The sequence below is a fragment of the Herpailurus yagouaroundi genome, unplaced genomic scaffold, assembly GCF_014898765.1.
Source record: "Herpailurus yagouaroundi ecotype Mexico unplaced genomic scaffold, PumYag 140, whole genome shotgun sequence".
Classification (NCBI taxonomy): Eukaryota; Metazoa; Chordata; class Mammalia; order Carnivora; family Felidae; genus Herpailurus; species Herpailurus yagouaroundi.
The window spans coordinates 63,452,541-63,524,629 of record NW_024412395.1 but is presented as its reverse complement, the minus strand read 5'-3'; the positions used below and the strand labels follow the sequence as shown (position 1 = coordinate 63,524,629).

Sequence of the window (72,089 nt, the reverse complement as noted above, 5' to 3'; positions counted from 1 at the left end):
TACCCTTTTGTTTGTTTTTTTGGCTTTTTTAAGGTACAATTAACATATAAGTTTCAGGTGTACAATATGATTCATTATTTGTATTATGAAATCGTCACCACAGTAAGTTAACATTTATCATCATACATGGTTACAAAATATTTTTTTCTTCTGACGAGGACTTTTAAGATTTACTCTCAGTAACTTCCAAATACATATTATAGCGTTATTAACTATAAGGACAATATTGTACATTACATGCCATGACTTATTTTATAACTGGAAGTTTGTACCTTTTTACTCCCTCCGCTCATTTTGCCCTCCCCACCCACACATCTCCCCTCTGGCAACCATCAACCTCTTCTCTGTTATCTATGAGAACTTTTTTTGTTCTTCTGTTGGTCCTTGTTTGCTTAGAATCCAAATATAAATGAGATCATATGGTATTTATCTTTCTCTGACTTACTTCACTGAGCATGCCTTCAAGGTACATCCATGTTGTTGAAATGAGAATATTTCATTCTTTAACAGCTGAGTGATATTCTGTTGTGTATGTATACTACATTTTCTCGATCCATTCATCCATTGGTGGACACTCAGGTTGTTTCCCTATTTTGGCTATTGTAAATTATGCTGCAATTAACATGGGAGTGCATACATCTTTTTGAATTAGTATATTTTTCTTCTTTGGACAAATATCCAAAAATGGAATTACTGGATCATGTAGTAGTTCTATTTTTAATTTTTTGAGGAACTTCCATACTGTTTTCCATAGTGGCTGTGCTTATTTATATTTCCACCAACAGTGCACAAGGATTCCCTTTACTCCACATCCTCACCAACATTTATTATCTCGTGTGTGTGTGTGTGCCTTAATGTTTATTTTGAGACACAACACACACATGCATGAGCAGGGGAAGGGCAGAGAGAGAGGGAGAATCCCAATCAGGCCCCAACCTGTCAGCAAAGAGGCCCATGAGAGGCTTGATCCCATGAACTGTGAGATCATAACCTGAGCCAAAACCAAGAGAAATAAGGTGCCCCTTATTTCTTGTTTTTATAATAGTTACTCTAACAGGCGTGAGGTGTTATCTCACTGTGGTTTTGATTTGCATCTCTCATGATTAGTGATGGTGAGCATCTTTACACGTACCTGTCTTCAATGGCCACACCCTTAATCCTATCTGCATAGTTCCCCTTGCCATGTAATGTACATATTCACATGTTCTGGGGATAGGGACACTGACATCTTTCGGGGCCATTATTCTGCCTACCACAAAGAATAAAAGTCAGAATCTTTACTAAGGTCTAGAAGATCCTATGTGATCTGAGCCCTCATTACCTCTGATCTATTTTCCTACTATTCCTCCCCTTGCTCACTCAACTCAACCTTCCCCTGTGCTGTTCCTTGAGCACACCAGGCAAACTCCTGTCTTTGTTCTTGCTGTTCCCTCTGCCTGGAATGTTCTTCCCCAAATTCCACCCTAACAACCTCATCCCCTTCAAGTCTGCTCAAATCTCACCTTATGAATGAGGTCTACCATGAGTGCTGCTTAACATTCCAGCATTTCTGATCATTTTCTCCCACAGCACCTATTACCTTTTAACTTACTCTATGACTTATTTACTAGGATTATTTCCTGTTACCTCTTTCTGCTGGTATGTTTGTTCCACAAAAGTGGGTGCCTGTCTTTATTCATCCCATATATCCCAAGGCTCCTGCACATATTAAGAGCTCAATTATTACTTGAATTGGTTGTTGAAAAAATTTCCAAACACTAATGGGTGGGATTACAGGTATATGTTCTACGTACTTTTTGTAGGTCATATAAACTATAGTACAACTGCTTGAAATACCAGATTACATCTCCTTGATACCAATTTCTCCTTTTTAAATCAATGACATAACTCAAGGTTTCCATGTTTCAACTTATCAATATTCCTTTTATTCTGGCTCAAAAGAAAACTTTGAAAAAGAAAAATGACCTGTTCATTCCCTCCAAAAAATACTTTTTATCTTTCATTATTAAAGTAAATATGTGCAGTAAGACTAACACGAGGGCTCAAAAAAAAAAAAAAAAAGGCAGAAAGTAACAAAAATGTAAAAAAAGAAGTGGTCAGTACTTCCAAAATGTAAATAGCTAATGCTTTTAATCTCAGATATTCCAGCTTGTTTTTACTCTAAAACCTTTTCATTTTGGACACTTCTGATGGTCACCACAAGATGGGTACATCTATAGTTGTTTCTGAAGTTTATTCAACAATAGAAAACCTATTTTTTTTTAACGTTTATTTATTTTTGAGACAGAGAGAGAGAGTATGAACAGGGGAGGGTCAGAGAAAGAGGGAAACACAGAATCTGAAACAGGCTCCAGGCTCTGAGCTGTCAGCACAGAGCCTGACACGGGGCTCAAACCCACAGACCACGAGATCATGACCCGAGCCAAAGTCGGATGCTTAACTGACTGAGCCACCCAGGCGCCCCTTATTCAACAATAGAAAACCTATTTAAATTCCACTTCAAAAACTGTTTCTGCAAGAATTAGCAGCTGCTTATAAGAAACAACCAGGAGTGACAGATTAATTAAATTTATAAAATATCTTCCACTAATTAACCAAGAAATAACCTGGCAATATGACCCAAAGTCTCCAAAAACCCCATTTGCTGACCCACCTCTTAAAAAAAAACCAAAAAACAGTCTTGAGCCCCTTTCCAGAGTCCATGCCCCTATTCCAGAACAAGTTGCCCTGAGGTTTCTCCCAGTTAGCAGAACCTGGAACCTTTTTGTCCCAAGACGTTCCCTATGCTAATGCCTAAATGCTAGCACAAACAAAATATATGAAGAATTCAGCAACCGTTAATGTTTAAACATTCAATTAACAATTGTGTGCAGTCATTTGTTAATACTTTGCATATTATAAGGATTTTAACTTTATATGTCCAAAAATAATTTCTATGCCAAAAATAATTTGGTTTTTATATTGTTTTTAATACTTTCTTTTCAAATATTCTTTTACACAGAAGTTGATTCTAGAGCTACAACTGGAATGTGGGAAATTCATTTAAAACACTTCTCCAGTGCATCTTAAATTTAAGTGATTTAAAAATCAACCTAAATATTAAAGAAAACACACTATAATTCCACAACACCACACTCTGGAGTAAAGAATCTAGATTTCTGTCCTATTTCTATCAGTATATATCTATGTGATCTTAGGGGAGACATTATGTGTTCTCACCTTCTGTTCCAGTTGTTGTGTATTTATAAATGGACCCTCAGTGATAGCGACCTGGCAGCTGGACTGTGGTGAAGGGTCCGTGACAGCCTCACTCACATACTTGGTGCCTTGGGCAACTGGAAGGCTGGGCTTAGCTGAGTTTCTGTCCACTCCATGTGGTCTTAGGCCCTTCCCAGCTCTGCCCCACAGGAGTCTTCTTGCGTGGCAGATCAGGACTTCAAGAGACCAAGGTAGAAGCTGATGGTCCTCTTATACATGTTTTGAAACTGGCATAACATCATTTTCCCTGTACTACATTGGTTTCATAAAAAGTAAAATGCAAATAAAAACACCTACACAGGAGAAATAGATTCTGCCTCTCAGGGGGCAGGAAAGTCAAAAATTTGAAGTCATCTTTAATCTACCACATATTCATTTTTTTTTTAATGAGGCTAATAAGCTAGCATGTGAACTAATCTTGCTAACTACTTAATGATGGTTAATGTTTAATGGGTGCTTAGTACAGCCAGGCACTGTTCTAAATGATTTACTGTATTCATTCATTTAATCCTAACAACTCTATGAAGAAGACACTATCATTATTACCATTTTATTGATGATGAAGCTGAGGCACAAAAAGGTTCAGTAACTTGTCCAAGGTTAAATAGCTAAGCTGGTAGGCAGAGAGAGGATTTTAAGTTTCACTCCAAAATCCATGCTCTTAATCACTGTATAAAACAAATTCTTTTTTTTTTTTCAACGTTTATTTATTTTTGGGACAGAGAGAGACAGAGCATGAACGGGGGAGGGGCAGAGAGAGAGGGAGACACAGAATCAGAAACAGGCTCCAGGCTCTGAGCCATCAGCCCAGAGCCTGACGCGGGGCTTGAACTCCCAGACCGCGAGATCGTGACCTGGCTGAAGTCGGACGCTTAACCGACTGCGCCACCCAGGCGCCCCTATAAAACAAATTCTAAAATTCCAGTAACTTTGGGGCACCTGGGTGGCTCAGTTAGCTTCTGACTTCAGCTCAGATCATGATCTCATGGTTTGTGGGTTTGAACCCATCAGGCTTTGCACTGACAGCCCCTCTCTGCTTGTACTCTCTCTCTCTCTCAAAAATAAAGAATAAACAATAAAAAAATAAAATTCCAGTAACTTTAACCACTACTTTTTAATTTACCAGCAAATACTACAATTTCTCTGAACTGCATTAATTTTTAGTTAACGTTCTGATAATTATGTAAGGGCATTGAGTCAAAAAGTTAAGTTTTAGAGTTAGTCAGATAATCATTTTAGAAAGCTATTTAAAATTATGTCAGATAGATTACTTTCCCTTTAAATCATAACCTAGTTTGAAAAAATTGTAGGAGAGGAGCCAAGATGATGGAACAGCATGGAAGCTTTTTGTGTGTCCTGCATCCATGAAATAAGCCAGACCAACACTAAACCATCCACACACCTAGAAAACTGATTGGAGGATTAACACAACAATCTGCACAACCTGAAGCACAGAATTCAGCAGGCACGCGGCACGGAGAGGTGAACTTGGGGAGCGAGACGGAGCAGAAAGGGAGGTGCTTTTGCGAGCGGAGAGAGGGCGGAGACTGCTGGGGGGGGCGCAGGGGGAGAATACAGGAAAAGCACCCCTCCCCAAAAGCAGCTGGAGAGAAAGTAGAAGATTGGAAATCGCTGCAGGGGCTAAACTAAAAAGGGAGAAAGGAGAAAGGAGAGGGTTTAAAATCCTATAGGCTGTAAACAAGGGAAGCGCAAAGGCTGCAACTCTGGAGCTCGTGATACCTGGTGGTGCTCTGGTGGGAAGGGCAAATCCCCAGGAACAGAGTGGGGTCCGGGAGGTTCTTGGGCCACACGGGGAGAAGCAGTTCCACTGCTGGAAGGACGTTTGGTAGAGACTGTTGAAGCCACCTGGTCCCAGCAGACCCCAGAAAACGGCTGCATTTGCTGGTGCTGGAACAAGGTGGTTAAGGGTGAAGCCTGGTGCCAGATGTGGGTTGTGATTTTCCATAATCCCTGAAACGCTGCTGCTACACTGTCTTGCGACCTTTTTCTGGGGAGGGCTGGTACCTGGCCGCAGTCTTGGGGCACCGGCAGCAGCAGGGTCCACCAAGCGTTCCTGGGTGCAGCCGACATTCGGCCATTGCTCATTTGGCCATTGCTCGGTGAGACCCTCCTGCAGAGGGGCGGAACAGGTCAAAGCTGCAGTCCTTCAGAAGTAAGGAGCCGGGGAAAATAGCCACATCTGAGACAAAACTCGGGAGAGAGGTACTGCCTGGGGGCTGGTCACGGAGAGTGAAAAAGCAGGGAGTGGAGGAAAGCTGAAGACAGAGGACGGGTGAGTGATTGCTGATCCAGGAGAACAGCCTGGGTAGCTGTGTGGCGCCATTTTCACTGCTCCTGTGCATGCGCACAGGCCCCTATGAGCACGACAAAAAACCCCAGTAGGCTATCAGCGCCATCTAGTGGAGAGTGGAGCTGTTACACTGAGTCCAGCCCAAGTAGGCCAACATCACTCTTCAAGAACACGAGTCTCACCGCCCACTTAGTTTATGGACTATTAAGCACTACATAGACTGACTTCTAGGGGAAAACAAAGTAATTTCAGTCCTACTTCAATCTGTTAGTAGGTTTATCTATTCAATTTTTTTTCCTCTCTTTTAAACTTCTTTTTCTTGAATACAGAAAGAGAAAAATTCATTTTTATGTTCAATTTTTATTAAATATATTTTTCTTTAATTTTTTTACTATATTTTTGACTTTTGTGTAATTTTTTTCAAATTCTATTTTACTTCCATCATGTTATTTTAGTGTACTTCAGTGTATTCACCTTTGCAAATTTTCAAAAGATTTTTTTTTCGTTTCTTTTCTTCTTCTTGAATGCAGAAAGAGAAAAACTCCATTTTTACTTTCAATTTCTATTAAAATATTTAATTTTTTAACTATATTTTTTATTTTTATGTAACTTTTTCAAATTCTATTTTACTTCCATCATTTTAATCTACTACAGTGTATTCACTTTCAAATTTTCAAATGATTTCATTTTTTTTTCTTTTTCTTTTCTTTTTTATAAATACAGAAAAAAATTAACTTGTATTTTAGTTTTTATTAAAATATTTTCTTTAATTTTTTCCACTATATTCTTTACTTTTGTGTAAATTTTTTAAAATTCTATTTTACTCCCATCATCTCATTTTAGTCTACTTCAGCGTATTCATTTTTTCAAATTCTCAAACGATTTCCTTCCCCCCCTTTTTTTGTCTAATCTGTCAAACCACTATCAACACTCAGACCAAAACACACTTAGGATCTACCAATCATTTATTCAATTTGTGTGTGTGTGTGTTTAATTTTTTAATTTTAATATTTTTTAAATTTTAATTCTTTTTAATTTCAATTTTTCTACATCATTAATTCCTTTTCTCCCTTCAAAATGACAAAATGAAGGAATTCACCCCAAAAGAAAGAGCAAGAAGAAACAACAGCCAGGGATTTAACCAACACAGATACAAGCAAGATGTCTGAACCAGAATTTAGAATCATGATAATAAGAATACTAGCTGGAATCGAAAATAGATTAGAGTCCCTTTCTGTAGAGATAAAATAAGTAAAAAATGGAATGAAATTAAAAATGCTATAACTGAGCTGCAATCACAGATGGATGCAGTGGTGGCAAGGATGGATGAGGCAGAACAGACAATCAGTGATATAGAGGACAAACTTATATAGAATAATGAAGAAGGAAAAAAGAGGGAGATTAAGGCAAAAAAGCACGATTTAAGAATTAGAGAAGTCAGTGACTCATTAAAAAGGAACAATATCAGAATAACAGGGGTCCCAGAAGATGAAGAGAGAGAAATAGGGGTAGAAGGGTTACGTGAGTAAATCATAGCAGAAAACTTTCCTAACCTGAGGAAAGACACAGACATCAAAATCCAGGAAGCACGGAGGACTCCCATGAGATTCAAAAAAAAAAAAACGACCATAAACAAGGCATATCATAGCCAAATTCACAAAATACTTAAGCAAGGAGAGAATCATGAAAGCAGCAAGGGGAAAATAAGTCCCTAACCTACAGGGGAAGACAGATCAGATTTGCAGCAGACCTATCCACAGAAAGTTGGCAGGCCAGAAAGGAGTGGCAGGATATATTCAGTGTGCTGAATCAGATAAATATGCAGCCAAGAATTCTTTATCCAGAAAGGCTATCGTTCAAAATAGAAGGAGAGATAAAAAGTTTCCGAGACAAACAAAAATTAAGGGAGTTTGTGACCACTAAGCCAGCCCTGCAAGAAATCTGAGAGGGGAGAAAAGATGAAAATATAAATAAAATAAAATAAAATAAAATAAAATAAAATAAAATAATAAAATAAAATAATAAAATAAAATAAAATAAAATAAAATAAAATAAATAAAATAAAATAAAAAAAATAAAATAAAATAAAATAAAATAAAATAAAATAAAAAAATAAATAAAGTAAATACCAACAGCAACAAAGATTAGAAAGGACCAGAGAACACCACCAGAAACTCCAACTCTACAAGCATCATAATGGCAATAAATTCATATCTTTCAGTACTCACTCTAAACGTCAATGGACTCAATGCTCCAATCAAATGACACAGGGTAACAGAATGGATAAGAAAACAAGATCCACCTATATGCTGTTTACAAGAGACCCACTTTAGACCTAAAGACACCTTCAGATTGAAAATAAGGGGGTGGAGAACCATCTATTATGTTAGTGGCCAACAAAACAAAGCCAGAGTAGCCATACTTATATCAATCTAGACTTTAAAATAAAGACTGTATCAAGAGATGCAGAAGGGCATTATATCATAATCAAGGGGTCTATCCACCAAGGAGACCTAACAATTGTAACATTTATGCGCCAAATGTGAAGGCACCCAAATATATAAATCAATTAATCACAAACATAAAGAAACTCATCGCTAGTAATACCATAAGAGTAGAAGACTTCAACACCCCACTCACAGCAACGGACAGATCATCAAATCAAAAACTCAACAAGGAAACAATGGCTTTGAATGACACACTGGACCAGATGGACTTCACAGATATATTCAGAACATTTCATCTTAAAGCAGTAGAATATACATTCTTCTCCAGTTCACATGGAACGTTCTCCAGAATAGACCATATACTGGGACACAAATCAGCCCTAATTAAGTACAAAAAGATCAAGATCATACCATGCATATATTCAGACCACAATGCTATGAAACTCAAAATCAACCACAAGAAAATATTTGGAAAGGTAACAAATACTTGGAGACTGAAGAACATCCTACTAAAGAATGAATGGGCTAACCAAGAAGTTAAAGAGGAGATTGAAGAGTATATGGAAGCCAATGAAAATGATAACACCACAACCAAACCTCTCGGATGCAGCAAAGGTGCTCATAAGAGGAAAGTATATAGCAATCCAGGCCTTCCTAAAGAAGGAAGAAAGATTTCAGATATATAACCTAACCTTACACCTGAAAGAGCTGGAAAAAGAACAGCAAATAAAACCCAAAACCAGCAGAAGACAGGAAATAATAAAGATTAGAGCAGAAATTAATGCTATCGAAACCAAAAAAAACCAGAACAGATTAATGAAACCAGAAGCTGATTCTTTGCAAGAACTAACAAAATTGATAAACCACTAGCCAGTTTGATCAAAAAGAAAAAGGACCCAAGTAAATAAAATCAAGAATGAAAGGGGAGAGATCACACCATCACAGCAGATATAAAAACAATAATAAGAGATTATAAGTAATTACATGCCAATAAAATGGGCAATCTGGAAGAAATGGACAAATTCCTAGAAACATATACACTACCCAAACTGAAACAGGAAGAAATAGAAAATTTGAACAGACCCATAACCAGTAAGGAAATTGAAATAGTAATCAAAAATCTGCCAAAAACAAGAGTCCAGGACCAGATGGCTTTCCAGCGGAATTCTACCAAACATTTAAGGAAGAGTTAACACCTACTCTCTTGAAGGTGTTCCAAAAAATAGAAATGGAAGGAAAACTTCCAAACTCTTTTTATGAAGCCAGCATTACCTTGATTCCAAAACCAGACAGAGACCCCACTAAAAAGGAGAACTATAGACCAATTTCCCTGATGAACATGGATGCAAAAATACTCAACAATGGGGCGCCTGGGTGGCTCAGTCGGTTGAGCGTCCGACTTCGGCTCAGGTCACAATCTCGCAGCTCGTGAGTTCGAGCCCCGCGTCAGGCTCTGGGCTGATGGCTCAGAGCCTGGAGCCTGCTTCCGATTCTGTGTCTCCCTCTCTCTCTGCTCCTCCCCCATTCATGCTCTGTCTCTCTCTGTCTCAAAAATAAATAAACATTAAAAAAAAAATACTCAATAAGATATTAGCCAACCAGCTCCAAGAATACATTAAAAAAATCATTCACCACAACCAAGTGGAATTTATACCTAGGATGCAGGGCTGGTTCAATATCCACAAAACAATTAACGTGATTCATCACATCAATAAAAGAAAGGGCAAGAACCATATGATCCTCTCAATAGGTGCCAAGAAAGCATTTGACAAAATACAGCATCTTTTCTTAATAAAAATCCTTAAGAAAGTAGGGATAGAAGGAGCATACCTCAAGAACATAAAAGCCATATATGAACAACACAACGCTGATATCATCCTCAATGGGGAAAAACTGAGAGGTTTCCCCCTAAGGGCAGGAACAAGACAGGGATGTCCACTCTTGCCAGTGTTATTCAACAAAGTATTGGAAGTCTTAGCCTCTGCAATCAGACAACACAAAGAAATAAAAGGCATCCAAATCGGCCAAGAGGAGGTCAAACTTTCACTCTTCGCAGGTGACATGATACTGTATATGGAAAACCCAAAAGATTCCACCAAAAAACTGTTAGAATTGATTCATGAATCCAGGAAAGTTGCAGGACATAAAATCAACGCACAGAAATCAGTTGCATTCCTATACACCAACAATGAAGCAGCAGAAAGAGAAATCAAGAAATCAATCCCATTTACAGTTGCACAAAAAACCATAAAATACCTAGGAATAAATCTAACCAAAAAGGTGAAAAATCTATACACTGAAAATTATAGAAAGCTTATGAAAGAAATTGAAGAAGACACAAAAAAATGGAAAAAGATTCCATGTTCCTGGATAGGAAGAACAAATATTGTTAAAATGTCAATACTACCCAAAGCAATCTACATATTCAATGCAATCCCTATCAAAATAACACCAGTATTCTTCACAGAGCTAGAACAAACAATCCTAAAATTTGTATGGAACCAGAAAAGACCCTGGATAGCCAAAGCAATCTTGAAAAAGAAAACCAAAGCAGGAGGCATCACAATCCCAGACTTCAAGCTGTATTACAAAGCTGTAATCATCAAGACAGTATCAACAGACACTCAGATCAATGGAACAGAATAGAGAACCCAGAAATGGACCCACAAACGTATGGCCAACTAATCTTTGACAAAGCAGTAAAGAATATCCAATGGAATAAAGACAGTCTCTTCAGCAAGTGGTGCTGGGAAAACTGGACAGCGACATGCAGAAGAATGAACCTGGACCACTTTCTTACACCATACACAAAAATAAACTCAAAATGGATGAAAGACCTAAATGTAAGACAGGAAGCCATCAAAATCCTCCAGGAGAAAGCAGGCAAAAACCTCTTGGATCTTGGCTGCAGTAACTTTTTACTCAACACGTCTCTGGAGGCAAGGGAAACAAAAGCAAAAATGAAAGACTGGGACCTCATCAAAATGAAAAGCTTCTGCACAGCGAAGGAAACAATCAGCAAAACTAAAAGGCAACTGACAGAATGGGAGAAGATATTTGCAAATGACATGTCAGATAAAGGGTTAGTATCCAAAATCTGTGAAGAACTTATCAAACTCAACACCCAAAAACAAATCATCCAGTGAAGAAATGGGCAAAAGACATGAATAGACACTTCTCCAAAGACAACATCCAGATGGTCAACCAACACATGAAAAAATGCTCAACATCACTCATCATCAGGGAAATACAAATCAAACCTACAATGAGATACCACCTCACACCCGTCAGAATGGCTAACGTTAACAACTCAGGCAACAACAGATGTTGGCGAGGATGCAGAGAAAGAGGATCTCTTTTGCATTGTTGGTGGGAATGCAAGCTGGTGCAGCCACTGGAAAACAGTATGGAGGTTCCTCAAAAAACTAAAAATGGAACTACCCTACGACCCAGCAATTGCACTACTAGGCATTTATCCATGGGATATAGGTGTGCTGTTTCAAAGGGACACATGCAACCCCATGTTTATAGCAGCACTATCAACAACAGCCAAAGTATGGAAAGAGCCCAAATGTCCATCGATGGATGGATAAAGAAAATGTGATACACACACACACACACACACACACACACACACACACACACACTGGAGTATTACTCGGCAATCAAAAAGAATGAAATCTTGCCATTTGCAAGTACGAGGATGGAACTGGAGGGTATTATGCTAAATGAAATTAGTCAGTTAGAGAAAGACAAAAATCATATGACTTCACTCATATGACAACTTTAAGAGACAAAACAGACTAACATAAGGGAAGGGAAACAAAAATAATATAAAAACAGGGAGGGGAACAAAACAGAAGAGACTCATAAATATGGAGAACTGAGGGTTACTAGAGGAGTTGTGGGAGGGGGGATGGGCTAAATGGGCAAGGGGCACTAAAAAATCTACTGCTGAAATTATTGTTGCATTACATGCTAATTTTGATGTAAATTTTAAAAAAATAAAAATAAAATGTAAAAAAATTGTAAGTTAAAATAATATTGATCCAACTTATTTACTAACCAGTTAATTTCCAAAACTGGATTTTGGACTTACAACAGCTATACTTTTGCTTCATTAACATTCAACAATCTTACCACCTCATTAAGAATTTTAACTTTCACCAGCTTTCTACATCAGGTAGAAATCCCAACTCTTTTAAAGCCTACTACCTGGACCTACAAAAAATACAACTATAGTAGTGTTTAATTTTGTGGGGGAAGAAGAGGATAGAAGTTGGAATGGGGCATATGGACATTGCTGGTTAAGATTCTATTTCTTGATGAGTGGTAGTTACAAGATTATTCACCTTATAATTCATTAAAGTGTATTTTAATGTTCTGTACTTATGTTTTATTGGGCAACTAAATGTTTCTTAAAAAGGAGAAAGGGAAAGGAAGCCAAAAGAGGTTTTGTTTTACATACAATCTAAAAAGATCAAGACCAGATATGAAGAAGACTGAGGTCAGCCACCCCACAGCCCAGTGTACAGATAGGATTCAACTGTTAGACCCAAATGAAATGGGAGGCAAGTTCCAACTGAGAAAGGAATTTTCAATGCCATAGCAAGTATATACAGTAGCAATTCTCCAGAGTCTTCATTTTTCAAAGTGCACCAAAGAGAAATATCCAGAGACTTTAGGGGCTGATACAAGGTCATAGGGTGACACTGATGAACCCAGATGTTCTCATGGTTCCTGTTAGCATGAGGCCATAAGGTCTGGTGATAAATGGAGCCCTGGCCCACCCGTCTAACAGTGGGCAAATCTGTCTTCCAGTCAGAGAACTCTTGATTATTCAAATAGTGTGCATTGATGGCATCATGTTCACTAAACCTGCAAGAAGGTAAGTGGCAAATACTCAGGACATCCTCTAAAGACAAACGTATGCCAGTTGGTAGGAGGTAAAGCACAAAAACTCAGTTCTACTACATTGGTGAAGTTATTAAGTTCTACCACTGGGGCATGCTAAGACATCTCTCTCCAAAGAATAAATTATTGTATCTTGCTCCTACTACCACTAAAAAAGCTACAGCACTCGGCAGCCTTCTGGATTTTTGAGACAACACAAAATACATGGGGACAATGCTTTAACCTAAGTTTTAGTGGGGCCACAGTGAGAGAGGGTACCACACCAAGTGACTTAGTAACTAATCAGTTACATTGTGTATCAACCATGTCACCAAAGCTGCCCATCACAAAAGCTCAGTACTGTCAGATTCACCAAGCCACCAGCCTGGCCAGCATGGTAATAATCCATGGTACATTCAGGATGGCTCCCAAGCAGATCCACAGGCTCCCAAGTTTCAAGAAAAAATGGCCCAGAACTCTAAATCGCTTACCTCCAAGGTACTAACACCTCTCCCTTTCACAATCTATGACTTAATTGGAGTTCACTACCATCAGCCAATAGGGGAAAGGAAATCCAGGCTTTATTCACAGAAGGATCAGCTTGCTGTAGGCCAACCACACTGACTGATGCCATATTAGACACGAGTGGACTTGAAAGTAATGAGGGAAAATCCACCCAGCGGATTAAGCTTCAAGCAATAAACCTGGTCAGCACTTTGGTCATGATGTGATGTCAAATTTAATGCTCACCAAAGACTTTGTGTCAACAGCTTTCCAGTTATTTAGCTCACATGAGCACATTCTATGGTCCATTTCCCAGGAAGCACTCAAGGAAAACATGTTTCCTGAATTCCTGCAAACTGATATGTAAGAAGTAATTTTTACACTTCAAAATCAGTTTTGTTAGAAATAAAATATTTTGTTCATATTTTTCCTCCCAAGTATCTTAAATGTAGTATTTGCTCCTGGCATAGTGCCATATAAGTTTTGCTCTTCTAAGTCACTTGCTGTTTGTCTAAAGCCAAATGAGAAGTTTTTACATAGGAGAACATTCTCAGGTAGGCAGGGTTTTCTTTCAATATGTAGCTCCAAGTATTTTTTTTAGCAAAGTATTCTTCATGTAATTTGTTATATATATATATATATATATATGCACACATATATACATACATATATGTATATATTTATTATATATTATATATATTTCATTATAGAATTATGTTATAAAATAAATATTTTTTGTCATTTTCCCACAAATCCTTTTTATATCTTTTCTGATTTCTAAGGCCAACCTACTTTTTGACATTCTAGTTCCCATAAGGCATTACCTGCTTTTGTATTTAGTCTAGTTTAGTCTTCATTTCCAAATTATTCTTCCTTTTATTTCTAGTACTTTCCCAAATTTTAAAAATTCTGATTATTGGTATTCTTTCATACTTCGGATCACTTTCAAATGATAGAAGTCATTTAAAAAATTTTTTTGACATTTATTCATTTTTGAGAGAGAGAGAGTAAGAGAGAGAGACAGCGTGAGCAGGGGAGGGCAGAGAGGGAGACACAGAATCTAAAGCAGGCTCCAGGCTCTGAGCTGTCAGCACAGAGCCCAACGCGGGGCTTGAATTCTCAGACCACGAGATCATGAACTGAGCTGACGTCGGACACTTAACCAACTGAGCCACTCAGGTACCCCAAAACATCTTAGAAGTCATTTTTAAATAACCAGGTCATAGTTTTGATCTATTATGGGCTTGCCTTTCTGGTGTGCTTCCAATGTCTATATGATACTTTGTTCCTTATCCTCTTATTTTGTATAACAACTTTGCATGACTATAGTTTTTTGTTACTTATTTTTGTGTGAAATCAGCTTTTCTGAACTTTTAGGAAAAGGCTTGGTTCAGGGCAACTTTTTTAGCTTTCTCAGTTCCCAATTCTGTTGTGTTTTGTAGCATTGAAAAATATGGGAGTTTGCTTTCTTAGATTTTCCTAGCTGTTTTCTGTTGTTTGTTTTTTGTTTTATTATTTTATATACTTTTTAAAATGAGACATGATTGGCATGTAACATTGTGTAAGTTTATGTCATAGATGTGTTGGTCTGATAGATTTATAGGTTTCCTGGCTCTTTTTAAGTAAATGATGTGATGGAGATAAAGACAAGTAAGATAAAACACTGGATAAAAACACAAACCCAAACATAGCAAACAAGTACTTTTAGTCAGAAAGCAAACTTCATGCTCCACAAAGGTCTACAGAAATAACATGACCTCTCAAAAGAAACAAAAAGTATAATCCTTTTACAAAAATGTATAAAACTCAAATACAAATGCTAGGGTTTAATGGGATCTAGTAGCCACAGTTCTACTTTGAATAAGTGAGTTCTGTATGTTAGAAGATATAAAATAAAATCCTATTTTAAGTTGGAATAGAAAGACTTCAATATGTAAGTATCAGAATAAAAATTCTCTATAACGATAAATGGATTTTCACCAGGCCAGTACAGTCCTTAGTATCACACTTCACCTCAGAGAACTAAACAAATCTTTAATGGTAGTTTGCTGTGATTTAAAAGGCATATCAATACTTTCCATACAACGTGTTATTTTAGTTATTCTTTATCAAGAAGTATTGAAGATAAAGAGATGCTGATTACCTAGATACCTATACTACGGTGAAATATTATTTCAATTAAAGGCCTTTTCACTCAAGAGCCAGCTTAATGAGGTTCTCACTGGCCAAGGGTGATAATTTGAACAAAAGACTAATGACACCAAGTGACTAACACAATGAATTTAAAACAAAAAAACAAAAAAACGCTCTAAGTGCATAGTGATACTGCAGAGAAAAACATTTTTTTTTTTTAACTCACTGGACACCAATTAGAGTTTCCAGTGCACCAACAGTTATTCTGAAAAATAACAAAGGAAAAGGATCAAATATTTATCCTGCCATTTTGGTATGAATATATTCCATGTAACAAAATAGCCCTAGTGGGTGGAGCAAAGTTTTTATATATAAAAGAATTCCAGGTAATACATGCAACAGAAATAATAGACTTGGAAAATCATTTTGCAAACCTTAATGAAATAACTTATTCAGGCAAATATCACTAATGTATGCTTTCAAAAACATAATGCAAGAACATTATGAGGAATTTTCCAACAAGGTGCTGGGCTTCTACCCATGTGCCCAATGACCAATTTGAGCCTCAGTAAAAGTGGGACAACCAAATTAAATGTCTCTTACATTAAATATAAAGTGCACCATACTATCAAGTATTGTTGCTCAAAAAAGAAAAAAAAGAAATCAGAATCTAATTAATCTTCCCTAGATCCAACTTTTAGGATATGGGATAAATGACAGAACAAGTTAAACAAAAAAAGCAACTGACCACATTCAGTCTATGAGACACTGTAGGCAACTCTCACAATTCCTTCAAGAAGTCACGGTGTAAAGAGAGCAGGAGCTAATTTAGATTTCAAGATACTTAAAAGACAAAATAATCAAATATATCATGCACACCTACTCTAGATAGTGATTTGTACTAACCAACCATAAATATATTTTGGAGATAACTGGGAAATTTTTTAATGGGCTATATATTAGATATTAAGAAACTTACTAATTCTGTTAGGTATGATACTGATACTGTAATTACAAGTGGGAATGTTCTTTTTTTGATATATCCTCAAGTACTTAGATTAAAATGACATCACATCTGAGATATGCTTTAAACACAAGGGAGAGAGAAGAAACCACTATGGCAAAATATTTATGGTTATATGGTTATTAAAGCTAGATTAAAGTATGTGGAGATTCATGATGTATTTTCTCTATTTCAGCAGACACTTCAAATTTTTTTAAATAGTTACTAAAATAACAAATCACTTTCAAAAAATGTTTAATATATAGAATTGACAAAGTTTATTATCACGAAACTTTAGTAGGTTTTTAAAAAGACTTTTGACTTTAGAATACTGAAAGATGACAATCCATGACAGGACATATATAAACAAGGATAATTAAAATATTAAATACTATCTAAATTAAAAATCCATAATTCAAATTGGTTGATTATAATCTTTGTGTATTGTTAGGAGTTGTATAGTTTACCCTTCATGAAATTCACCCCACCAACTCATGAAGACTACAAAACCTCACCACAAATTCAATTATACAATTTACAGTAATCAATGCTGAGTTTTTTGTGCTTAAAGCATGCACTAACACAGAAAGCACAAAATCCTATTTACAGGGATTTTTTGTTTTCTTTAAAACGTATCTCAATCATCTTTTAAAGTGCAAGCTACAAATATGCTGTATCCTTAAAGAAAAAAGGCTTCTAAGAAAGTGAGAGAGAGCGATTCAGCACTGCCAAGAGTGGTTATATAACTAACCAAAGGCAAGCTGGCAGTACTGGGCTAACTCTGTTTTAGTGTAGCAGCCTCCTCCGTGGTAGGTGATTCTTAGCTCTTACTATACTACCAGCCGAACATGTACTCCATTGCTTTGGATACAAGACTTTCATCTTTTTTTGGCGTCTGTCTGTCAGAAATAACCTATTAAAAAAGCACACACAATTGTTAGGCTATAGTTTCTTAAGTATCATGTCAATTCTAGAGTTAATGGCTAATTTAAAAGAGCCAAACAGTTAAATGCATTTGTGGTACCGAATTGTATATTTAAAGAAGAAGACAGGGATTTAGTTAGAACAACTTTATGCTTTAAAGCACAAAATCCTATTCCTTTGGCAAGACAAATTCTATCTTCTCCTTATATCAGAAAACTGAACAAACAATACAAAAGCTACAAGAGATGAGGGTTTTAAAATCCTTAGGGGTGCCTGGCTAGCTCAGTCGGCAGAGCATCTGACTCTTGATCTCAGGGACATGAGTTGAAGCCCCACACCAGGCATGGAGCCTACTATAAAAGAGACAGGACTGGTTTAAAAGAAAACCTTAATGAAAAATCCAGTCCTAGTCTCCAAATTTCAGGGGAAATCAAAAGACTAAATGGTCACTCTCTATCTTACTAAATTAAAAATGTTTTATTTGCGGTTTCAGGTCTGTGACTAGGCAAATTCAGAACCTGATTAATTAAGTAGGAGACAGTAACATACTGAATGAGAGTCATAATACTTCTATCATTCTTCAATGAACATAATGAACTTTCCCTTTAAACTTTTTTGAAACGAGAAACAGTGAAATGGGAGCTGGTCAATGGTCTCTTTGATAACCACAGCTACTCCAACATGAGTGAGGTTCTTCATTTGTGAGACCATCAGATTTAGTCATCAGTTCAACAAGTTTTTTAATATTCCCTCACACCAGAGATGTTCATAAGAGAAACTTTAATGTATGCAAGTATAACTTAGAAAAAACTAAAACTCTCAAAATGTTTTAAATAATGGCAAAATTTTTTTTAAATTCAAGGTAAGTTTTCAATTGGCCAAAACTATAATTTTTAAAATAAGGAATTTAAGAATGCAAATTTATAGGGATTTCATCAAGGCAATCACATAAGAAATATTTAATGGCACACAATCCAATGGTTAAACGTGCTATGCATTTCACTTTTTCAAGTTTATCTTTATCTAATTCTTAAAATACCTGATAGTCACTAGTAGAAGCTTTGTATGCTGTAGCAAGAGGTCTCATGGTAGAAATCCTAGGAGCACTTCCAGGCTGGGTTGGTGTGCCTACAGTTTTGATTGGTGGTGTAAAGGCTAGAGGTGGAGATGACAAAGCACACCTGTCATGGTTTTCCATAACACTCTGGAGAAAGAAAGGTAAAGAACTTCTCTGTTTATAAACATAATATGCTATTATCCACTATTACACCCTACTTAAAAAAAAAAATTATTGAAAGAGGCACACTTTATTTGATCTAATTAAACTTTCAAACAATTTTAGGCTTGATAAAGCAATACATGCTTTTTAGCTAGTATTTGAGATCTAATGCTCAACCAGAAAGCTCACTTCAGTGATCTCAAACATCCTCAAGATGACTAGAGACTCACAAGAGTAAAAATCTCCTAAAAAATACTATGAAAAACCCTCAAGGGAGAAAAAAGAAGATTCTTGGGGAAATCCTGGGGGAAGTAGGGCATGAAATTCCAGTGCTACTTAGTAGCCAGGAACCCCAGATTCTCCTCTGGCCTCTACAAACATCTGTTACAGCATAATATAATAATTACAGAACTCTAAAGTAACCACAGATTGTAAGAACAGGAGCCAGACCTGCTTTGCGCATTAATGTGTATATATGAGCACAGTGCCTGGTAGACAGAAGTTCATGTATAATTACTAAAGAACAATTATGATGAGTTTACAAGCCATGAAGTATAAATTGTTCTCAGTATTATTTACAGGCATATAATAGTTTTTAAACATTTTAAAATAAAATGACTAAAAAGTTTCAGCCATTAAATAGTTAACCCTGTTACCATTCATGTGAAGTATTTCACTTTGAAAGAGCAGCATTCCTTTGAAGTTTTTAAAGATTTTTATGTTGCTTTTGCACAGGAGAATGAGCTAGAAGTTAGGAGACCTAAAATCTAGATTTTACCTTTAACAACTCTAGATAAGTTACCCAAGTCCCATTGGCCTCTTTATCTATAAAATGAAGGAGTCAGGATGGATTACCTCTAAATTCTAAAGTCCCATGACTAAAAATCTGGCTTCCCATGAAAACGATACTGTAACATCATCATATTTTACGAAGTAAGAAAAAGGGGCACAGTGAAGCAAAGTGACATAACTGCCAATGTCTATACTTAGACTTGTACCCTTCATACAGATGAAGCCATTTTCCTTACATCAGCAATAACTTACTTTATCTATACATGGTTTTACACCAATCATGATGGACTCTCCAAAAATCCTCCCATCTTTGCTTAAGGCTTTCCGAGCCTGCAGTTTAGATTGATAACGAATATGCATCCAATTTCCTGTGTTAGACATCTGCAAAGAATGAAGTTGTCCCTTAAAACATAAAATATATAAAACCTAACCATGAATTTTATTAGAAAATACAAAGATAAGAAGATATATATGCTTCTACTTTTTATTTGATGCCCCATAACAAACTGAATGCTAGGATTCAACAAAAATCCTATTAAACAGTTTCAATAATTTCTACCTCTCAATTCTCCAATATAAAGAATACGTGGCAAAAATTCTCTGAAAGTAATTCTCAAAAGATAATGGTTTCTTATAAAAAGATCTTACTAACCCTTGCTATGAAATTGTTAAAACCTGTATTCATCAATATTATTTCTGTAGGAATTAAGTCAATCCCTGATAACAGAAAAAAGATTTGTTATTTATAACTTGCTATAGGTAAGACAAGGTAAGATACTTGTTTTTAAAAAGCTCTCTACAAGCTAAAAAAAGCCCTATGAACTCTGTAAATAAGGAACTTCTCTTTTCTTTCATCTCCAATAAAACAAGCAGATACTGGAAGACAGTTATATAATATTTGGTGTAATTTTTGTTAAGAGACTATGAAGCATTTAAGGAAAGGGGGGGGAGCATGAAATTCTCGCTCTCTTATCTTCTCTCTTTACCCCTTTTATTAACTACTATGCAACCTCTAGCCTTCTAGACTCTAACAGACATATTCAATGAAAACTTAAAAAAAGAAAGAAAAACTTTTAAGTTTGGAAAAAAGCAGACAATATTCAGGAGCAAAGTCTCCCTCAATTCACAGCTTCTCTTTCTTCACACTAAATCTTGAACTGAAAAGAAGTAAGCCTTACCACATGTTTTAAGATATTCCCGTACTGTGCAAATTGTAATAATATATAGGAAGCAGATGCTTGAGGAAACCTGAAAAAAGAGTTGTCCAAACAGTCAACTTCCATAATAAATACAAATGCAAATTACCCTACGTATAAGTATTTCAAGATAAGTTTCCCCCAATGGACTAGAATATTAATAGGAGATCCCTGATCATTCTATTTTCCTCTGTATCAGCTAAATATATCATTGCCCATTACTCGAAAGCAAATATGTTAAAATTAGTTTTGACTCAGTCATTCTTCCCCATCCCCAGATTCCACATATGAAATCTCTAAAATTCCACTCTCACTGCCATTCTCTAAAATTCCACTCTCACTCTTAGAAAATAATTATCATGTCACAGCTATGTATATAATTTATTCTACGAGGGCATATATGCGTGTGTCTATGTGTGTGTGTGAAATACTTAGGTATACTACAGCTATTAAAAGGAAAAGAATTTTAAATTATATGGTCATATACCAACTGAAAATTCAGAAGTTTAGTTCTAAATCAAAAATGAAAATCAATACCAGCAACATTAGTATAGAAACATTTAAAAGGGTGGTTACCAAGATTTTAATAGCCATATATCTCTGAAAATTTTTAAGTGATTTTTCTTTTCTTCTTTATAAAGTTCCTTATGGTTTAAAAATATTTTATGAGGTATTATTACTTTTATAGTCCAAACAATGAAGCTATTTTAAGTTGAAAATCTGGAGTTTCCTTAACCAGTAGCTTTAGTTATCGAGAGCTTGCATTCAGGACTGAAATTTTATTTTATGTTATGTATGTTTGGATATAAAATTTCTAACCTCAAAGAAAAGCAACAAATGAGGCAAAGTGCCTACAAAGAAGAGCTGAAGAAAATAAAAATGAAAGAGAAATAATGGTTCCAAGAGAGGGGAGGTACTTGAAAAATAAAATGTAATTCTAAGACTCTACGACCACTTTGAGTGGAAACATTTCAATGCCCTATAAAAGAACCACCCCAAAACAACGAATGATATATAATGATGACCTTGAGTCAGTAGGAAAAAATTAAATTATCAAAGAACATATATATTTTAGATGTACTATCCTATAAACAGTCAAAATAAAATATTTTATCTCTTAGAAGAAAACATTTCAGTTCTCGCAATCAAACTCATACAGAGGGTTACTAAAACATAAAACCAACAGAAAGTTAATAGGTGGAAAAGTGTGTATCTTAAAAATGAAGAAAAAGACTAGCAGAAGATATTCAAGTAATTTATCCAATTACTACAGAATCTTGAAAGTGACACATTACTGAGCCTGACAGACTTGGGATGGGACACCCAAATTCAAAAACATAGCCATGTTGTGAGAGAGTATGAAAATTTAAACACACACAAAAAAAGAAAAAGGTCAAGAAGCCATCCAATTGCTATGAGCTATGCATGGGCTTTCTGGGAATAAAGGAAAGCAATGATCTTGCTTTTTTACCTAAACAGAATCAAATACACATAGACTCTCTCTGGAAGGTTACACAAAAAACAGGTGGCAATTACTGCCTTAAAGGGGAGAAAAACTGTAGTTGGGGACACAAATGGGAAGGAAAACTTTTCACTGTATATTCTTATACATTTACTTTTGAATTTTTAAATTTTAAATAAACTGAATATACATAGTCTATTCAAATGCACTAACATTTACTGTGCATTGTTCTTTCTTCAAGAAGCTCAAGTGTTATTGTTATATTTTTTACCCCAAAACTAAATATAGTAAGGTCCAATATCAGTAGGACCTATCACACTTTCAGAAGCAAACCTTATGTAGCATGGCATGAACAGTAACAACTTAAAAATCAAAAGACCTAAGGTTTTTTGCTGACACTTTACTAATAACTATATGTAAACCCCTGAATAAATCACTTAGTCTAACACCTCAGTTTTCTCATATGGAAATGATGCAATATGATCTCCAAAATGCTTTAAAGTACTTTTTTGGATCTAAAAATCTATTCAAAATGTATCCAGGAATATCATGTATAATGTCTACTAATATCCAATATCCTGTGACTATAAAGTACCAACCTTGTGACATATATGCATACACACACACACACACACACACACACACACACACACATCTATACACAAATGAAATTCAATTTGTTAGTTCCAAACTGGTTAAGTCCAATTGAGGGAGAATAACCACTAGAAAGAAGGGAGCTTCGTAAGTCTAAAGAAGGATTTCTGTTCCGTTATCCAGCAAATACACTAAAGAAAATACATCTGAGAAGCAGATAATTTTTTTTAAAGTATCAACAAATACTGAACACTAATTAATAATAGCATGCTGAAGTGTCAGCATGATTTGTACTAATGTGTGCAACTTATTCTGAAATGTACCAACAAAGAAAGATGAATTAATGGAACATAAAACAAATGAAGTAAAATATTAACAACTGTAGAAGGTAGGTGGTGGGTACATGCATGTTTGCTGTGCAATATTTTTTGGGGGGGGGACATTTGATAATATTTATTATGAAATGTTAAGGAGTGTTTGGTGTTTAGTTTTTTTGGAAAGGTAAATGATTCAGAAACCTTACCCGAACACAGTTACCCAAGTGTCATCGAGGTGATCTTCAGAAGTCAGAGAATCTCCTTGAGTATAAAAAGGATCCAACTGTGCAGGAGATAATGTTGTCTTTCGTGGCTGACCAATGTTTGCTGGACTAAACATACTTTGCCCTATATTAGTATATTTAGTAAGTTAGTTACCAATATAAACATCTTGGTTTATTTTAAATCAAAGCTCTTGGTTGTAAATGAAAAGATATATTAAAAGTTAGCAATTGCATAAATAGTTCAAGATACCCAACTTGTAATCAAATGATCATTTTATACTACTGTACAATTTCAGGTCATTAATAATTGAGCATAATTTATGATTTTTTAAAAGTTTTATTTTTTATAAATTTGCTAATGTTTTAATTTCCAGTTAAGCTTATACCAAAAGGGTCTCCAATCAACCTCAAGGACTACTATTGGATTCATCTTCCAAATCTACCACTTTCATCACAGCACGTCTGCCTTAGAATTATGCAATAACTCATTACCTACAGAATAATCCAAGAAGCTCCACAATATAGTTCCAACCTATATTTTTCAATATGTCCCTAAACAATATCTACCCTAGATCCTGAGATGCAAATGCAGTTTTCTTTTACTCAGGTAATTTCTAACTTAAATGTCTAATTCTGTTCTTTGCTTATCCTTCAATAACAGCTACCAACTAATGAGTACTTCTACATGTCCAAAATGCCAAACTAACTGCTTTACATGTTCATTTTATTTCAGAGGCACTGTCCTATTGAAACCACACGTTTCTGAGAAGTGGAAACCATTCTTTCCTCTTTGCAGTAATGATAATGATTCACTCAAAAAAAAATATTTTTTCAGTGCCTAAATACACACCTAGCGTCATTATAGGTATGTATTGAAGACACAGTAATGAAAAGTAAGACCAAAATAAAAAACAAAAAATAAAAAAATAAACAAAACCCCATCTATCTCTAATGGAGCTTAAATTCTAGTAGAAAAGAGACAAATAAGTAATACCTAGTACATTAGAAAACAGAAACTCCTTGAGGCAGCTAGGCAGTTCAGTTGGTTGAGCGTCTAACTCTTGATTTTAGCTCAGGGTAGGATCCCAGAGTTGTGGGATCGAGCCCTAGGTCAGGCTCTGCTTGGGATTCATTCTCTCCCTTTTCTGCACTCACACTCTCTCTCAAATAAGGAAGGAAGGAAGGAAGGAAGGAAGGAAGGAAGGAAGGAAGGAAGGAAGGAAGGAAGGAAGGAAGGAAAATCCTACAGAAAAATAAAGCAGTGTGTACCTATATACATACACGGAAGCATTAAATGAAACAAAGATTTTGCTGAGGTGACATTAAAATAAAAACCCAAAGAAGGGGGAGGGCAAAACATGCCAGTATCTGAAGAAATAAACGTTAAATGGAGAAAAAACCCCATACAAAGGACCTAAGAAAGGATATGATTGGTGTTTGATGAACAAGACAGTGAAGAGGGGATGTGAGGTCAAAACAAGTATATGAGCACAGTGAGAGGTAACAACAAAATCAGATCCCCCCCCAAAAAAACAACTTTGTAAGCCACAGTAAAGGCTTTGGCTTTTACCTCAAACGAGTTGGCAAGACAATGGAAAATTGTGAACAAAAGTGTCATAACAGGACTAAAATTTTGAAATAATAATGAACAGCAACATTTCATTTATTTATTTCATGGTACTTATTATACCATTTTACAGGTCTAAGTTTATTTAATTCTAACCATCTTACAAGGTAGGTTCTATTAGTAACTCCACTTAACGAATTAGGAAACGGGATGTTAATGTCAAGAAGTGCAGCCAAAATTCCAATCTATGCAATCCAAATTCAAAGGACAAGCTCTTAGGAAGTAATCTAGTTAACATTTGTATTTACTACACCAGCAATTCTACAAGTATGGACTGGAGACTCTGAATAACTTACAACCTCTCTTGATGGGATCAGCCAAGTCAAAGTTATTTTCATAGTGATTTAAGGTTTCATTTGCCTTTATACTCTTAATTCTCTCATGAGTACAATGGACCTTTCCAAAGGATGCTTGATGTAATTCAATCAAACATTCAATCAAGCACCGAGATTGAATACAGAAGCAGATATAAGGGGATGTCTAGGAGGTTAAGCATCCAAGTCTTGGTTTCGGTTCATGTCATGATCTTATGGTTTGTGGGTTCGAGCCCTGCATCTGGCTCCTATGCTGACAGCGCAAGCATACTGGGATTCTTTTTCTGCCCCTCCCATCCTTGCGCGTGCTCTCTCTCTCAAAATAAATAAATGTTTAAAGAAAAAAAATGCAGATATGAGAATTCAACTCTATTTTAAACCAGACATTAAAATTTGAAAAACACAAAGCAATGTCATTCTCATCATAATCTTTTCTTGTAGAAAAGTTATTTTTTAAAGTTCCTTATGTTTACATGAAACAAATTACATTAAAATGAATTAATACATACTGTAAAATATTTTTTTAATTTCTAATGCAGTAACTACCAATAGGTATAACCCCAAATCTCTCTGGCCTTTAATTTCTAAGAATGTATTAAGGATCCTACAACCAAGAAGCCTGAGAACAACTGCTTTACAGGGCCTTGTACATCATTCACAACCCACGTTTACTGATTTTCTGGAGGTTCTCTGCTCAATACATTCTAACTGTGTATCTGCTGCTTAGTCATGTCATTTGTCCTGAATTCCCAGTTGAGTTGAAAATCAACCTATCATTCCAAAGTGTCTGTAGTCAAATGGAGTTCTCAAAGTATATTCTTAAAAAAATAAAGTGGGGGGGCGGGGAGAGCTAGTGTGTTAAGTTTTATAAAAGGCCATATAATATATTATCCTGATGGGAGATTTATAATGCACATAAAAAAAACTTGTGAAGATTAGTCAATAAAGAAATATTTAAAACTTTATTCAACCCAAAATTTCCTATACTATAATGACTACATTTTACCTTCATAAAACACATACTTTGGTAAATGCTGATCTTGGGTTGAGTACATTGTATATACCTTAAAAATGCTTGATTAATGTACATAGGAACTGCTATTAGGAAATGAGCAATAAAGCTAGTATTCAAATCCAAAGCTGAGATGCAAAATGGGTAACTGAGTTTTCCTACTCATGAATACAGAATGATTTTCTTAGAACCACACAAAAAGAAGTTCTCTTAACAAAGAAACACATTCAACGACCAGTCACAGTGACACGCTGTTAATCCGTAACAAAGAAGGATTGGAGAATCAAGTTACTTTCCAGATACAACACTTAAAAGATCAGAGTAAATTTTAAAAAGGAAAAACCTAAACAGCCCCCCTGCAATCTATTTTGGAACATTCTTATTTTATTTTAGATCCTCATGTTCCAACTGCTAGTGAATTACAAAAAATAATGAAAATATCTTTAATGTATAGGGGGAGAAGGAATACAACACCTTGCTTTGAGGAAGGTAACACGTAATTGTGTCAGAAGCCCAGAAAGGATTGGACTGGATGGCAGAAGGCTAGTGTTGCTACCCCTGAACCAATCATTCACCTTGCTAGAGAGCATCATGGGAAGATGAGTGGGAATAGAGTAAAAGGGTTTGTAGTTAGTTCACACTATAGTTCTATAACTTAATGTCACAATTAAAGAGAGTTACTGAGCCTTACTTCCCAAATATTACAACAAAAAATAAAAAAACAGTAACAATATTAATGATAATTGCTAACAAGGATTGAGCATTTATACTATGTTCAAGGTGGGATTACAGGTTATTTGCATGTATTCATATTTAATCCTAAAGGCAATTCTATGAGATAGAACCTAGCTTCTGCTTTTTACATATGAAGAACACAAAACACAAATGCATATCTAACATCTATCCAACATAGAGAAGATTAACTGAAAGAGTATGTTTAATAGGTTCAATAAATGTTAGTTTCCATTTTTACCAGGGCAGCATTATTCTGACACAAATGCCAGATTAAAATCAGATGATCATCAACAGATGCAGAAAAAGCTTTTGACAAAAACAAAACATTCTCTCATGATAAAAATGCTCAACAAACTGGATATAGGAGGATCATACTTCAACATAATAAAGGCTATATACGATAAGCCCACATCTGACATCATATTCAGTGATGAAAAGGCTGAAAGTTTTTCCTTTACAATCAGGAACAAGGGTGCCCACTTACCACTCCTTTTGACATAGTACTGGAAGTCCTTATCAAAGCAATCAAGTAAGAAAAATATAAAAAATAACAGGCATCCAAATCAGAAAGAAAGATGCAAAATTGTTTTTGCACATAAAATAATCTTATACATAGAAAATCTTAAAGACTCCACTAAAAAACCTTTAGAACTAATTAAAGAATTCAGTGAAGTTGCAGAATACAAAACCAACACACAGATCAGTTGCATTTCTACACGATGACAACAATTTAATAACTAAAAAACAAATAAAATAATCCCCTTTAAAATACCATCAAGAAGGGGCGCCTGGGTGGCTCAGTCAGTTGAGCCTCCGACTTCAGCTCAGGTCATACCCTCGCAGTTCGTGAGTTCGAGCCCCGTGTCTGGCTCTGTGCTAACAAACAGCTCAGAGCCTGGAGCCTGCTTGGGATCCTGTGTCTCTCTCTCTCTCTCCCCCTCCCCTGCTCATGCTCTGTCCCTCAAAAATAAATAAATGTTAAAATACCATCAAGAAAAATAAAATACATAGGAATAAATTTAACCAAGGAGATGAAAGATTTATATACTGAAAACCACAAGACTCTGATCAAAGAAACTGAAAAAACAAATGGAAAGATATACCACGTTCACAGATAGGAAGGATTAATATTGTTGAAGTCCATACTTACCCAAAGCATCTACAAAATCATTAGCAAGATGAAAAGGCAGCATATGGAATGGAAGAAAGTATATGCAAACCACGTATATGATAGGGGTTACTCTTTAAAATATGTAAGAAACTCATACAACTCTACAGCAAAAAAAGTCAGCAGAGGAACTGAGTAGACATTTTTCCAAAGACAACATACATATAGCCAACAGGTACCAAAATGATGCTCAAAACCACTAATCATCAGGAAAATGCAAATCAAAGCCCCAATGAGATATCCCCTCACACCTTTTAGAAAGGCTATCATCAGAAAGACATGAGCTAAGTGTTGGCAAGGATTCGAAGGAAAGGAAATCCTTGTACACTGCTGGTGGGAATATAAATTGGTACAGCCACTATGGAAAACTCTATGGAGATTCTTCAAAAATTACAAATAGCACTACCACATGATCCAACAATCCCATTCCTGGATATAGATCCAAAGAAAATGGAAACAGGATCTCAAAATGGTATCTGCATTTCCATGTTCCTTGTAGCATTATTCACATTAGCCAAGATATGAAAATAATTGAAGTGTCCCTCAGTGGATGAATGGATAAAGAAGAGATGGTACATATACACAATGGATGTTTTTCAGCCATGAGAAGGAAGGAAATCCTGCCATTTGGATGGCATCCTGCCATTAACATGACGTGCATGATAAGTGAAAGAAGTCAGCAAAGAAAAGACAAATACTAAATACTGTATGATCTCAGTTATATGTGAAATGTAAAAAAGCCCAACTCAGAGAAACAGAGAGTAGAGTAGTGGTTACTATGGCCTAGGAGCTGAAGGATATGGAGAGATATTGGTCAAAGGGTACAAACTTCCAGTCATAAGGTGAATAAGTACTGGGGATCTAAACACCACCATGGTGGTTATTGTTAATAGTATCGTTTCATATACTTGAAAGTTAACACAATGGTCATTCTACAACATACGCTTGTTGAATAAACATACTGTATACCTTAAACATATACTTGTTTTATGTCAACTGTATCTTAAACCTATAATAAATGTTAGTTTCCCTTAGTTATTATACCCACAAGACTTACCTGTTACTCCAGTAATAAAATGGAATAGTGTTAGACAAAAACTCACAAAAGTTAACTATTTTAACAATACTAAACTTCAATATAAATGATGTACTTGGTACATACATTGGTACTTCTTTTACATTGAAGGCACAAATATATAAAGTCTGAAAGATTTCCAGGAATGGTGTCCATCTCTCGCCTCCAAAAAGTAGTAAACCAAAACTATACCCTCAACAGTATCAAAAGTTAAAGCTAATCAATCAAGTAAAAACTATAATGCAACAATGTGATTCTAATTAAAGAGAAAAAATACGATCACCTAAAGATTTGAAAATTCTTAACTCTTTTAACTATGTCATACAACTTGCATCCATGTCCTTTAATTGGACTCAAATGTAGAAACCCACAATTAATCTAATTTAACCTAGTAATGCAGCCTTTCTTTCAGAAAAAAGTTTCAGATCACCTCAGCTCTATAAACGATTATTGAAGAATCTACTTAATTCAGAACAGAACATTCTTAGACATTACTAGGAAACAAGGAAAGATGCTCAAGATTGCTTACGTTCAGCCATCAAGTAACCAGGTTAACAAAAAATAGCTCAGTAGCCAGAAAGCTTGAAAAATGAATATTCAAATATTTTTATAAAAGCAATCACAAAAATGATGACATGCAATCATTATTAACTCTAGAGAACACAAAAGGTATACAAGAAGGAAATGGAATCTCAGTGTATTACATGGCTGAGTCTTATAGATTTAAAATTTTAAAACCAAGTTCATGCTTAATAAAAGAGATAATACAATTTATTGAAAAAAATCAAACTGCGGGGTGCCTGGGTGGCTCAGTTGTTTAAGCATCCATCCGACTTTGGCTCAGGTCATGATCTCACAGTTCATGAGTTCTAGCCCTGCGTCGGGCTCTGTGCTGACAGCTCAGACCTTGGAGCCTGCTTCAGATTCTGTGTCTCCCTCTGTCTCTGCCCCTTCCCTGTTCGTACTCGGTCTATCAACAATAAATAAACATTTAAAAAAAAGAATCAAACTACATACATGCTATAATACATTTATCTACCAATTATTCTTTTTCCTCATCATCACAGATGCATTTAATAAGTACAACACATTTTTTACATGAGGATTTGGGGTGCCTGGGTGGCTCAACTGGTTAAGCATCCAACTCTTGATTTCAGTCCGGGTCATGACCTCCCAGTTTGTGGGGGTTCGAGCCCTGCATCTAACTGTCAGTGTGGAGCCTGCCTGAGATTAATTATCTCCCTCTCTGCCCCTCCCTGATGGCGCAAACGTGCAAACACATGCTCTCTCACAATAAGTAAACTTTAAAAAAAAATGAGGATGATTTAAAATGTAACTCACTACTTTGACAAGTGTCTGCTTATCAACTAACTTATCAACTATTCCTTTAGGAAATAAGCAAAAGCACACAAAAGATATTTTTAAATGAATTTAGTTCTTACCACAAAGACATGCCTTTAACATACAAAAGATGGTAAAGAGCATTTTAATATAAAATCTAAAGCCAATTCCAATTTTTTATGTTGTGTATTACCATTAAAAAGGTTCAATTTAGTTATGCTACATCATGTAATAACCTTCAAGCAAGAAATTAAATGAAGGCTCAAAATGAGACAACCATTATGACCTTTAAAAATAAAACAAATCAAAATTAAGTCTCAAACGAATAAGCAATCTAATTTTTGCCCTGTCAACTACTCTGAAAAACATAATTACTTATACATAATCTAAAACTATTTACATAACTTTAGCATAATTGCCCCCCACCTTGTTAATGTTTAATTGCTCCACTGATTTTACTTCCTTTCAATCAGACTTCTTGTACCCACATGCTAAGCTTTATAAGATGAAAATAAAGTACACCTATCAAACCACATCAAATTGGACTGTAATGTGTCTCCCTTGGTAAATTACTATTCAAACACTCTTCATAAGATCAAATTAAAGTAGAGGGCAAAAGACCTTATTACCCTTTATGAAATGTCTTCAATTAAAGAATAGATTTAATTATTTCAAAATAGGCCACTAACATAAATGGAGATAAAAAGAGTGATAAATTTTAAACAGATATACGGCACAAGAAACTTGGGAAAAAAGTGGTTCCTGACAGTGCTGTTCCTTCTTACCATGAAACCAAGTAGCTCTATGTGCAATAAAGAATCTGGCCGACTGGGTGACTCAGTCGGTTAGGCGTCCGACTTCGGCTCAGGTCACGATCTCACTGTCCGTGAGTTCGAACCCCGCGTCGGGCTCTGTGCTGACTGCTCAGAGCCTGGAGCCTGTTTCAGATTCTGTGTCTCCCTCTCTCTCTGCCCCTACCCCGTTCATGCTCTGTCTCTCTCTGTCTCAAAAATAAATAAACGTTAAAAAAAAAGAATTTGGCCTCAGCCCAAAGAGAGGTCTGACCTTTGTCAGGTTCCTGGGAGGGAACCTCTAAACCCTAGGAACTTCCCCAGAGACAGGAGACTTTCCCCTGTTATTCATGGCAGGCCCCTCAAGTGCACCTGATAAGTTTATGCTAACAAGGTGATTCAGGATGGGGGGCAGGTCACACCATAAAAACCAACCATGTGATTCTGGTTGGAGCTTTGAGCCACATGCTATCATCCCACCTTGGGGCAGAGGGGCCTGAAATTTGATTTGAGCCACTTGATCAATGACTCAATCAGTCATGTTTACTTAATGAAACTCTAATAAAAACTCTGGACATGAAGGCTTCAGTGAACTTCCCTAGCTGCCAGTATAAGCATCATATACCAATTCTGGAGGGTGTTGGAAGTGAAATGATTCACTTTCAGAAATACCAAATAAAGGCTGTGCTGTCTGGTTAACAATAGGTTTACAACCTATTGGAAACATGTACAACCCCCCCCCCCCCACTGCCGCCATGGAGTACCAAACCCTTAGACACTTACTTCCGGGTTCTTCTTCCCCGCCCCCATCTCCATTTTGCGGGCTTTGCAATGAGCATGCGCCAAAGAACTGAAGTCTCTGCATCACCTCAAGGAATGTACTTTTTGCCTTACATGGGCATAAGTGATTTCTGGGCAAGGCTGTAACCTCTGTAACTCAGCTAATGAGGAATCAGGGGAGGGACTTGCACACGAGAAGATACATTGTCTGCTGTAACTGTAGGGAGCATGCCTATCAGACACCCACTCTTGCAAGAATCTTGATTAAAGCCTCACTTCACTGTGCTCCGAGTCTCCACGTCCCTCCTTTGGGTTAGCGGGCTTATTTCTCATAGAGGGTAACATGCCATGGGAGCTTCATATTTGGAACTCTCCCAAACTTTGCCCTATACATCTTTCTTTCGCTCTAATTTATACTGTTTTGCTCTAATAAAACTGTAACTTTAAACATAGCACTTTCAGTGGGTTCTGAGTCTTTCCTGTAAATTATCAAATCTTAGAGTAGGGCTGGAAATCCCTGCATTTGTAGCCAGTTGGTCTGAAGTGAGGGTAGGCTTGGGGACCTCCAAATTTGTAACTGGCATCAGAAGTGAGGGCAATCTTGTAGGGAATGTGTCCTCAGACTTTTCAATTTAACAAACTCATTGTACCCAAGAACATAATGAACAATGTGTATAACAACACCCAATCAAACATGGTGAACTGAACACTTGTATTCACCTCTAATCCCTGTCAGACACCCAATGACAATCATTCTAGAAAGCCTCAGGTTTTGAGAACACAGGAACTATGGAAGGTATGAAAGAGGCTGCTGGCTGAAATCAAAGAAAACTAGTTGAAAGTGTATACAATAAGAAATGAGAGGATAGGTCCTACCTCATCTTAAGCAGCCAGATGACTATCATTCAGCCACTCGACCCAATGACACCAAGGACTTAATATCTGAGGAAAAGGAATCTAAATGGCTCAGGACCCAGTGAGTCTAATCACAGCAGAGAACAACTGTATGGAAACCGATTAAGTGAAAGTCTGCATATTGAAAAGGAGACTTCTCCCCTTTCTAAATTCAGACCACCTACACAGACATTAAGGCTCAATATAAAGAATTCTTCTTTGAGAAAACTTAAAAGAAAAAAAGACCTACATATGCTGAAATCAGAGATTTCCCCAACAAAATTTAACTGACGGTCCATTCCTCTTACAGGAGAGTCCAGTAAGAGACAAAAAAGCCACCAATTTCCACTTTCCAGACAATGTTGATCCATACACATGCACAGATTCCAAGGAGCTTTTTAGTGTCTCATTCAATTAAATATGCCTCTACCAAGAAAGCTTAAAAAACAAGACAATATGAGCAAGAATAAAAAAGACCAACATTATTCTCACTGGAATGACATTTTACCCATGAAACAAGAAAAGGAAACTATGTTTTTAAAGACATTCAGAGATCTACAACAACAAAAATGTTTTTGGTAATTAAAAATGACAAAATAGGGGCGCCTGGGTGGCGCAGTCGGTTAAGCGTCCGACTTCAGCCAGGTCACGATCTCGCGGTCCGGGAGTTCGAGCCCCGCGTCAGGCTCTGGGCTGATGGCTCAGAGCCTGGAGCCTGTTTCCGATTCTGTGTCTCCCTCTCTCTCTGCCCCTCCCCCGTTCATGCTCTGTCTCTCTCTGTCCCAAAAATAAATAAACGTTGAAAAAAAAAAATTAAAAAAAAAAATTTTTTTAAATGACAAAATAAATTATTACAAGAGTTGGAAGCTGAGACTGAAGACATGCCTCAGAAAGTAGAATACATATATAAAAGATAATGTAAGGGAGAAAAAGTATCTCTGCAGTGCTTACAAACCAAAGGAATTCCAGAAGTAGGAAACAGAAAGAAGAAGAGCAATTATTGAACAAATACAGGAAAATTTCCCCAAACTGTAGGTAAGTATCTTGACTTAAAGGATCAATTAATTCCCCAGAGAAACAAATGAAAAAGCCCCACGCGACAGCACAGTTGTGCAATTGAGAATACTAACCACAGATCTTAAATTTTTTGAAACCAGGCCATATACAAAGACTAAGAAATCATTACCACACATGACTTCCACAAAACACTAGAGGCTTAAAGAGAATGGAATGATGACTCCAAAGTTCTGACCTAAAATACAATACCCAGCCAAACTAGCAATCTGGTGTGAAGACAGGGGAGGGAGGGGAAAAAAAAGCATTTCAGTCAACATGAGGTCTAAAATTTCATTTCCCTCACAAGCTTAGAAAGCTACTCAAATATGTTCCCTACAAAAATGAGCAAATAGCTCAGAAACTTGCCAAGGCAAGTCCTAGGAAGATAGCTGTGTACCATGCTCAAACAGGAAACAGCCCAAACAGAGGCTAAAAGAGAGTTCTCAGTTTTGTTTTTTTAATTTTTTTTTTCAACGTTTATTTATTTTTGGGACAGAGAGAGACAGAGCATGAACGGGGGAGGGGCAGAGAGAGAGGGAGACACAGAATCGGAAACAGGCTCCAGGCTCTGAGCCATCAGCCCAGAGCCCGACGCGGGGCTCGAACTCACGTACCGCAAGATCGTGACCTGGCTGAAGTCGGACGCTTAACCGACTGCGCCACCCAGGCGCCCCGAGAGTTCTCAGTTTAAAGTGAAACAAAAAACTATTTGAAACTATCTTTGAGCATTTTTAAAATGCTCAGATATGTATCTTAGCAACGACATTTGCCTAAAATCAAAGGAGTAGATGGCACAGAGAAAATTAGACAAATGGGAAAAAATGCAATTATTAACTTAGAAAAATTTTAGAGAAAAGATAAATTATACTACTTGGTTAAGCATAAAAAAGTGTTTATATAGTCATAACAAACATTGGCAAAGGAATAAAGTCTGATATAATTATATTCAGATAATGTGGAGGTAAGATAAACTCCAATTACCTTAAGATAATATACCAACATTGAAAACTGACAATCGATTAGCCACATAATCATATATGGTGGACTCCAACAATATATGGACCTCCAACATGACTATATCCTAATATCTGGAACCGGTGAATATTTTACTTATATGACAAAAGGGACTCTGCAGATGTGCTTAACAATCTTGAAATGGGAAGATTATCCAAGATTATTCAGGTGGGCTCCCAATATATCCACTAGTGCCCTTAAAAAAGGGAGAGGGAGGAAGATTTTTTTAACTCCATAGAGGTGATGTGATGATGAAAACAGAGATTGGAGAGATACACTTTGAAGATGAAAGGGGCCACAAACCAAAGAATACAGGTAACTGCTAGAAGCTGGGAGAAAAAAAGAAAATGAATTCTCCTTAGAACCTCCAGAAGAAACTAGTCCTACCAACGCTTTGACTTTAGCCCAAGGAAACTGATTCTGGACTTCTGACTTCTACAAAACTGCAACAGAATAAATCTGAATTATTTTAGGCCACTAAATTTGTGGTAATTTGAAACTAACATAGCATCTCATTTAGATAAATGAAAATAAATTCCAAAAGGAATAGCTCTAAGGTCTGGACTGGTTCTGGAGGAATAAAGGTAAAGAATGCTGCATTTCATTGTACATAGTTAAGTACTGTTTGATTTTTTTTTCCTTAGTACTATTTGATTTTTAAAAACTATCTGCTTTTATTATTTTGACTAAAATAGAAAATATTATGCCCACCAAAGCTAGACTCTATTCAATGGTACTATGGTTAGTCTGGCATGAGATTAAATAAATTTTGGTGACTAATTTTAAAAAATCAGTATGTTAGGCAGAAAATGGTCTCCCAAAGATGTCCAAATCCTAATATCCAGAAGCTGTGAGCATGTTACATTACATGGTAAAAAGAAATACAGGATGTACATGGAATTAAGACTGCTAATCACCTGATCTTAAATGAGAATATTATCCTGGATTAACCTAGTAGGTCCAACATAATCACAAGATTCCTTAAATGGAGAAAGAAAGAGTGGTAGAAGAAAGGCCCAACTGATTAGTGCAGACTTCGAAGATGGTAGGGAACCATGAGCCAAGAAATATGGACAGCTTCTAAAAGCTAGAAAGGAGACGGAAAAAAAAAAAAAAAAGATTAACCCCTAGAACCTCCAGAAAAGTACACAGATCTACTGATGCCTTGATTTCAGCCCATTGACAATATTAGACTTCTGACCCCCAGAATTTTAATGTAATAAATGAGTTTTTTATTTTAAATTTTTTTAATGTTTATTTATTTTTGAGAGTGAGACAGAGAGTGAGCGGGGGAGGGGCAGAGAGAGAGGGAGAGAGAGAATCTGAAGCAGACTCCTGGCTCCAAGCTGTCAGCACAGAGCCCGATGCGGGGCTTGAACCCATGAACCGTGAGATCATGACCTGAGCCAAAGTCAGACACTTACCCAACTGAGCCACCCAGGCACCCCAAATTTGAGTTGTTTTAAGCCATAAATCTGCAATAATTTGTTTCAGCAGCATCCGAAACTAATGCAATCTGGAGTAAGGTTAGTATTTACTACTCTAATTGTAATTTTTTTTAAAACTATGCCATGTCAAGTTGGACACAAATATTCCAATCTTCTTTTTGGTATTGGGATGTCATCACCTCAAAACGTTATATACATATATACTGGTTTCCTGTGTCTGTTCTAACAAATTACCACAAACTGGGTGGCTGAAAACAAGAGAAATTTATTGTCTCACAGCTCTTGTCACAGCCAGAAGTCCAAGATCAAATTTTCATCAGGGCCAAATGTGTGCCAAAGGCACTCAGAATCCATCGCTTGCCTCTTCTAGCTTCTGGTTACTGCTGGCATATTTTGGTGTTCATTGGCTTGTGGTGACAACACTCCAATCTGTGCCTGTCTTCACATCACCTAATCCACTGCATGTTTTGGAGGTCTGTGTCAAATCTCTCTTTCCTGTTAAGGACACTAATGATTGAATTTAGGGACCATCTAGGTAATTATCAAGATTACCTTCTCCCTACTCTGCTCTCTCCTGAATTTTCAAGATTTCCTTGGGAGCTCCTCCTCTCAAGACCTTAACTATTTATTTGAACCACACAGTAAGAGTCATAGATTCTGGCGATTAAGACAAGGACATACCATTTCAGGGCCACTATTCAATTCACCACAGTTTATATCCATCAACCCATTCAGTCAACAAATGTTTACTGAGGTCCCTTTATAACCAGCTCTGTGATGGGTAAAGAATGAAAAATACAGAAAGAATCTCTGTCCTGAAGGAGTTCATAGTCCAGTAGTGGAGAAAGATACGAGCTAAGCAGAGAAAGCTGTACAGAAGCACATGCAAGAGCAGCTAACTCAGATCAGAAAAAGAAGTGTCAGGAAAAGGTCCCTCACAGATAAATTAGTCCTCTTCCTCCTCTCCTGGGAACACTATCAGAACTCTGAGCTCCTAGCATCAACAAAAACACTTGGAAAGTACTATAGTCTGAATAACACACTTAGTCCGTTAACAATATGCTAACATAAATAAGGATTCTAATTCAGTAGACAAAAGTGGTATACCATTTGAGAAGAAAACGGATAGATACATGAAAGCAGTTCAAAAAAATTAAGAAAAAATTTAAAAGAGTGTGAAAAACAGAGGAATATTTAAATAGCAGCAGAAGAGGGGCGCCTGGGTGGCGCAGTCGGTTAAGCATCCGACTTCAGCCAGGTCACGATCTCCCGGTCCGTGAGTTTGAGCCCCGCGTCAGGCTCTGGGCTGATGGCTCAGAGCCTGGAGCCTGTTTCCAATTCTGTGTCTCCCTCTCTCTCTGCCCCTCCCCCGTTCATGCTCTGTCTCTCTCTGTCCCAAAAATAAATAAACGTTGAAAAAATATATAAAAAAAAATAAATAAAAAAAAATAAATAGCCACAGAAGAAAACTGAGAGGTGCGGACAGGGAAACAGGCCAAACATACTCAGGGCAATAATATGCCATGATTGAAAACAGTTTCTGAAATTCTCTAATCTAGATTTCTCACTTTATCATATGACCAAGGTTTCCCTGCACCAGAAATAAAATTTTTAAAAAGATTTTAACATCACTTACAAAATTAAAACAAACAAAAAACTCCTTATTGGACACAAAGACCTAAGCTTAAACACACTAACATCACTAAACCCCATGATATCTCTTTATAAAAGTTGTCTATCTCAGAAAGTTAAAATTTACAAATTATACAAGAAATTTTCATTTGGTTAACACTATAGGAGCTAAAAAAAAATAGCTCTAAGTTTTAAGTCTACATTTTCCTTTCAATTTTCTCAAGTCAACTTCTTTTCCCCCCTTTTTTTTTGCTTATTATTGATCACACGATAGATCCTCATGCCCATCATATCTTTTCAAAAATATTCTTTTTCACATATGCCACATGAAGACTTTCTAAACATAAATTCCTTAACCTCAAAGTAGAAGCAGCAGTGGCTCCCAGTGGCCAATTTACGATACATACTATTTTCCTACCATGGTTCTTGTACTTTTAGAATTTTTTATGAAAATACAAGAACCTCACAGAAGTTAACACTATTTGAGAAAAATAACAAAAGGATGTTTCAATAACTTTAATCATGTGCTCTTCTACTTGAAAACAATAAGAATATTATAATGTATGCTTTTCAAACAACTAAGAGAACCTTTAAAGTACGAAGTACATTACTTAACATTGTGTTTTTGCATTTTCAATGTCCCTGGGATGACTTAACTGACTCAACTGAATAATGAAGAGTCACTATTGTAGCAACTAGTCAAGTGACTAGTCAAGTAACAAAACATTGTCGTCTACCTATTTGCATGATCAGATTAAGACTGTTAATACCTGAACTCCCCCAGAACATTCCACCTCACATATGTAACTAAGACTGAGGTAACACATCTAAATTGTTCACTATGGTATAGGTGGCAGACAGAAATCTAAAGATATACCCCCAAAGTTTCTGTCCCCTGGTTTAATTCATTGGTAATTCAAATGAATTACTAGTACACTAGTCCAGGTACTGCTGGATAAAATGAAGGTTATTAATTAGCTGGATCTTAAAATAAGGAATTACCCTGGATTATTCCAGTAGGCCCAGTATCATCAAATGAGCCCTTAATAGCAGCAGATGGCAGGAAAGTCAAGTCAGAAATACAAGAGAAGAGGGAGGTCAGAGAGATTCAAAGTATAAAAGAGACCTTGATCTGCCACTGCTGTCTTTGAATATGGAAAGGGAGTCACAAGCCAAAGAATAAGGGCAGACTCTACAAGCCGAGAAACACCTCCAGGCAACAGCTAGGAAAGAAACAGGGACCTCGATCCTACAACCACATGGAAGTAAATTCGAACAACATGAATGAGCTTGAAAGTGGATTAATACCCAGAACCTCACGAAGAGAACACAGCCCTGCTGACACCCGAGCTCTAAAGCAAAGAAAAAAAGTGAGAAAATAAATCTGTTTTAAAATCTTTAAAAAGAAAAAACAGGGGTGGGTGCCTGGTTGGCTCAGTCGGTGGACCATGAAATTCCTGATCTCACAGTTACAAGTTCAAGCTCCACAACAGTTGTAGAGATTACTTACAACTGAAAAAAAAAAAAAAAAAAAAGGTTTTGTATTGTTTTAAGCCACTAAATTTGTGATAAGCTTGTTAAGGCAGCAAATTTAAACTAACACAGATTATGAGGTACTTGAGAGGCTCAGTCGGTTAAGCGTTAGACTCTTGATTTCAGCTCAGGTCATGATCTCATAGTTTGTGAGATCAAGCCCCAGAGTCAAGCTCTGAGCTGTTCTCTCTCTTCCTCTCTGTCCCTCCCATGCTCGTGTGTGCTCTCTCTTAAAATAAATAAACTTACAAAAATTAATACAGATTCTGATTATAAGCCAGGTGCTGCTGTGACAAATACCTAAAAATGTGGAAGTGACTTTGGAACCAGGCAGTGGCTGGATAGAAGAAATCTGAGGAACGTACAGAAAAAGCCTAAATAGCCTTGATCAAACTGGTAGCAGAAATCTACCTGTAAGTGACTATTAAACCACTGCCACCAGTGAAGATTCAGACGCTCGAAAAACTCTGGACTCAGAAGATGAAAAAAAAAAACCAACTTGTCTTTGGATACTGCTTTTGTTAACAATTCTGATAACCTCTGTCTTTTATCTGCAGTGTTTAGTACATTTCATTTTATATAATGGTTGATCTGGTTCCTTTTAAATCTACTGTCTTGCTGGGCTTTTCTGTCCCATCTTTTTTGCTGTTGTTCCTCTTTCTCTTCCTTCCCACCCTGCTTTGTCCCTCAACTGGATTAATGCAGTAGTAGCCTCTTATTTTGGTTTTGCTTCTACCCAGCCCCTTAACCAAAAGTCTGTAATCACCACAGCAGCAGTCTCATCCTATTTGTTTTCCGCCTTTTCTGGGTAAAAACCAGTTGATTCCATGACATACAAGGCCCTGTACTATGGGTCCCCCGTTATCTTTCTGACCTCATTTCCTAGTATTCTACCCCTCACACTCACTCCATTTCACACTAGCCCCCTTGAACACCCAAGACACACTGCCACCTCAGTGCCTCTACGTTTTTCTCTTTCTAGAACACTGTCCCCACCTCCCTTAATTTTTTTTAACATTTTTTTTAAATTATTTTTCTTAACGTTTATTCATTTTTGAGACCGAGAGAGACAGAGAATGAACAGGGGAGGGGCAGAGAGAGAGGGAGACACAGAATCCAAAACAGGCTCCAGGCTCTGAGTGGTCAGCACAGAGCCCGACGCGGGGCTCGAACTCACGGACTGTGAGATCATGACCTGAGCCGAAGTTGGACGCTTAACCGACCAAGCCACCCAGGCGCCCTTTAACATTTTATTTATTTTTGAGACAGAGAGAGACAGAGCATGAACAAGGGAGGGGCAGAGAGAGGGAGACACAGAATCCGAAGCAGGCTCCAGGCTCCGAGCTGTCAGCACAGAGCCCGACGTGGGGCTCAAACTCACGAACCGTGAGATCATGACCTGAGCCGGAGTCGGGCGCTTTAACCGACTGAGCCACCCAGGCGCCCCTCCCTTACTTAGTTTAGGTTTCTGAGTAAATGTCACTTTTCCTCTACCTTTCTGTAGGAAGCAGAATAATGGCCCCCAGAGATGCCCATGTCCTTATCCCTGGAACCTGGGAATAAGCTATGTTACATGACAAAGGAGAATTAAGGTTGCAGATGGAATTAAGGCTGCTAACCAGCTCACCTTAAAATAGGGAGATGATCCTGGATTATCCAGACAGATCCACTGTACTCACAAGGGTATTTAAAAGAGAGAAGGAGGAGATGTGACTACAGAAAAATGATCAGAGAGATGCAAAGTTGCTAGCTTTGAAGATGGAGAAAGGAGATCACGAGCAAAGAAATGTGGGTAGAAGATGAAAAAGGCAAGAAAACAGATTATCCCCTAGAGCTTCCATAAACTAAACACAGCTTTACAAATGCATTGATTTTAGTCCACTGAGACTCATTTGAGATTTCTCACCTCCAGAACTGTTGTGTAAGCCACTTTTAAGTTTGTAGTAGTTTGTCGCCACTTTTAAGTTTGTAGTAGTTTGTCACAGCAGCAATAGAAAACTAATATACTACCCCCCATTTAAACCTATAAGCCCTCACCTGCTAACTCCCCCTCTTTGCTGCTTAATTTTCCTCCATAAAATATATCACCTTCTAACAAACTTTATAGTTTAATTATTTCATTTATAAATGTAAATTCTGTAAATAAATGCAAACTCGATAAAGGTATGGATTACCTATTTTGTTCAGTTTCCCAGGGCCTGGCACATATGGTTATGTGTTCATATATTTACTGAGAGATCATTTGATAGATTATATGAATATGTAACAAGAGTTGTGCTAATGATGCTGATGGTGATAAAAATACCATTAACCTTAAAGAAAACTACATATAATCAGTGGCTGTTTGTAGTCAATGACATTTAGATTTATAGCTATACATTAAAAGCTTTCAAAACATCTTTATTGCTCAGACTCTGTATTCCTTTTCTTCCCAACTACAACACCTCTTTTTTAAATTACAGTTTTTAGTAACTGAGGAAACACTACTAAGTACATATTTTCTTTAAACTCTTAATATTTTGAGAATATCACATCCTACCTACTATAAGTTCAGGAAAAAAAATCCAATATACAAAGTATTTCCCTTCTGAATGAAGTTATTAACATTTGACAAAGTCTCCAAGTTTGAAATATGAAAGAAAAAATTTTGGCCAATTATCAACAAAGTCTTATATTATCTCATTCAAAAAAGACAGAATAGTCTTTGACGTTAAAAGGCCTTTACCTGTTCCAGGAGTAGGAGTAGTCGTCATAACTCCAACAAGAGGACTCTGCATTACTGAAATGTTTGGCTACATGAAAATAGAATAAAGTGTTAGAGTAAAAACGCAAAGTTCTAACCAGAACATAAACACAATAAGTGTTGAAAGGTTTCATTCAATAGACAACTGCATGTCTACCAGGTACTAAGGATGCCTCTAATTAGTTCACAATCTAAGAGTACTCCAACTTTTTTCTTTAAGTTGAACAGTATTATTCTAAAATGTTATACCCTTTAGCATATTCTTTGTTTACAGTTAAGTTACATTAAATAAAAAGACACTGTTCTTAGTAGAAAATAACTTTGCTATTTGTTTTTAGTTCCTAAAGCACAATATTTGAAATAACACACAGAAAAACAGAAAGATGGCAGAATTCTATTTTTACGCAGACATTTACAAACCATGAAATAATACAGATTCAAATCAGTCTATATAGGGGCACCTGGATGGCTCAGTTGGTTAAGCCTCTGACTTCAGCTCAGGTCATGATCTAACGGTTTGTGGGTTCGAGCCCTGCATCAGGCTCTGTGCTGACAGTTCAGAGCCTGGAGCCTGCTTCGGATTCTGTGTCTCCCTCTCTCTCTGCCCCTTTCCCTGCTCCTGCTCTGTCTCTCTCAGTCTCAAAAATAAATGTTTAAAAAAAAATTTTTTTTAAACAAATCAGTCTATATAATAAAAAAGACAGTATGCCTCTGTCTCTACTAGTAGAAAGTTACAAAGCAAGAAAATTATAAATACTAATTCCTTTAAATGTGAGAAAATTAAAGATTAAACAAAGGCAATATCTAATCAAGAATGAGAACAGACTTTCTCTAGAAGTAAATATACAGAAATAGATTTTTTGGTAACAGATTCTGATTAAACTAAGGAAATCTAAAATCTAGCTATTATCTAGCAACCAGAACCAAATGTTGAAATAACTTTAAGAGAGATACAAAATGTACTGTTCAATTCTTAATGCCATTTTCTTTCACGATTAGAGAGAGGCTAAGCAAAGTCTTGGGGCAAAACTAATGAGGGCTTTTAACTAATAATAACATTCTTACCAACTTTTAAATCAAAAACATTCTCTACAAATTATAACACAAGACTTTTAAACATTTTGAACATAGTAATAACTGTAAACTACCTTTGTTTTCATTGGTTATCAGAGAAGTAATGAAAAATAGCATAAATTTATAAGTCAGTCATTCTCAAACCAAACATGAAATTTACTTATCAACCTTTTAGAAAAGTATCCCAGGCCAGAATATTCTGATTTGGCTAGAATACCATTGTCCAAATAGAACATAAGCAATATAAGTAGTTTTAAATTCTATAGGAGACACATTAAAAAAGTAAAAATAAGTAGTTTATTTAATCTAGCAGGTCCAAATTATCATCATTTTCAATATGTAATCACCATAAAAAACTAAATGAGATAGCTCACATTCTTTCTAAGTCTTCAAAATCCAGTGTGTATTTTACACTTCAGCGTATCTCGATTATGTATAGGACTAGCCATATTTCAAGTGTCAACAGCCACATTTGGCCAATGGCTACTGTATTGGACAGTAGGGCAGTTCTAAAAGTGATGGAAAGAGAAGGTAATGTGTTTTACACGGTGAATTAATTCTGCTTTGCTTGACAAGTAGGCCTACTATGCTAGGCATACCAAGTCTAAAAATAGTCAAAATTTACTAGAAGATGCTTTCTACCATTCTTAAACTTTCTAGCAACTATGCTGTATTTGATTCAGGGAAAGGCAAACCAAACCAAACTGCAGAAATATCCTTACACAAACAACTTATCAGTTTAACTGACACACTATGTAACCGTATGTCCTGCTGAAGCACAATAGTGATAGAATATTTGTGACTATATAAGCTACTAACCTTCCTACTTAAAAGAAAAATCCATACTACCTTTAAACTGACCATCCAGAGTTACTATAGTAGTGTCAGGACAGCATGGCTGTTACAAACGTTGGCTCTAGATTGAAGATTGCCTGGGTTTAAAGTTTGGCTCCACTAGACTAGTTGCCTTACTCTTGACAAATTATTTAAGCTTTCTGTGCCCTAGTGTCCTCAATGATAAAATGAAGCTCATAACAACTAATTCACAAATTTGCCATGAGGAAGAAGTGAAAAAAATACATAAAACAGGAAGTTTTAAGATCAGACCTGTATACCAGAGGTACTTCAAAAGTATCATTTTCTTTTATAGCTATCAGTCCCATCAAAACACAGGATCTCTACCTTGCATAATCTATGACTGAAAATAACTCCATCAGAATGCCTACACCCACACCAACCAAAATTAAACATCACCATCAGAACACCTGCACCTGGAACAAACTAAACCATCAGCTCATAAATATGGGAGGCTGCGTTTTCAGTAAAATAAGTAAACAGTGAACATAGCTCTAAAAGGATATTTGTCTTATATTAATAAAACCATTCCTAAAACAAAGATCTCAAATCATTACAAAGTACCCTACACCTGGATGAAACCCTAACTCTTTATTTGTTCCTTCACAAAATTATGCATACTGAATTTTTTAAACAATTGGAATCACTGAAACCATAATCATTTCTATGTGTGTATTGCTAGGTTTAGGGCAGGGACAAGTAAATAAGACCTACCTATAATACACCACAGAATCACCAATATGCGAAAACAATCGGCTGTTCTATTATGTTTTTTAAGAACATTTCATGATAAACACAATGTAAGTAGATTTTATGATAAATGTCCTTAATAGTTATTCTGTGCAACACAGTTACACCAAAGTAGACCTCAGAAAAACATTTCAAATTACTGATCCTCGCTGTGTGTCCACATAAAAATAAGAAATTACTGTGGATCATAAATGGGAGTGTGTACATTACCTGTCTTCTTGAAGTTAAAGGTGTTGATCCAAGTCCTGGACTGGAAATATCATCATACATACTTCTAACTGGTGGGGCTCCACTTTTATCTTTATGAGCTGGCACAACTGGTTGTGGTGGTGATCCACCTACAAAGCACAAAAAACAGTCAGGTGAGAAAACAAGTCTTCCACCTTTCTGATAAGATTTTTTTGTCATTTACACATTTAAAAAAAAATGTTCATTTATACATTTTGAGAGAGCAAGAGAGAGTGCACAAGCAGGGGAGAGGCAGAGAGAGACAGAATCCCAAGCAGGCTCTGTGCTGTCAGCACAGGGCCCAATGCAGGGCTCGATCCCATGAACCACAAGATCAGAGCCTGAGCCACCCAGGTGCCCCTTTTTCATTTCTATCTTTAAAATATCAACTTAAACTCTTGTTTCCTAGGGCTTCTCAAACTTTAATACACTTAAGAGTCCATCTTGTTAAAATTCAGATTCTGATTCAGAACATGTGAGGTGGAGCCTGACACTAAATTTCTAACAAGCTTCCAGCTATGCCAAAGCTGGTGATTCATAGACTGTGTGTGAATAAAAAATTTCAGAATAAGAAAACAGAAATTTTAGTTTTTTGTAAACACATGTAGCTTTTGCTTTCTCTACAAATCCTTAACATTTCAATACAAAATCTGATCGTATTTCTCATTTGAAAGTAGGTAAACAGCTCCAGTTTATATACACTTGAATATAATCGCCTAATGTGGAATTTGTCAAAATTAAAGAGATCCCATTCATGTTCCTCATAATAGAAATATATTGAAATACATAATATATATATATATAGGAAAAGAATCAACTTTGGGGACATAAGAAGGACTTTAAAGGGGCACCTGGATGGCTCAGTCAGCTAACCATCTGACTATTGATTTCAGCTCAGGTCATGGTTCGTGAGTTCAAGCCCCAGGATGGGCTCTGCACTGATAGCAAGATGCATGCTTGGGATTCTTTCTCTCTCTCTCTCTCAAAAATTAATATTTAAAAAAAAAAAGATGCCTTTATAAATCAGAGAATCATCAATGCCAAATAGTGAAACAGACCTGAACCTCTGTTATGACTTAATGTCTAAGCTTGGATAGTACATCATAAGCTGTTTAGAGCATAGACTATAAAACAGAACTAATCTGAGCTTTAACCTCCTGCTCTGTCACTTACTAACAAGTAGGCTTGGGGCACCTGGGTGGCTCAGTCGGTTACACGTCCGACTTTGGCTCAGGTCATGATCTTGCGGTTCCTGAGTTCAACCCCGCATCGGGCTCTATGCTGACAGCTCGGAGCCTGGAGCCTGCTTCAGATTGTGTCTCCCTCTCCCTCTCTACCCTTTGCCCGCTCACACTCTGTCTCTCTCTTTCTCTCTCAAAAACAAACATTTAAAAAGGTTAAGAAAAAAAAAAGTAGGCTTAAGGAAGTTCTTTATTGCATTTAGCTTCAGTTTCTCCTATTGAAAAACAGGGATACTACTACCTAACCTTTAAGACTGATGAAAAAATGAAAGTAACATATAATATGCTTAGGGTATTGTCTGGCTTATAAGTACTCAATATATAGTAACTACAACAAAAACACATTTGAAATACATATTTGACCCTTGACAAACACAAGTATGAACTGCACATGTAGGTCCACCTATACACAGATTTTTTACAGTGTAGTACTGTAAATGTATTTTCTTTTCCTTATGACTTTCTTAGTAACATTTTCTTTTTCTAGCTTACTTTGCTGTAAGAACAGTTTATAATACATATACAAAATGTTTATGTTATCAGTATATCAACTATATCATATGTAGTTATATGTCAGTGTATCAACTATATCATATATAGTTATCAACTATTTATGTTATTGGGAAGATTACCTTCCAGTCAAAAACAGGCTATTAGTTAAGTTTTGGGGGAGTCAAAATCATACTAGAATTTCCAAGTGTCCAGGGGGTCAGTACACCAAACCCCTGTGTTGTTCAAGGGTCAAATGTATAAAAACCAAAAACCTATCCAGAATAACAATAAGTCAATTATGAATATAATTTATATTGTCCCTGATCAATCTTAAAATAATAAACCACTTTAAACCAAATAATACCTTAAGAACAAAGTGAGAAGTTTTCCATTTAAACATCTATTAAAAGAATATCAGCTCACATTTGGAATCCAACCATTTCTGTAGCTAATTCTCACTACTCATAGTGAAAACCTCAAAGTTATCTCTCTTTTTTTTAATGTTTATTTATTTTTGAGCAAGAGAGAAACAGAGTGAGAGTGGGGGTGGGACAGAGAGGGAGACAGAGAATCTGAAGTAGGCTCCAGGCCCTGAGCTGTCAGCAGAGTCCAACGTGGGTCGAACTCACGGACTGCAAGACCAAGACCTGAGCTAAAGCTGGACGCTTAACTGACTGAGCCATCCAGGCACCCCCAAAGTTATCTTTTAAAATATTTCTTTGCTAAAGGAGTCTTGTAAGATATGTGTTGCATTTAGATAATATTTTGTGCTGATAACTGCAAATTCTGTGTAAAAAACTTCCCCATAGTTTGTAGAATAAATCTTTCCACTAAACATGCTGAGAATCTTAATTCACTATGACTAGAAGTAGAATTTATATCTACACATTTCAAATTACATTTCTTATACCACAAATGGCAAGATCTCATTCTTTTTTATGGCTAACATTCCATCATTCCATTTTATTTATATACATATATATGTGTGTGTATATATATATATATATATATATATATATACATACATATGTATATATGTGTGTGTGTATGTGTATATATATATACACATATATATATCACATTTTCTTTATCCATTCATCTATCAAGGTCCTAGAGGGTGGTAAGTGAAGTCAGACAAAAAACAAAACAAACCAGACTCTTGAATACAGAGGGCTGGTGGCTGCCACAGGGAGGTGAGTGGGAAGATGGGCAAAATAGACAAGGGGCATTAAGAGGTACAAACTTACAGTTATTTATTTATAAATAAGCCACAGAGATGAAAGTACAGCATAGGAAATACAGTCAACAATATTGTCATAACGTTGTATGGAGACAGATGGTGACTGACTATACTTGTCATGGTGAGCACTGGGTAATATACAGAACTGTCAAGTCAATATGCTGTACGCTGAAACTAATATAGCACTGTATGTTGATTACACTTCACTTAGTTTCTTTTGACTGAATATTTGCTATTATCACGTTTAAGATGAACTATTTAAATGCATTAAGTTATTCAGTTGAAGTTAAATGATATTTCTTCCCCCACACTTTAACATCTCTGATATGGATAATTTATAAAAAACAGTATCTTGGCATTGTATCATATTTAGTGCTTTTCTTTCTCAGTACTACTTAAAATAATGGTGAGTTTTACAATCAAGGGCATCTTAGATCGGATGAAATACAGTATACATAGTTTTAATGAGTGGTTCTTAGAATTACAGTAGCTTATACTACTTATACCTTTATTCCAAGAGTCTAAAAATCAAAAATAGAGGCATTGCTTATTTGTTTTAATTAATAAATGTGTTGATAAGGGTGAATGTTGCATCATTACTCTTTTTAAAATTCTAATACATGGTTTAATAGTACTAAGAAACCATTTCAAGCATTTACCCACCTGCAAGTAAAGGTGATCTCATTTCCATTACTCCCACTGAAGGGCCACTGACAGATCGAGGTTGTGGAGTCACTGGAGCTGGCAAATCTCCCATTAAAAATCCAGGTAAGAACTGGGCATTAACCCCTGGTTTTGGAGATGTGGGTGAACCTAGCATCATTGGTTCAGATCCTAAATTAATCAAAAAATAAAGTAAAACAAAGGACTTTAATGTTACAATATCTAACAAAAAGATGTAAGAAGCTAGCATAAAAAATTTTGAGACTTTAATCAAAACTTACATATTACAGAAGCAAAGTTGAGATTTTAAAAACCAACAAAAATTATTTTTATAAAAATGTGAAAGTATTTTTATTAACAATACTAATCTTAGAATTGTCCTAGTTCATTTTTTTTAAGTGTATTTATTTATTTTGAGAGAGAGAGCGGGGGGGGGGGGGGGCAGAAAGAGAGGAGAGAATCCTAGGCAAGCTCCGCACAGAGCCCAACACAGGGCTCGAATTCACAACTGTGAGATTATGACACGAACTGCTCAATCAATTTAGCCATCCAGGCACCCCTGTTCCTGTTTATATTATTTCACAGATTTAAGAATCCACTTTTATTGGGATGCCTGGATGGCTCAGCTGGTTAAGTGGCCCACTCAATTTTGGCTCAAGTTCATGAGTTTGAGCCTCCCATCAGGCTCTGCGCTGACAGCAGGGAGTCAGCTTGGGTTTCTTTTCGTCTATCTGCCCCTCCCCTGCTCGTATTCGCACCCTCTCCCACTCTCTCTCAAAAATAAATAAATAAACATTTTTCAAAAAGAGAATTAACATTTAGTTTTAAATGGAAAATTTTTGTATTATCTTTAAAAAATTCTTAATGCATACAGAATAACTTCTTTCCACTTCTGGGTCAGCTTCTACCTATGCAACAACCAAAAAAAGGAAAGAGTGGGTGCACTAGTTACATGAAGTTTTAGCAAATCAAACACAACGGGTGTAGCTTGCTATATGTTCCATTTTTTTCTTTTCCATAAACAAGAACTATAAACCATTATTGCAATAAAAGTGTAATCATGCATACATTAGAGCACATAGAGCACACATGAAATAATAGTGATGATTAGAAACTAAGAAACATTGAAAGATTTGGAAACTTTATTTTTGGATCATTTTTAAAAATCATTTTAAAGTTAGGAATAATCAATAAAAATCTCCCTAACATAAAACCAATTTAAAGACAGTTGATACTTCACAATCATCAATTTAAAATTAATTTTCACAATTTACAGGATAGGTATTATTATTCCCATTATGAAGAAAAGGAAGCTAGGGGCGCCTGGGTGGCTCAGTCGGTTAAGTGGCCGACTTCAGCTCAGGTCACGATCTCACACTCCGTGAGTTCGAGCCCCGCGTCAGGCTCTGTGCTGACAGCTCAGAGCCTGGAGCCTGTTTCAGATTCTGTGTCTCCCTCTCTCTGACCCTCCCCCATTCATGCTCTGTCTCTCTCTGTCTCAAAAATAAATAAACGTTAAAAAAAAAAAAATTAAAAAAAAAAAAAAAAGAAAAGGAAGCTATAACCTACTCTAATTTCAGAGCAAATTAGCACAGTATGAAAAAAAAAATGGGCCCTAGACTCAGAGACCTGGGTTCGTATCTCTTGGCAAAATGGGCATAATCACAGCATCCACTCACAGAGCTTTGATTAGAATTACAGCAAATTAAGCACTTGACCCAGTATCTAATATCAGTAAGTGCTCAACCCTTATTATTCTAAGGGTATCCTAGAATAGCAAAAACTGAGTGACTAAAGTGTAAATGTAGAATTTGCAATTTCTACTTATTAAAATTTAAGTTTTCAACTATGTAACAAAACTGAACGTGATTCACTGCACTCAGAAAGGCCAAACGTTTGATGTATTATTTACATGCTTAACTATTCCTTAAGTTCTAAGCAGTCTCAAGAATTTGTTTCTTGCTATCCAAATGGTGTCAATTATTTATCCTTCCTCATTATAGTAGACTTAGGTATTAACAATGCCAATGCAAGTGTATAAAAGAGGAAAAAGGCAAAGTCAGGGGAAAAAAATGAAGCAAATACTGAAATAAGGTATGAAGAACCATAACTATATTGTAATTGTTTTAAAGTGCTGTTACTACGTTGCTAGTACATATTTCCAAAGAATATACACACCAAAAGCCTAAACAAAAGCAAATTCTGAAAAGATATTTAGAAACTTATAGTAGTAAATACAAAGTTTTAGGTACCACCAACTACCTCATTCTCCCATCCCCCCAAAGAAAAAAAAAACATATATGGCATTGTAAGAAGAATTAAGAAAAGTTTTGATATATCTGTATATATATTGTGGTAACACTAAACACCAGAGTGAGGAGAGCACAGAGAGGTCTTAATCCGCCTGTCACTTATCACCCCTTAGGCTAAATTTCACTTAGAGAGCTAGAACAATCATCATGCAAGTCTTAAATTCGACTTCAGTCTGCACACCTAAAATCTGTTAAATACTAGGTCTTAATTCAGCTAGCACTGTTTGCTGAAATAATCCTTGATTTTCATATAGCATTAGGTGCTGGGAAAATTATTTATTCTTCACCTGCAATATATGAACTTGAACAATTAATATCAGCAAATGTCAGATTTCTGATGAGGCAATAAACAGAGACGGGTTTATTCACATTTACAACCCCAAGAAATATGCACTCCAAAATGTTTTTGTTGAATAGAAAACTTTGGGACCGGAAATGATTTCCTGATCTCTAAAATAATACAAAACATAAATACCTAGACAAACATCTGTACTTAAGTTTAAAGGTAGCAGAATATCGGCACTGACGTTATGCATTTAGTTTTTTATGACTAATTCTAAAACAGTCCAAGTTAACTCCATTCCCAAAAGAAACATTTTGCACAAAGCATAGCAAGCACTATTACACCCTTCAAATGTAAAAAAACAAAAACAAAAAACCTCGTTCTACAAATATCGCGCTTGCTTTCTTTTCCAAACTCAAAAGTTGTAACCTAATTTTCAAATGCGTCTCTATGATAGCAATTTTCTGCTAAAAATTTTGACGGTTCTCACAAGTGCCTAAACTCAGCAAACAAAAAGGAAATCTACATCCTGTTAACTTGATAGATTTTTTTTTTTTTTGAACAACACTTTCAGCAAGGCTCTCCGTTAAACAATGGGAATGAATTTTTAAAAAACTCATTACGTAACTGATTAGAGAAAAAGACCTCCTACAAAGTCACTTCCCCAAGATAAAGGCGGGAAAATCATACCAACTCCCGGCTTCCTATTAACGCCAGTATCTCCATGGCTACCATCAAGGGGTTAAACGTCGCACAACCGTAGTTTCTACTAATAAGACTCCTTTTGCTAAGCCCAGGGCAGGTAGGAATCCAACAGAAACTAAAAGCCCAAGTGACCAAAGAACGGTGAGCTGTAACCACACTCCAGGTCACCGCCCACCCACGTGTACGCGGATCCGTTCCTTTACACCGACACCTCCCCGGATCCAGGAACTCAGCACCGCGTCCTCGGCGCTCGGAGAGTTTCAGGTATGGGCAGAACGAGTGCGGCCCGCGTGTTGGGGGGCAAAACGGCTTAGTCACCACTGGACAGCCATTCCCACGCCCTACCCAGGCCCGCAACTTCCCGGAGCCGCCTTGCTGGCGGCAGGGTGATGACGCCCTGAGCAGGGGGACAACTGAAAACTTGTGGGTGAACCAGGGGCTCGTACCCGCGACTGAAACTAGCAAAGAGCCTGATGACTACTGGCTTTCAGTCTTGCTTGCTCCTAGTCCTACGGCGTGGATCGCAGCGCCAGCGAGGAAACGCAGTTTTTCACTCACCCAACGAGGGCGCCTGGGGTTCCACGGCAAAGGTTGCCATCGCAGCTGCAACCACACTTGGCCCCGGACCTTCCCGATTTTCAAAAATGGCGGAAACTCTCTCACGGGTAAGGGCGCGCTGCCTTATGAGGTTGCGTAACTTCCGGTCTTGCGCTATACTTTTATTGTGGGCGCCGCAGCAGTCATTTTGGAATCGGGCAAACGTCTTTTCGCAGAGTCTGCGTTTTCGAGAAGAATTTCGCAGGAAATGGGATGAACTATGGTGAAAACGATGGTTCCGGCAATGGTTTTTGCTAACGCTGTGCGCCTCCTGAACTGTTGGTGCTTAAGTTTCATGGAAGCACATGTTCTTTTACTCACGGTTTCATAATTAGAGTGAGTTTACCCAGCACTCTGTCATCTGTCAGCTTTTCCAAGTAACACCTGAAAAAATTACCTTAACGAAGTAACGGTGCCGCTTTCCTGTGTTGATTTCAGGCTTGGTATATGAGTATATGAGTTGCGTTCTCAAAGTATATTTCCTACCATCTCTATGCCATTTTTTAAAAATGTTGTTACAAAGGCACAATTTTACATTAAGCGTAACGCATACATTGTTTTATATACTTACAAAAGATATTGAACAGTGTAGGCTAATAACACTGGAGAATCCTGTGTGCTCCTCACTGTCCCATCTCTTCCGTCCTCCTCCTACTTTGCTGCTTTTTTTTAGTCTTCAAATATAGGTTACGCATATTCACATTCTATACGTTGTTTTGTTCACTAACTTTATAAAAATGATATGCAGCATGTATATATTCTGAGATGCTCTCTGGTCCATAACAAACTCGTTATCCTCTAAATCCCCACCCATCTTCTCTCCCTCTTTCCTCTGGGATTTCCTGAAATCCCAAATCCAGCAAGAATGTTGTAATTTGAATGAGGCAATAACAATTCCAGCATTACTTAGTTTCTGGCAAGTTCCCAGAAATCAAACTTAAAACCAATTGACTTTTTTTTTTTTTTAACAGGTGTGTGGGTTGAATTGCATCCCTCAAAAAGGTATGTTCAAGGTGTAACCTCCAATACATATGTTACCTTACTTGGAAATAAGGTCCGTAGATGCAACCAAGTGCAGATGAAGTCATACTACATTACAACAAATTTGGCAGCTTAAACCAACACAAATTTATCTTGTATAGTCCTGAGGGCAGAAACTTGAAATGAGTCTTAAAGGGCCCAAAATCAAGGTGTCAGTAAGACTGGTTTCTTCTGGAGGCTTCGGGGGAAAATCCATTTCCTCAGGCTTGTAGCTCCTTCCCCCTTCAAAGCTAGTGGTACAGCATCTTTTCTTTGTCTGGCACTGTTTCTCTCTGTTTCTGTCATCACATGAACTTCTGTAGTAAACTTTCCCTGTCCCTTCCTCTTATAAGGACATTTGTGATTATATTTAGGGCCCACTGAGATAATCCAGGATAATCTTCTCATTTCAATAGCCAACTCTGCTGAGTAAATCAATAGTCCTATCTGCAAAGCACCTTTTACTATGTAAGGTAACATTCATAGATTCCAGAGATTAGAGTGAAGATATCTTCAGGGGCTGTCATTCAGCCCAACATGCTCACGAAACCCCTTTTTAGAATGAAGATTCCAAGAAGGGTTTATAAATGAAGGATTTCTGAGTAATATAAATATTATATTATAATATGTATTATATTTATAAATATAAATTATGATCTGTCCAAACAAAAGAACATTATGCACCTGTTAAAAAGCATGAGCTATATTTGGTATGTGTGTGTGTTGATGTAGAAAAGTCTTCATGATCGACATACTGAAAGTAGCAATTTGAAAAAATATATATGGCCACATTTTATTTTTTTAAAGTATATTTGTTTTTTTAACATTCATTTATTTTGAGAGAGAGAGTGCACATGTACCCCCTAGGTGCCACTATAAAGCATATTTGAATACATATGCAAAGGGGTGGGGAGGAATGCTTGTTAAATAAAAGAAGTGGGGCACCTGTGTGGTTCTGTCAATTGAGCATCTGACTCTTGGTTCCAGCTCAGGTCATGATCTCATGGTATGTGGGATCGAGCCCAGAGTTGGGCTCTGCACTGAGTGTGGGGCCTACTTGGGATTCTCTCTCTCCCACTCTCTCTGCCCCTCCCCCGCTCACACTCTTTCTCAAAATAAGTAATAAACTTAAAAAAAAAAAAAGAGAGAGAGAGAGAGAAGCCAGGAAGGAAGGAAGGAAGGAAAGGAGGAAGGAAGGAAGCTGGAAAACATTTGTGCCAAACTATTAACAGGGAAGATGGAGGAGGAAAGGCGTTTGTAGTTGGAGGGCTTAAGAAGGGCCTTTAGCTTATTCTATTTAACTAATGGTTGACTATAGATATTATTTACTGTTGTTATTGTTCTTCAAATTAGAAACTTGGTTTCTTTAAGAAAGAAAAATCATTTTCCTTTCTTCATTTGCATTTCAATATTCTACCTTTAAACTGGCTCTTTCCTTATCAATTTATAAAAATGCCCAGTTTGCCCTATCAAAAAACCTTCTCTAGACCTTGCTCCTTCTTCTGGATACCATGCACTAATTGCATTCACATTCTTCTCTTTTTTTTAAGATCTCAAAATAAGGGTCTACAGACTTCAGTAGACGATCTCTTTCCCTAAGTTCACCATCTTGTCTTTTAATTCATTACACACTTGCTCCTGGGTAAATCCTCTTCTGAAACCACTGACTGCAACTCCTTTTCTCCTAATTGCCAAGTGAAGGTCTGTCTCTATGACATCTGCAATATTCAACAGCTTTGACAATCTTTTCCTCAATTCAAGTGTTTTTCTTGTTTTGGTGATGCTACACTTCCTATTTCTCCTTATAACTTTCTACTCTTTCCCTAACTTTTCCATACCTGGTCCCATTTCATTCTAACCTGGACATGTTATTGTTAGTTAAAACTTGATCCTCTCTCTCTTCTCATCTATGCAAACAATTAATGCCCCACCACTCTCTAAAGCCAAATGCTACTTTTCTAGATGCTTGCTGAACAACCTACCAGTACATCAAACCTCAAAAACTCATCGTATCCCTAAAACCATTCCGTTTGTCCCTTTTTCTTTTAGAGTCTTAGAAACCCCAAATTAAAACCATTGCACATTAAAGCAGAATTTAAGGTCAAACAGACTTAAATTCAGAGCCCAACTTTTCCACTTAAATCCTATATTGCTTGGATTTCTATTAAATATCTCCAGATTTTATTGTCTGTAAAATAATAAAAAAAAAAAATACGTTTAAAAGGGAGGTTATGCTTAATATAGGTCCCTGGTCCACTTTTCTTTTTCTGGCTTCCATCTTCCCTGCTATCAAACATTCAGATACCAAGTGTTATTTATTTATATTTTGCCTCCTCAATTCTTAAATTGTAGTCAGCACTTAACATTTCCTTGCCTTCCATCTCTCCCACCAAATCTAACATACCAATAGCCAATACTCTCTTCTTTGTACATATTACCCAGATGTTCAAAAGCTCTCACTGATTTCCTATTCCCTACAGCAAACCTCCTTATCCTCAACTCCATAAGATTCACGTGTGCAGCACATACCAAACAATGATGTCCCTCATTACATAACATACATTCTCACCTGGGCAGAAAGGGAAAGGGGAAAACCAGAATCACAGGGTGGAAGCCACTACAGACTGAATGTTTGTGTCCCCCAAAATTCATATGTTGAAGTTTTAACACCCAATATGATGCTTTTTGGAAGTGAGTCTTTGGAGTCTTATAAGAAACCTAACAAAGCTCTCTACCCCATCCTATCTCAGCCTTGTGAGGATACAGTGACAAGACTGCCATCTGTGAACCATGACACATCCTCTCACCAGAAACCAAATCTGCTAATGCCTTGATCTCAGACTTCCCAGCCTCCAGAACTATGAGAAAGAAATGTCTGTTGTCTATAAGTCTTCCCATCTATGGTATTCTGTTATAACAGACCAAACAGACTGAGACAGGAGAGTAGGAGTATCTCTTTTAGAGACTGCAATAGGCACCCTAAAGGGAATACACATTGTCACCCTAACTTCGCCTTAAAGTGTTGAAAACTCCGGCTTCAAAAATCAGGTCCCTTTATCCTCTGACCCTAAACTTCTCTAATCAATTCTCCCATTATTTCCCTTGGCAAACCTTCAACCTCTTGGGAAAGATAGTCACACTGTATTCCTTGATCACAGCAATCCCTCTGCCTACCAACTCTTTCCCTTCACCCCAATTTACAAAGTCCTGTCCTTCCTACAAGTAGCAGCTCAAGCCTCTCTTCCATCATGAAGCCTGCCCCAGCTGTGCCAGCCCTCAGCCATCATTCAATTTCAGAATGTCTGATGCATTGTTTCTGGAACTCATTTGCTATAAACTACTTATTTTTTAAGTTTGTTTTTCTTTAAATTTATGTTGAGAGAGAGTCTGCGCATGCTAGGAAGGGTAAGAGCAGAGAGAGAGAAGAGAGAGAATCCCAAGCAGGCGATGTGGTGCTCGGTCTCATAAACCATGAGATCATGAACTGAGCCAAAATCGAGACTCGGACGCTTAACCGACTGAGCCACCCAGGCGCCCCTTAAGTTTTTGTTCTCAGGCCTAGTAGATGGATTTTCTTGGGGGTAGGGACCATAACTTTACTTTCTTTATTGTATTTCCATCAATTTTCAGTAAATATATATTGGAAAAGTAAATGAGTGATATAATGAAAAAGTAAATGAATGAATGAGCTCTAAATAAATAAACTTAGAATAAAGATTATCTGACATTTTGATATAATTTTATATGTTTTCAGATTTTTTAAATTATAATTTTGGACATTAAGTCTATTATAAGTACTTCTATTTATATTATACAATGAAGTTTATAGTTCTAACTATTTATCCTTTTTGATAAAATGAAATGATCATAACTTGCATTAACTTGAATGGGAAACTTGTGTGGCATGATTTACTTTAATTTAATTTAATTTAATTTTATTTTATTTATTTATTGTTCATATTTTATTATCTATATATTATTTTATTTTTATTTTATCTTTATTTTTATTATCTTTAACAATATTCCATGTTCACCATATTCTGTACATGAATATTATTATCTTAATTGCAATACTTGTTTTCCTACTTTCCTTTCTGAACATATTAAATAAGATTTCGCATAACATGGAACACCTACGGGGCACCTGGATGTCTCAGCCAGTTAAATGTCCAATTTTGGCTCAGGTCACGATCTCACGGTTCATGAGTTCAATCCCCATGTCAGGCTCTGTGCTGACAGCTCAGAACCTGGAGCCTGCTTCAGATTCTGTGTCTCCCTCTCTCTCTGCCTCTCCCCTGTTCATACTCTATCTCTCATTCTCTCTCTCTCTCTCTTTCTCTCTTTCTCTCTCTCTCTCAAAAATAAATAAACATTAAAAAATTCTTTTTAAGGGGCGCCTGGGTGGCTCAGTCGCTTAAGCTTCTGACTTCTACTTAGGTCATGATCTCATGGTTTGTGAGATCGAGCTCTGCATCAGGCTGTGTGCTGACAGCTTAGAGCCTGGAGCCTGCTTTGGATTCTGTGTCTCCCTCTCTCTCTCTGCCCTTCCCCCCACTCATGCTGTGTGTCTCTCTCTCAAAAATAAACATTAAAAAATAAATAAAAATAAAATTATTTTTAAAAATAAAGTGGAACATCTATTCCCTGTTTCTATTCTGGACTCATGGTTCCCTGAAGTCTGCCCTCTGATGACATAAGATTTCATCAAAGTGCTATTTTTGTAGAAAGTGGATATTCAAACTTAGATGAGAAACCCTTTCTTTGAACAATGTATTGTGCAGATACTTATTACATACAACAGAACTGCTCTGGTTGGAAAAAAGGGAAGAATACAAGCCCCACTAACTCAGGGTTCTTGTGCCCTAAAGTGTCTATTGACTATCACACCTCCAAATGCCCTGAAACACTTGGATGGAGTACCTTGGGCTACAGAGAGCCCACTTGAAAATTAGCTCTGGGCTTTATATATATTTCAATTTTTTTCTAAAGCCAAAACAAATTTTTTAAAAGTCAGAAATATGTGAAATCTCAAAATTTATTTATGTTCAATATATTTGATATATTCACAGCCAAACTGCTTGTGTATATCATATATATAACTCAATACTCAGTAGCTATTTATAAATATTTATTAATTTGCAACATTTGTATATAAGTGTAAATTCGTTCTCCTAAAAGCGCACTCTCCATCTATTCTAAAAATAAACACAAATAATTTTTTTAAATTAAAGTGAAGAAAAAGATATCCACCTCTAGTCAAACTTTAAGAAAAGGACAGAGTTTGTCACCTTCAGAAAGAAAGCAAGGAGAGAAAGCATCTTATCACTCACGTTCTCATTATCTCAGACTTTGGCATTTGGTATAGCATGAGCTGCAAGTCACTTAGACTGTGATGTCATGTAAAGCACACAGAGGAACCATGACTTCATAGGGCCAAAGATAAATTATCTCCTAGAGACTTTTATAACGTTTACGACATAGGGAACATGTTCAGAAAAATATAAATCCATTAATAACTATTTGCATTATCTGATTTCTACAAATATAATTACCAAAGCCATGTCTTTATAAATTAAAAATAAACTCTTACATTTGGAAGTGTATGAATTTTTGTAAACAACTGGCAGAAAGGGGGCAGCCAAATATCAAAGGAAACATCGGTTTAGCTGGTTCACCTGTTGCCTTTAAATCAATTAAAAAAATTTTTTTAATGTTTATTTATTTTTGACAGAGAGACAGCGCATGAGCAGGGGAGGGACAGAGAGAGAGGGAGACACAGAATCCAAGGCAGGCTCCAGGCTCTGAGCTGTCAGCACAGATCCTGACGTGGGGCTTGAACTCACGGAGTGTGAGATCATGACCTGAGCTGAAGTCAGATGCTCAACCGACTGAGCCACCCAGGTACCCCAGCCTTTAAATCAATTAAATAGTTCCTTTCATCTGTTGGAAGTGAAAAAGTAACCTCAAAATTTACATAACTTTGAGAGGAGGGATGAGTAGGTGCAATAGGACTTTTAGGGCAGTGAAACTACCCTGTATATAATACATAAATACACTACATAATAGTGGATACATGCTATTACAAATGTATTCAAACCCAGAGAATGTACAACACAAAGAGGAACCCTAGAACCCTAATATAAATGATAGATTTTGGATGATAATGATGTGTCAATGTAGTATCACCCATCATCACGAGTGTACCATTCTGGTGGGAGATGTTGATAATGGGGGAGGCTATATGTGGGGAGGGGGCAGGGGACATATGGGAAACTTGTTGTAAAGTTAAAACTGCTCTAAAAAATAAGGTGTATATATTTTTTAATGTGTATAACTTTCAGGTGTAATTTTATTTCCTGCTTTTATATTTGAACTGTCATATAGGTTTAATCAGATATTTGAAAGCCCTGTGGAAGTTTATAACAGGCGAAGTAGACAACTTTGAAAAAAAATAGGATTGATTTTAGAAAGGGCTTTGTCTAGGATTTGCCTTGAAATAATCTGTTGGGATGGGTGAGGGCAGGAGCAGGGAAGGAAAATAATGGCTAAGGGAATGCTTTAGACAAGAAAAGCCACGGGGTGATAATTACTGATGGGTAATTGATTATGCTGTTCTTTATAATTTTGTGTATGTTTGACATTTTCCCTAACTAAATTCTTTTTTTTTAATTCAATAAGCCTAAATTCTAGGGTGTTCAAAGGTCATACATTTTACCCAGTTTATGTAAAAAAAAAAAGAGCAAAATAATGGAAAAGTAAGTTTTCTTACTTGACAATGTCTTCATTTAGAGAAGCGGCAGCATTTTGTTTAAGACAGGAGCAAGCCTGATTTTAAATACTTCATAGTTATGTGACATTAAAATCTCCGAAAGTTAGCTTTTTAATCTGAATAGTTTAAATAATAGTAACTAATTCATATGTCATACATTGACTTATTCACCTAGTGAATAGATACATAAAATATATACTCAATAACTGAAATTTACACTAATGTTATCTGTCATTCAGTATATTACATAGCTTTTAATAAACTAATTTGGCTTCTTTCCCCATTAATTCACCAAAGAGCTCTTGCCAGGGTCACCAAAGATCTCTATGAAGCTAAATCCAGACGTTTTCAGTGCTCATCTTAAATAAATCTCAACAGCATCAGTTCACATTAAATACTCTTTGAAATTCTCCTTAGTTTCACTGACATTATACTCTCTTGGTTTTCCTTCTACCTCTGTGATCATATGGCTAAGTTTTGTTTCTTGATTCATCCTTCCCTAGCCAGCCTTTAAATGTTGTTCCCCAAGGCTCAATCTTACTCAAAACTCTTTCCTATGTGATGTCATCTGTGTCCATTACCCTCAGTGACTCTCAATTCATACCACCAAACCAGATCATTCTCTGAGGTCCAAATTTATATATTCAATTGCTTCTACAACATCTGCTCTTAGATATTTCAAAGGCACCCCAAAATCAAATATAAAAGCCCAAACTTAAAGTCTTTTCTGTAAAACATGAATGAATATATTTATCTCAGAGAAAGATACCACCAGCTATCTAGCTGGGAAAGCCGAAAACCTTGGAATGGTCTTGAAAACCTCTTTCCAACACCAATCCGGTGCCAGGTCCTGTGAATTTTGCTTTTAAATACCTTGCAGATATATCCACTTCCTAATGTTTTTATTGCTATAGCCAAATCCCAGCTTTATCATCTGATACCTGGACTTAGCTTTTTGATTGCTCTTCCTTCTTCTTAATCCATTCTCCACAATGTAGTGAGAGTGGCCTTTTGTTTTTTTTTAACGTTTATTTATTTTTGAGACAGAGAGAGACAGAGCATGAACGGGGGAGGGTCAGAGAGAGGGAGACACAGAATCTGAAACAGGTTCCAGGTTCTGAGCTGTCAGCACAGAGCCCGACGCAGGGCTCGAACTCACGGACCACGAGATCATGACCTGAGCCGAAGTCGGCCGCTTAACCGACTGAGCCACCCAGGCGCCCCAAGAGAGTGACCTTTTGAAAAATAACTTTCTGAGCAAGTTGCTCTCCTGCTTAAAACCTTTCCATTGTTTCCACTGATCTAAAAGAGCAGAATCCTAAAGCTGCCTGCAAGCCTTTACTTGACTGGCCTAACACCTCAGCCGCTTCTGACACCATCTCATCTCCTCTTGTTCACTGCTCCAGCCACTCAGCCTTCTTTCCATTACTGTAATGTCCCATGCTTCTTCCCACTCCTGGGTCTTTACACATGTTCTTCCCTCAGTTCTGTAAGATCTCTGACACCCCACTCCCCTTAGTTGGTTAACATTTATTTCTCTTTTAGAACTGATCTCAACTGTCACTCAAAAGTTTGGAAAGCTTTCCTGTGTAACTAGACAAGATCACACTTTGAATTATACACTTCTATAAATTTTAGAATAATATCTATCCCCAACTAGATTGTAGACTCTATGAGGCCAGGTACTTGGGTTTTGTTGTTGTTGTTAATTAACACTTTTTTAAATGTTCATTTTTTTTATTAAAAAACTTTTTTAATGTTTATTTATTTTTGAGACACTGCGAGAGACAGAGTACAAGTAGGGGAGGGGCAGAGAGAGAAGGAGACACAGAATCTGAAGCAGGCTCCAGGCTCTGAGCTGTCAGCCCAGAGCCGGACGCGGGGTTCGAACTCATGAACTGTGAGATCATGACCTGAACTGAAGTCGGACGCTTAACCAACTGAGCCACTCAAGCGCCCCAATGTTTATTTTTGAGAGAGATAGAGAGAGAGAGAGATTGAGAGACACAGTGGGAGCAGGGGAGGGGCAGAGAGAGAGGGAGACCCAGAATCCAAAGCAGGCTCCAGGCTCTGAGCTGTCAGCACAGAGCCCGACGTGGAGCTCGAACTCATTAACTGTGAAATCATGACCTGAGCTGAAGTTGGACGCTTAACTGACTGAGCCACCCAGATGCCCCTTGTTAACTTTTTTTTTTTTAATGAAACTGTTTTTATTTTGAAATATTTGTAGATTCACAGAAAGTTGTAAAAAATAATGCAGAGAGATCCTATATCTGCTTTACCCAGTTTACCCCAATGGTCACATCTTGCCAAACTATAGTACAATGTCACAAGCAGGATATTGAACATTGATACATCAAGACAGAAGACGTATCCAGTCCTACAAGGATTTGTCGTGTGGCCCTTTTACAACCACAGCCACTTCCTTCTGCTGCCACCAATTTCTTAATCTCTGGCAACCACTAATCTGTTCCCTGTTTCTATAATTTTGTCATTTCAAGAATGTTATATTAAAGAAATAACACAGTGTATAACATTGAGGGTTGGCTTTTCACCCAGCATAATTCTCTGGAGGTTCATCCAGGTCGTTGCAGGTATCAGTAGTTCATTCGGTTTTATTGCTTAGTAGTGTTCCGTGGTATGGATGCACTACCACATGATATCATTAACCATTTACTCATTAAAGAACATCTAGGTTGTTTCCAGTTTGGGCTATTATAAGTAAAGCCGCTCTAAACATTCATGTACAGGTTTTTGTATTAATATACATCTTCATTTCTCTGAGGAAAATGACCAGGATTACCATTGCTAGGTCTTGTGGTAGTTGTATACGTAGCTTTTTAAGAAACTGCCAAACTTTTTTCCGGAGTGGCTGTGCCATTTTACAGTCCCACCAGCAATATGTAAAGTGATCCAGTTTCTTCACATCCTGCCAAAATTTATGGTGTCACTATTTTTTGTTTTAACCATTTTGATAGGTCTGTAATGATACCTCATTGTGGTTCTAGTTTGCACTTCCCTGATGGCTAATGATGTTGAACATCTTATCATGTGCTTATCTATCGTATGTATATCCTTTCAGTAAAATGTCTCCTCATGTCTTTTGTCCATTTTCTAATTTGACGGAGTTTTTACTATTGAGTTTTGAGAGTTCTTTAATATATTCTATATAACAAGTCTTTTGTTGGATATACGGTTTGCAAGTATTTTCTTCTACTCTGTAGCTTATCTTTTCATCCTTTTAATAAGGTCTTTCACAGAGTAAAAATTTAAATCTTGATTAAGTCCAGTTTATAAATTTTTCCATTTATGGATCGTGAGTTTGGTGTCAAGTCTAAGAACTTTTTGCCTAGTGCTAGATCCCAAAGAGTCTCTCCTATTCTATTCTAGAATTTTTATAATTTAACATTTAAAGTTAAAATTTGTGCTCCATTTAAAAAAATTTTTTTGAGGGGCACCTGGGTGGCGCAGTCGGTTGGGCGTCCGACTTCAGCCAGGTCACGATCTCGCGGTCCGTGAGTTCGAGCCCCGCGTCGGGCTCTGGGCTGATGGCTCAGAGCCTGGAGCCTGTTTCCGATTCTGTGTCTCCCTCTCTCTCTGCTCCTCCCCCGTTCATGCTCTGTCTCTCTCTGTCCCAAAAATAAATAAACGTTGAAAAAAAAATTTAAAAAAATAAATAAATAAATAAATAAAATTTTTGATGTTTATTTATTTTTGAGAGAGAAAGAGCATTAACGGGGGAGAGGCAGATAGAGAGAGAGAGAGAGAGAGAGAGAGAGAGAGAGAGAGGGACAGAATCCGAAGCAGACTCCAGGTTCTGAGCTGTAGGCACAGAGCCCAATGCAGGGCTCTAACTCACGAACTGTGAGATCATGACCTGAGCCGAAGTCGGACGCTTAACCGACTGAACCACCCAGGCACCTGTGTCCATATTTTAATTATTTTTTGTTGAAGGTATTAGACTACAACAAAGTTCATTTTTTAAACTGTGGAAATCCAGATATCCAGTTACTCCAACACCATTTGTTGAAAAGGCTATCTTTCTTTCTTTGCTTTTATACTTTTGTCAAAAGTCAATTGAATTTGTTTATGTGGGTCTATTTCCAGGCTTCTCTCTTCTTTTTCCATTGATTAATGTGCCTGTCTCTCTGCCAACCACACAATCTTGATTACTGTAGCTATATAGTAAATCTTACAGCTATGTGATAAGTACTGCTATATAATAAGCACACGTTTTTCTTCCTTTGCAAAATTCCTATAGCTATTCTTGTTCCTTGCCTTTCTGTATACATTGCAGAATAATCTTATCTATATCTATAAACATTCTTGCTGAGATTTTGATAATAATTGCATTAAACCTGTATATCAACCTGGGAAAAATTGACATCTTCACTATGGTGAATCTTCCAATCCATGAACACAGTATATTTCTCCATTTATTTAGATCTTTGATTTCTTTTATCAGCATTCTGAGATTTGGGGCATATAAGTCCTATACATGTTTTGTTAGATTTATATCTCAGTATTTGTCCATCTGTCTTTCTCTCTCTCTCTGTTTTTTTGAATGATTATAAATGGTATTGCCTTTTATTTTTTTAAAGTTTGTTTATTATTATTTTTTTTTTTGAGAGCGAGTGAGAGTGAGAGATAGCAGGGGAGGGAAAGGGGCTGAGAAAGAGGGAGACAGAAGATCCGAAACTGGTTCTGTGCTGACAGCAGACAGCCCAATGTGGGGCTTGAACTCAAAACCATGAGATCCCCAACTGAGCCACCAGGCGTCCCTGGTATTGCCTTTTAAATTTTGGTGACCAAGTGTTCATTGCAAGTATGTAGAAATTAAATTAATTTTAGATATTTATCTGGTACACTACAACCTTGCTGAACTCACTTATTCCAATTTTTTTTTTATAGATTCTTTGGGATTTTTATGTAGACAACAGTGCTGTCTACAAAACAGACACTTTTATTTCTTCCTCTCTGATCCGTCTACCTTTTAATTCCTTTTCTTGACTTATTGCACTGGCTAGAAATTGAACCAATATGATGAAGAAAAGCAGTGAGCATGCACATCCTTGCCGTGTTCCCAATTTAAAAAAAAAAACAACAAAAAACATGCAGTCTTTCACCATGAATTATAATGTTAGCTATAGGTTTTTTGTAGTTCCTCTTTATCAAGCTGAGAAAGTTCTTCCTTTTTCTTATTTTTCTGGGAGGATGCTGAATGGGTGTTGAAGTCTGTCAAATGCCTTTTTTACACTGATTGCTGTGATCATGGGACCTTTCTTCTTTGCCTGATAACATGGTAGATTATACTGGTTGACTTTCAAATGTTGAACCAGCTTTGCATATCTGAAATAAACCCCTCTCTGTCATGATATACACTTCATTTTTTATATAGCTAAATTCTATTTGCTAATATTTTGTCAAGGAATTTCACATTTATATTTTAAGTGTGATATTAGCTGTAGTTTTCTTTTTATTTGATTCACTCCTCTTCTGTTTTCTGGACAAAATTGTGTAGAAGTAGTGTTAATCCCTTTTAAACACTTGGTAGAATTCTCCAATGAAGTTTTATAAGAAAATCTGATCTTGGAGATTTATCTTCTTAGCAGCTCTTAAATTGCTAATTTAATTTACCTAATAGTTTATAGAGCTATTCAAATTATTTAATCCTGTTGGGTGAGTTGTAGTAGTGTGTACTTTTCAAGGAAATTGTCGTTGTCTAAGTTGCAAAGTTTATATGTATAGAGTTGTTCATAGTACCTCTTTACTGTCCTTTTGATGTCCACAGTCTGATATTTTGTTTATTTGCCGTTATTGGTAATTTGTGTCTTCTCTCTTTTTTCTTTGTCAATCTTATAAAAGGTTTGTTAATTGTACTGGTCTTTTCAAAGAATTAACTCTTTGTCTCATTGATTGTCTCTATTATTTTTCTGTTTTCAACTTCATTGATTTCTTTCATCCTTCTGTTTTCTTTGTATTTCTTTTGCTTTTCCTTTTCTAGATTCTTTTTTATTTTTTTTATTTTTCTAGGTTCTTGAAGTAAAGGCTTAGATTATTAATTTGAGACCTGTCCTTTTTTCTAATGTATATATTTCATGTCTCCTATAAATTTCCCTTTCAGCATTGTTTTAGCTATGCCCCACACATTTTTCTATGATTATTTTTATTTTCATTCAGTTCAATGTTTGTTTTGTTTCTCTGAAATATTTGCCTTATTTACCCTATGGATTATTTTGAAGTATGCTGCTTAATTTCGAAGTGTTGGGAGATTTTCCTGGTGTCGCTCTATTAATGATTTGTAATATCATTCCAGTGTGGTCAAGAAATACATTCCAGGGGCACCTGGGTGGCTCAGTCAGTTAAGCATCTGACTCTTGATTTGGGCTCAGGTCATGATCTCACTGTTAGTGGGATCAAGCCCCATTTTGGGCTCTGCACTGGCAGCATGGGGCCTGCTTGGGATTCTCTTTCCCTCTCTCTCTGCCCCTCTCCAACTCACATGCATGCTCAGTCTCTTTCAAAATAAATATATTAAGGGGAGCCTGGGTGGCTCAGTCGGTTAAGCGGCTGACTTCAGCTCAGGTCACGATCTCGCGGTCCGTGAGTTCGAGCCCCGCGTCAGGCTCTGTGCTGACAGCTCAGAGCCTGGAGCCTGTTTCGGATTCTGTGTCTCCCTCTCTCTGACCCTCCCCCGTTCATGCTCTGTCTCTCTCTGTCTCAAAAATAAATAAACGTTAAAAAAAAAATAAAAAAATAAATAAATAAATATATTAACTTCAGAAAATACATTCTACATGATTTTACATTTGTTGAGGTTTGATTTATAGCCCAGGATATGGTCTATCTTGGCATATGTTGCATGGGCACCTGAAAAAAATGAATATCCTGCTGCAGTTGGGTGGAGAATTCTATAAATGTCAACCAGATCATGTTGGTTGATGATATTGAGTTCTTTTATATCCTTATTTATTTTTTGTACATTTGTCCTATCACTTGGTAAGAAAGGAATGAAGTTTCCAAGTATGATTGTAGAATTGTCTGTTTATTCTTTCAGTTCTATAAGTTTTTGCTTTGCATATTTTGCATCTGTATTGTACATACACAATTATGAATGCTAGGTCTTGTCAAACTGATTCATCAATAAAACTAAAAGGCAGCCTTTGGAACGGGAGAAGATATTTTCAAACAATATATCCAGAAAATGGTTAGTATCCAAATCTATAAATAACTTATGAAACTCAACACCCAAAAAAAAACAAATAATCCAGTTAAGAAATGGGCAGAAGACATGAATAGACATCTTTCCAAAAAAGACATCCAGATGGCCAACAGACACATGAACAGATGCTCAACATCACTCATCATCAGGGAAATACAAATCAAAACTGCAATGAGATATCACACCTTTCAGAATGGCTAAAATTAACAGCACAGAAAACAACAGATGTTGGTGAGGATGCGGAGAAAGAGGAACCCTCTTACACTGTTGGTGGGAATGCAAAGTGGTGCAGACACTTTGGAAAACTGTATGGAAGTTCCTCAAAAAGTTAAAAATAAAACTACCTAGGACCCAGCAATTGCACTACTAGGTATTTACCCAAAGGATATCAAAATACTGATCCAAAGGGACACATGCACCCCTATGTTTAGGGTAGCATTATCAACAATAGCCAACTATGGAGAGAGCCCAAATGTCCTTCGACTAATGAATGGATAAAGAAGTTGTGGTACATATACAATGGAATATTACTCAGCCATAAAAAAGAGTGAAATCTTGCCATTTGCAACCATGTGGATAGAGCTAGAGTGTATTATGCTAAGCAAAATAAGTCAGAGAAAGACAAATATTGTTTGATTTCACTCATATGTGGAATTTAATAAACCAAACAGATGGACATGGGAAAAAAAAGAAGGAAAGGCAGACATAAAACAGACTCTTAACTATAGAGAACAAACTGAGGGTTATTGGAGGGGAGATAGGCAAGGAGATGGCCTAAATGGGTGGTGGGCACTTGTTGGGAGAGCACTGGGTGTTATACGTAAATGATTAATCACTAAAGTCTATGCCTGAAACCAAGATTCCACTGTCTGTTAACTACAATTTAAATTAAAACCTGAAAAAAACCTGTAATTTTTACGGATCTTTTCTTACAATGAAAAGAATACACAATTGGTATCTGTAGACAAATGTTTTTCCTGGTGATGCTAAAACCAGGAATTTGCTTTCTTTAAACTTTTTGGTTTTAATTGACATTACCTTTGTAGGAAGTTACTGGTGAGGAGGAGTTTTTGTATTTCTTCTTAAGGCTTCTGTTCCCTTCAATAGGACAGGAGTAATTGTGTTTGGAAATCCTTAGAAAATACTGCCCCTGCAGGCCAAGACTCTTTGCAATTTGTCTACTTCTCCTAAGAAAAAGGGCTCCATGGTTCAGACATTTTAAAATTGGAGAAAATCAATGTAGATGATGTCTGATTATTACTAAACAGTATTACTTTAAACACAAGCTCCACAGAGTGGGAATTTTTGTGTTTTGCTCACCCTTGTATCCCCAGTGCCTAAAACACAGTGTCTGACATGTGGTCAGACCAATTATTGGTCATCACCAATAAATATTTGTTCCATGAAAAAGTAGAGCCTACAGGGGAGCCCCTAATATGAAACTAGTTCTATGTGTTGAAGAAGTACTGAGAAAAACTGCTAATAATGTCCTCAAAGCCAGATCATATTGGAGACATGTTGTGAGAGTTCCATACAGCTGAAGATAGGCAATGATTATATGAGTTCTTTTCAAAAAAGGGAAAGGAGAACACTATAAATTAAATATAAAAAGTATCATGGGAAAGTATACATTTCCCAATCCTGGGAAAAATTTATAAATCTTTTTGTTTCTGAAAAAAAGGATACACCAGAGATAGCTTTGGTTTATGAAGTCATGTCAGATAAAGAACCACTTCTTTCAGTGATGGAATTACTAGGTTGCTGGACAGAGAAAGGTTAGGTGTATGAAAACACACACACACACACACACACACACACACACTAGCCTTGTTAACCATACGAAAGAGTTTACTTAGGGGATGACTTATACTTGTTTAAATGGTTGATTAACTTACGATATGAAAAGGAAAATTCAGCTAAGAGAGCTGTTGTCTAATTATATGTACTAATATGTAGAATTGCTCTGTCCAAGGTAATCCAACCCTTTTGTAATTTGTAGACATGGCATTCTTACAGAGTTCACAGATTTTATGAAACTGAAAATAATAATAAATATGGTGGGTGACAATCAGGATCCCAAATGATTTTCAGTGTTAAGTATCCTAGATGTTCTCTCGTGGATCCTACAGATTTTCTCTTTTTTCTGTCCTGCCATGCCCCTGAGGAGATCTATGTATAAAGGTTGTGTCATCTGGCTTCCACTGACTTCCTGCTTCTGGCAGAGTCTGGCCAACTAAAGTCACAGGGAAGAGATTGGAGGAAGAGAAGAAAGAGAAGTCGAGGTATTTATCTCCAGGGCTCCCTCCCTGTCAGGCCACACTTTGGCAATGGCTCTGTGCCTCTACCTACGGCCACTGCCCCCTCCTATGTAGCAGTACCTCTCCATGGCTACAACTTTTCCAACATTCAGGTAACTTCTCTTACCCTTTGCACTTTCTGTCCAAGAGGTTGCAATGGCTGTCCACTATTGTTAGATTCAAGGTGCTTCTCCATCTGCTGAGTGTTCCCTCTACACCTTTGTAAATAAACCCTTTATAACATTCTCTTTAAGTCCTTTTTGAGTATGGCATCTTCCCCCGTTTTTATTTTTTTATGTTTTATTATTCTAGAGAGAAAAAGAGAGCGGGGGCGGGGGGGGGGCGGTGCAGAGAGATAAGGAGACACAGAATCCATAGCAGGCTCCAGGCTCTGAGCTGTCAGCACAGAGCCCAATGCGGGCTTAAACTCACGAACCACGAGATCATGACCTGAGCCAAAGTCAGACGCTTAACCGACTGAGCCACCCAGGTACCCCTTCCCCGCTATTTTTAAATTCTATTTAAACTGGAGGTGGGGGCAAAAAAAAAAAAAAATACAATATGGAGATGTGAAAAAAAAGCAGGATCAAAAAAATTGTAATTACAATATGAGACTATAATGTGATGAGGCTCCCGAGAAAGCATATAACTTTGAGTTGCCCTAGTGCATCTATCAGTGACCACAATAAGAGAAGTCATCCTCACATATACCTAGGTATGTTGTTCTGTACTCTAATCTGTGTCACTGATCTATTTGTCTCTTTTTGTGTGAAAATCACACTATTTGAGTGATGCTAATTGCCATTAGGGACATTAGTGGTCTTTTTAATGGTGGGGATAGGGGAAATGCTCCTGTATTCTCAGTAGCTATCTGCCTCACTAGGCAAAGCACCTACATCCCTGTTTTAACAACTAGTGGCTAAAGGCCTCCACTGCTAATTCTTCAGCAAAAGTGTGGAGGAGCTGGCCAAATGTCCATGTAACTCCTCAACCCTCATACACAGCCCACATCAACATACTCTTTCCCCAGACAATATCCATCCATAGTCTCTACGCTTAGAGCAATTCTGGAATGACTCCATCTTCAAAGGAGTCCTAAGTACATATGATTTGAGATGTGGTTCCTTTTATCCTTAATACTACATATTTTCAGAAGTTGTTCACAATTTCTATTCCACTGATGACATTGTTTCTTGCTTTCTTGTGCTCTTAAAGATTTACGTATTTATCTTTCTAAGGGAATAGGTTTATCAGATGAGGCTGCCAACTGGATCCAACCCCGATAACTATTATATTTTTACTACTATAATAATAGTAACTAACACTTATTAATAACAATGTGTCAGGTGCTGTGCTAAAAGATTAGTTTATATTATCTCAATCTTTAAAACAACTCAGTGAAGAGGCCTCGAGATGTTAACTTACCCCTGTAAGCACTGGAGTAGAAATTTAAATTAAGACAATCTGACTTCAGAGCTCAGACTCTTATTTCAGGAAAACACACACACACACACACACACACACACACATTTGCTTTTATAAAAGGTACATACAGACATATCTCTAGTGGCAAGATATTATGTTTTCATGTACCCCTAAGAGTTCATGAAGCTGCACAGTAGGAATTACAGAGATTATTAGGTAAATTCACAAATTTCGTAGAAGAACTGAGCAATAGACAGAGGGAAATGGCAGCTCAGAATACAAGCAATGGAACACATTTCCTCTCTTGCTGATATGCAAGTGGAAGAGTGGGTAAAAAACAAGAGCAAAAGCAAATTGTACTATTTGTTTGTTTTTTTTAACTGAAGAATCACCACCCTGTAGATAATAAGCATTAACAAAATCAGGTCATTGTGTATATATACTTACATTGGGCATCATTTATATTGATAGAATTA

General features: G+C 36.8%; 1 protein-coding gene across 3 annotated transcripts; it reads right to left on the bottom strand.

The window, feature by feature from the left end:
* Nucleotides 1-16,787: 16,787 nt before the first annotated feature.
* On the bottom strand, nt 16,788-52,951 carry NUP35 (nucleoporin 35). 3 transcript variants are annotated; one of them, XM_040475584.1, is made up of 9 exons: nt 52,842-52,951; nt 48,984-49,154; nt 45,330-45,457; nt 42,423-42,489; nt 23,260-23,401; nt 20,663-20,732; nt 19,737-19,865; nt 18,513-18,677; nt 16,788-17,462 (listed from the first exon to the last, which is right to left on the bottom strand). In XM_040475584.1, exons 1-9 carry the CDS (start codon nt 52,879-52,881, stop codon nt 17,385-17,387), a joined length of 990 nt encoding a protein of 329 aa, XP_040331518.1. In that variant the 5' UTR covers nt 52,882-52,951; the 3' UTR covers nt 16,788-17,384. The 3 variants fall into 3 exon arrangements, with proteins under 3 accessions (XP_040331518.1, XP_040331519.1, XP_040331521.1); XM_040475585.1 differs by lacking the exon at nt 52,842-52,951 and adding an exon at nt 52,269-52,374; XM_040475587.1 differs by lacking the exon at nt 19,737-19,865 and having other exon boundaries at nt 52,842-52,942.
* Nucleotides 52,952-72,089: the final 19,138 nt, after the last annotated feature.

Bases quoted from the DNA above. Each gene is read 5' to 3' on its own strand.
- NUP35 (XM_040475584.1), bottom strand. From the start codon at position 52,881: ATGGCAACCTTTGCCGTGGAACCCCAGGCGCCCTCGTTGG. The intron at 18,678-19,736 runs GTAAGTTATTGC...TTCTTTCTCCAG, and splicing joins TAAAACCATGTATAGATAAA to AGTGTTATGGAAAACCATGA. The intron at 17,463-18,512 runs GTATTTTAAGAA...CTTTTTTAATAG, and splicing joins CTTCTACTAGTGACTATCAG to GTTATTTCTGACAGACAGAC.